Genomic DNA, 61332 nt, shown 5'->3' on the forward strand with positions numbered 1-61332 from the left:
TTGGTGACCGAGCATCCCGTAAGAGCTTACAGGAGTTGGGGACATCATTGCGCTCAGGATTCTGGTGCATCCTCAAAAACCTCAGTCTGCAGCCATCTCCTCTCATGAGCACCAAAGCCACGCGCTGTAACGCCTGGAAGGGACACGCACGAGGGCACGGACAGGACTATGGCATCCCACCAACACGGCTGGGGCATGGAGAACAACTCAGCCATAGAGCGGGGTGCTCTTGGGATGCAGGGCCTCCCATAGTCCTGACACATAACCACAAAGTTTCAGCTGGGTCTCCCAGCTCAGAGCACTTTTTGGGTGCTTTAAGTTGTGTATAGTTTGCTGTGCACCTACTTTGGGACAGAACCTGTAACTGCTTACCATGGAGGGATGCAGCAGGGTCAGCTTCACGTCCCACAAGAGCTGAATGGTTGTTTTAGGGAGGCTTTGTCAGGAAGGCTGAGCTGCTGACCTCAACACAGCTAGAAATCCTGCAGTAAGAACAACCTCCTAGAACAGGGGGGAGCTGTGGTCAACTCACCCCAGGCCAGGATCTTCATGTCTTAACTGTGCCCTGACCACACACTCATGATTGGGAAGGTCTCTATTATGAATAGAAAAAGGCAGAGCAGCAAAAAAAGGGGCTGATCTACTTTGATAACCAAGCAGGGAGGACAGCTTTGCATCCACCTCCTCAGCATCTCCCAAGGAGCCTCAGCTTCCAGCTGCAGGCATCTCCTTCATGAGCACCAACATCCCTACTACCACAGAGATCAGTGTCACCCCATGAAGGCTGGTGCTTCCCCACCTGCACCCCTCAGCAGGGCTGACCCAGAGCACATGGGAGCTGATGTTCACATTTGTCCTTCACAGGGTGCAAGGGGACAGATCAAACATGGTTGTCCCACCCTTCCAGAGCCTCTTGGGGTGTTGGCCCCAGGCACAGGATTGAGATGAAGGCAGCTGAGGAAGCAGATGCTCAGCCTCCCTCACTGCAACATTGACTTTGTTCAACGTTGACTTTGTTGTTTGGCCAAGGCAGATTCTCCCTTTTTGGCCTTGGTTCTCAGCAACCACCATCACCTCCACTAGCCTCCATGAGAAAGGTGGAAGAAGACAATGGGGAAAATCTTCACCAGGCAATGAAGGGGGAAGGGACTATAGTATGTCTCTGAGAAGGACCATAAATAACTGCCTCTCCATCCCATGACCTTGGAGCATCATGGTCCATTCAGGTCAACGCTGTGGCAGATGAACAGGGACTTATCTTCATGCTCCCTTGAATCAAGGCCCAACAGGTGACACCCTTTTCCTCCCTTCATTGCATTCCAGCATTTTGGCTCGTTCCTCTCCTGCCCCAGAGATGAAGTTGGGCAGTTATGGAGCAGGAGGGAGGTGACAGAGGCTTAACACAGACCCCACCACAGGGAAGACCAGGGCAGGAGCAAGTCAGGGATACCAAGCTCTCCCCTCTGGGGATTTAACACCCCACTCATTGCAACACACACACACACAAAAATCACATTGCAAGAGAAATACAAAATATAGCACTTTAATCGCAGGAAGATAAAAAAATTACAAAAAAAAAATATTTTTTTATAAACCTCAGGCATAAAATAAATAGGCAGCTTAGTCGCACACACACATGTGCGGTCCTGGCTGGTGTCAGCTGCAAGGCAGGAGCGCCGCACCCCAGCAGCTCCCAGAGCTGGGTGCACACACAATCATGGTAACAAGGATTTACACATGGGTGCTGCTGCCTGGTCATGCTTGAGAGAGACCAACACGTGCGTCTGGGCGGGTGAAGCCAACCTATTCACACTACGCTGCAATCTTTAATATTAAAGATATTATACATTTACATAAACTCTGTCTCTGGTTAGGAAAAATTAAGATTCCCAAGTTCTTATATTCAACATTTACAAATATCTCTGTGTTGGTTTCCAAATCTCAAAATATTTTTGTGTTACATATAAACCCCACAGCAAAAATAAAGAGGAATTTGAGAAGGTTCTCCTTAGAATGCATACCCTATCCTCCATCAGCAGGATGCTTTGGGAAAAGAAAAAAAACCACAATTTCTGGAAAAGAATTTCCTACATTTGAACATTTTAAGGTTGTTCCAAGGGTCACCTGCTGCCCAATGGCCACCTCCTACCCAATGGCCATTCTGAGCAAGGTCCAAGCTGCAGATTGCTCTGGCAGGTCATTAGAGCTGTTGATTTTGGGTTCTGCTTGACTGGCCATCACCAAAGGCAACACAAAGCACTCCCAGCCCTGACCTTCCCGCATGCTCCCTCCTCCCTCTGCCAGTAGCTACAGACAACAGCACATGGACTATCCTGCTTGCTACAAAAGTCATTTTTATCAGGAAAGCATCTGCGGGACAGACACTAAGCATCCAACCTACTGTCTCACAGCAATTTTTGCTGCTGTATTTATACACACTCTGGACTGGGAACAGCAAAGAACAAAACCCAACTTTCCAAAAGGGGAATTTAGGCACTAATGGGACCAAACGGAGTCTAGATGAACCCAAACCACCACACTTTGTCTGCGGAGAAGGCGGCTCAGACAGCAATCTGTTGGTTTTCTCTGAAGAGCGGTCGCTGGTGCGTCGCACAGATGTCCTGGAAGATCCTGTACACCTGGTCATGCTGTGTCTCATCAGCTATGGGGAACATGGGGCTGCTGCTGGTCTTCCCAGCCTCCTCCACCACCTGCCTGACATACAGCTGCTCCACCTACGCAAAAGGAAGAGTCATGAAGACACTGAACAAAGAGGAACCTCTTTGGGCATCTCCCATTGCTGTTATCCACCCCATCAGCAGGGCTTGGGGTGGGAGAGACATAGCAGAGCAGTCGTGCCAAAGAGACCCAGGTGACCAGGTCCAGCCAGGCCAACAGGTCCAACTCCACAAGCCACCTTGGCACAAGCACTTCTAGGAGAAAAGGAGCAGTCACACAGGGAGGTGAGGACAGCCTGGGGTATGTCCCAGCACATGCAAAGTGATGCCTGGTTCAGACACCCAAGGCAAGAAGAGGTGACCAGGTCAGACTAAGTTGTGCAGGGAGACACAAGACCAGTCTCTGAGCTTGTAAAATCCCCTCCAGGACCTCACAGACCTAGTGGGTCTCTGCTTGCTCAAGAATAGGTGCAACACTCTCCCTGTGCCCTCTGTGCCATGTTCCTGATGCCACAGCCTTGTTGGCCCAAGGGGGTCCCACACTGAATGCAGGCTCCAGAAACACCCTATGCATGCCCCAAGGCTTTGAGATCTCAGAATTGCTCCAGCTTCTCCAGGGAGAAGTTTCTGGCCAGGGCGATGAGGACTGCCCTCTCATCCCATCCCCTCCTTCACCCTCCTGAAGGTTTCCCCAACCCCACTGCTGTCCACCATGGTTGTTCACCACATCTGTTGGCTGTTCAGCTTGAGGCTGTCCCTTAACTCAACCATTCCAGGGATTTATCCCCCCATTTCCCACAGGAGAGGGAAGAGGTCCCAATGCCAAGGAGCAGAAACAGGAGGAAGGGAAAAGATTTCCTTGGGAAACTGTTTGCAAACATGATCTACCCAGATCAAGGGGTCTCTGACAAGCAACAGCCCAAGCACCTCTCAGGAGGCAGCGGATAAGCCAATACTCATGCCACACCTGCCACCCCACCAATTCAGGCACACAAATGGGCTGTGGCTCCAGGGGCTGAAGCTAGAGTCCTACTTGTGAAGGGGAGGAAAGGGGCAATACAGTCCAAGAAAAGGTAAGAAATTCAGCAGCAGAGCTCCAAAGGGCAGCCCTCCGTACCTGGACGAGGATGAGCTTACACCGCAGCGGCACCGCATCCGGGAACTCCTCTCCGAAGCACAGCATGACTCTGCTGTCGGGGAAGCGGCTCTGGTTGTTGTAATACTGCTGCAGCTCTGCAAGGAGAGGGCAATGGTCAGAAGCTGCCAGTCTTTCTACGCAGCTTTGGGACCAGGCAGCCTGCCGTGGAAGAAAGCTGTGGTCTCAAGAGAAGCCAGCTTTGGTGTGCAAAGCCTTCAAGTGAAAGGGATTTGCTAAGTGACACAAAACTCTGGGTTATTCCTTCCTAGATCTGGTAGCATCAGCTACTCATCCAGAGCACTTGGGTAACCCATCAGCGATGGACAGTGATAACTTCAAAGCACTCCACCCTCCCAACCCTACCAAGTGGAAGAAGAGAAAGATGGGGAATGGTCCTACAAACCTCTGAAGAATAAGTTGGTGTCAAATATCTTCGCCACCTCATCCCGGTCCAGTTTGTTGGGCCTATCCTTGTAGACCATGGTGTTCCCGCTCCAGAAGACCCTGCCCTGGCACAGCCTCTTGATGAAGATGCCCTGCTTGTTGCTGTGCAGCAGGACACCCCTCTCCAGGTGCCCAAAAAGCTTCCTGGTGATCTGCTTCTGACGGTCATTTTGGATGGCGTCGGCCGAGGGAAATTGGACGTGCTCCAGAGCATCTGGGGCATACAGCTTCTCGCCGTGGCTGGAGGGCTGGCTGAGCGAGATCCGACAGCCCTCGGTGCACGAGGTGGTGATGTGGCCCACCAGCCTCCCGCCATAGTAGAAGCTGATCACCATCTGGGAGTAACCTGGGAGGGACGGGCACATACACCACCCATCAGAAGATGAACCCTGCCAACTCCTCACTGCAATTCCCAGACCCTGTGAGAGCAGCAAAGTTTCCTGGGAGCAAAGCCTCACTCGATGGAGGAGACCTCCCTACTTGCTAGAGGACATCTCCAGCACTCCACCTGGTACTAGCACTGATCAGCAATGAGACCTCCCGATACCAAACCCCTTCCCGTGGGCAGATTCCACCACAGCTGATCCCAGCATCTCAGGGCTACGGCTGACAGGCAGAACACATCCCTGCTCAGTGTGCAAACCCTGTGGGTGCTCAGTGGGGTGCACCACCTCCCAAACCCAGAGCAAAGCCTTCCCCGAGGCAGAGAGCAGAGTCAGAGCCACCTTGGGCCACCACGCGAGGCCAAGCCCAGATGGCCTTTTGGTAGCCACAACCCAGAGCCGAGGAGCTGCCTTACCCGAATGCTGCTGCTCGTAGCCCGAGTATCCGTTCATCAGTGGCAACGCTGTGGGCAGAGAAAGCAAAGCTGTGCCTTTGTGTCCAGACCACCATATCCCCCCCACCACCAGCCCCCCACTCTTCTCTCCCAGTCACATCAGGTTTCCCAGCACCCACACAGGAGATGCCAGCAAATACTCCTGGGTGGACTTAATCATGTGCAATGCACACTGTTGGGTGCCTGGTACCAAGCACAGTGCTCATAATTAGTACTTTAAGCACTGCTAATGAGGAAAATAAGATACAGCTGTTGTCCATTATCCATTGCTGTACAGGCAGTTTTTTCCAGCTCCAAACAAAAAGTTCTGTTAAACACTGCACACACTGGAGGCTGCTTACCAGGGCTGGGCTGCTGCACCCACCAGTCAGGTATCAGGGGGTTTCTGCAGGTCTCGTGGGGGGGTGAGGGGCTCCTCTTGATGATCCCCAGGTATTCATCTACACCGGGGGGCTGTATGAGACCAGACACTGAGATCAGAGCAGGTTTGATACCTCGGGGAGCCGCTGCCCTGCACCAAGACACCTGCAGTGCTTGGAGAGGGTCCAAATGGCAACACCAACAGGATGCCACTGAATTTTTTGGGGTTGGAAAGAGCAAGTTTGGCATTCCCCAGGCATTTCACTCAAATAACACCCTCAAGAAGTACCAAGCAGAAGCAGCCCAATATGACATGGCCAAGAAGGGAACCAGAGCTGCAAAACAGCCTCTGTTTCCCAGCAAAGCTCTTGCCACCCCCCCCAAGATGCAAATCAAAAGCACGAGCCATTCATCAGCAACCGTGTCCCAGCACCAGCTCACACGAATGAGCTGCAAAACTCAGCATCACTCCCCAGGCCAATTCCCACAGCTTTGCAGGCTGAATTTTAGGAATGCAATGCAGGCAACTCCATCAGTCCACCTCTGGCCAAGGTGACCTGCAGCCACGGTGAGGGCTCACCTCTTTAATGAGGTCATCGATGGCAGAGGAACTGCAGTCCATCTCCGTGATGTCGTTCAGGTTGCTCCCATTGGCAATGCCCGCTTTGCCTGGAAGGAGAGGCCGGGATGCAGCGGGTGCACCCACCTCGCCGCCGCAGCTCGCCTCGCCGACGGGTTTTTAGAAACCCTTCGCCCCGTGAAAGTTATGAAACCGAGAACCACAGCGCAGCGGAGCCACGTAACAGCACCTCAGGGAGGGGGGGATGCTCACAGCCCCCTCCGGAGCTGCTTTTCAGGACCAAAAACCAGTTTGCAACCCACCACCCCAGTGCATAGAGACCAGCAGCAAAGCAAACTGAAAATCCAGCCCGTAGCAGAGAGAGCTGGAGCAGAGGGTCAAGAGGGGTGGTTTTTCTGAGCACCCCAGAGACTGGGGTGGCTGCTGCTGCTTCTCCTTTTTCCGTCAGCCGCCCCGAGCAGAGTCACGCTGCCGGTGGGAACCTGCAGTGCCATTTGCATAGCAGCGGTGCAACCCCGGTGTGAACGCGCTGGAGGAGACCGAGATGCTAAAGGCAGATTTCCTGACAGTGAGATTATTTTTTTTTTCACAAGTTTGGGGTTTTTTTTTACTTAAAAAAAGGAAAAGCACACACACACCTAACCACAGAGATATACTTAGCACAACCTGCACCGCACCGGACATCGCAGCAGCAACTGCTCTCTGCGAAATTACTGCTACTCTAATCACTGCTGGCAAGAGAGAAGGGATTTATTGCAGCTCCCTGCCATGCATCAGGGGCAGGAGTTGGGAAGACAAGGGGTTGGGGCTCAATTATCCTTCCAAGGCAAGGAAAGATTTTGGATTTGCCCTTACAACATCCTTATGGGATGGAAGTTCACGCGATGCTGCCGTTATCCCCTATTTCCTAGGCAGCTGTTTAAAGGCATAGAATATAGCCTGTCCTTCCTCCTCCCCTCCCTGCCACTGCAGTGACACAGGGGACATCTTCTGCAAAGCAGGACAAGCCAAGTGTCACGGCACAAGAGCTGAGTCTGGCCAGGAAGCTCCACTCAGATGTAGGTCAGTGGCACAAGCCTGCAGTTACCCACAGGACCAACCTGCACCAGGGTCAGTCCCTTATCAGGGCACTCACGTTTCTGTTCCTCCTCCGGCACGATCCTGTAGACCTTGTAGGGCTCCGAGATGTCCAGCTGGGATCTGTCTGTCACCTCCTCGAAGTCAGGGCTCTTGTTCAAGGCACAGCGCAGTCGCGTCTTCCACGTGGCCGGCTCTGCTTTGTCACCTTCTTTGAACTTGCCTTTGAAAACAGCCCAGGCCTAAACCAAAACAACAACAACAAAAAAATCCTCCATGTGAGCTCTGTAAATCTCTTCAATCCTCAAAGCAAAGGAGCTGGGGCTGCAGAGAGCATTTTTCTCTCCCCACCTCTGCCCCTCGCACCCTCACAACAATCCCAGGTGTATTCGTTGTTTTGCTCCTGGACTGCAGACACACAAGGACAGGTATGTGGGTTGTGAGCAGCATCACCTGCCCCGGGCACAGGAAGGGCTGCAGCACCCAGGTTCTAAAAAGCAGAGGTCAAGGTCATAATATGCAGCTTCATCTCCGCACCAGCAGGTCGGGAGCTGCTGGGGATGCGAGGAATCCCTGCTGAAGCAGTGGTGTTCCTAATGACCTGGTAACACCTCAATTAAAAAGAAAATATAAATCAAAGTAAGCCTCATTTTCCAGCTCCTGACTGACAAGCGAAAGCTGGTTTTTTTTTTAAGATCCAAGTGTCATTCGTGCTTTTGGTGGGATTTTACCACATTCTGCCACTGAAGGGACACTGAAGACGTGCACAATGGAGACTGCAAAACATGTATTATTTTTTAAAATATACACATCTATTTATTTTATAGATATTTAAATATTTTCAGATGGCTGAATTCAATGCCATCCTCATAACTGAATGCTCCCAAATCAGCTGTCACTGCCCTGAAAGTGAACTCACTCAACAGTACAGATATTTGGAAGCAGGAGCAGAGGGAAGGGAATTCCTGGGGAAGAGCCTGACCTTTTTGGTTTGGGATGGAATTTTCCAATTTTTCCTCCAAAGTGGAAATCCCTCCCTCCCCTTCAGTGAAATCCAAAACGTCCTTCCCTCCTGCAAAGTCTTTTTTAAATGATAAATCAAGCCTTTTATCAAGAATAGTCTGGTAAGTTTAGAGCAGCTCAAAAGAAGCACGTCAAGCTCCTTCCCATGTCAGACCAGGATTCGAATATGCTGAAAACAAACCTAAACCTGGCACCAGCGTTGGGCAAAGAGGAACAAATACCCCCAAAGGAGCCTGGGAGACCAACTGCTGGGTGAAGCATCTCCCACTGGGGTTAGAGATGCAAAATCCACAGACAGGATGGACACCTCCCACCAGTGGGACTGTCAGCAGGGGCAAAACCAGCATCGCTGAGCCCAGGAACCATGGAGAAAAGGCATTAACCATCTGTCCCTACCTTGAAAATAGAGGCATCCACCTCCTGGTTGTAGTCCTGCTTCCCAGCATGTTTCCACGGGATGCGGAACATGGTTTTCTCCTCATTCTCCCAGATGAGCCCAGGGTACAGCTCGCTGTCGATCTGCTCGATCAGCCACTGCCGGAGCCGTCGCCCGCTGTTGCGGTCACACATCCTGGATGGAGCAAGAGGTCCAAGCCCCGTTAGTTCCCCTAGCACCATCCCACCACAACTGGGGTACAAGGGATTGTGCCAGGCTCTGGTTTGCCACGTGCGCAGCTGGTAGTGGCACTGTCTGCAGAGACAAACAGTGCTGCAAGTCCCACATACCAATACCTGTACATTAAATTGTCCCCCCCTGCTTCTTTTTTTAAAGGCAATTTCCTCTGAATTACTACAAATTCTTCCTCCAGCTCTATCAAAGCTCTGCTGATAGAAACAGGCTGACTCGGTGCTCTGCTTACTCCTATTTTTGCTGCGGGACAAGTCACACTGGAAGCAGACAGACAGGGATTAAAGCACCCAGTTGTGCTGTCACCCAAGCAAGTGACACCGGACAGGCCACCCCAGGGCAGACAAGAGCCAAGTGCTGTCCCCAGCTGGTCTTGGGACAAGGATCTGTCCCAGAGGAGACAGCAGCCCCTTCAACTGGGCCACTGCCTATTTGGGAAGCGAGTACCGGTCCAGGCAGCACCCGGAGTCACCACAGGGATGGATGCCACATAACCAATCCTCTCGAACAGATCAGGACTGGGACGGAGCAGGGTGAAGTCAAGCTGCCCTTGCTGCTGACCTCAGCTTGTTTTTAGCCAAAACCACTGGGTGACTCCATGGAGGATCCAGGGGAAAGCTTCTCCCACCCAGCTGGAAGCAGAGTGCCAGGCTCTACCCTCCCAGTATCCCCCATCACCTCCCAAGACCTGCAGGGTCTTCAGGAGTCAGTGGCCCAGCAGAAGAGACCAGTAGCCCTAAAATCAGCCCTCCAAGCCTTTTGATCTCACAGCCTTCCTCCAGATTTTACCAGACTGCCTCTCCCTCGTTCTTTTTTTATTTACTGCCCCATGAGAAGGTTTTGGGGAGAAGATGAGGACGCTCCTGGCACAGCCTGAGACCTGGTGGTCCCTTTGCCACGTGCTCACACCAGCTCAGTGCCACCAACTCCTGTCCCTTGCCCAGTGCCCTGTTGCTGCACAGCAGGACACACAGACCTCCCTGGCCATCCACAACTCAGCCCCTGCGTTTAGGGATGGTGACAGCTAACACCCCCTGCCAAAACAACGCCAAGGGCACACAGCCCTGGATCCCAGCTGCCCCTCCAGGCCAGGATGCCCAAAAACACCTGCCAGAGCATTTCCCCAGAGGGATGAGGTTACCCACAGCCTCTCCGCAGGCTCCCGCACCGAACACCTTACACCTGAGTTACACCAACATAAGGACCATCAGAAACGGTCACTGTAATGGGACTCTTCTAATTCAGCTCATTTCCTAGAAAGCCTGCTCCCATCGCTGGCAGAGGCCAGAACTCCACTCCCCCTCCACGGAAGGCTGAGCAAACCCTCCAGACCGCTGCCACCGACCCAAGCCAGCCCACACCGGGCACGGTCACGGAGTCCGTCCCGCGCAGCGAGCCGCGCACCGACCCCACACCGCGAGGGACGCGCAGCCGGAGAACCCGGCGGGCAGAGGCAGCACCGCACTATCACCCCGCACCCCATCGCCAACCCACCCATCCCGGGCTTTCACCCTGGGGCGGCACCTCTCGCGAACCCATCGCCGCTCAGCATCACGCGGGCTCAGCCCGTGTGCCCCCGCACGCACGGGGCCGGGTTCATCCCACATCCCGCCTGCCTCCAGCACCCCACCACGCCGGTCCCCTGCCCGCCAGCCCCCCGCAGGGAGCGCCGGAACCCGCCGCTACCTGCCCTCCGCGCTGCTCCGCGCCGCTGCCCGCGCCGCGCCCGGCGCCCGCCTTTTATAGAAGCATGGGGGGGCGGGCCCGCTAGAGACCCCGCCCCTGAGCCGTCCAGCCAATAGCCAGCCGCTCCCCCCCTTCGTACCTGCTCCTTCCAATGGGGAGCCGTCTCTGTCTCCGGCTGCCCAATGAGGAGCCGCCTAGTGGGGCTCGAGCGGCCGGCGCCGTTTTCTGTGAAGCGCGCGCCTTTCCGAGAAATCAGCCGGCTGGGGGCGGGGCCTGCGCGGGGAAGGGGCGGGGCCGGGCCGGGGAAGGGGCGGGGCCGGGCGGGGAAGGGGCGGGGCCTGCGCGGGGCGGACCCGCCCAGGTGGGGCTCCCGGGCCGGTGCATCCCGGCTGGAATGCCGTGTCCCGGCCGTCCGCAGCCCCAGGCGGGTCCATCCGAGCTCAGCCTCTCCCAAACCAGCCTCCCCAGGCCCAGATCGGTCCATTCCCGATCCCAGATGGGTCCGTCCCCAGTCCCAGACCAATCTTCCCCAGTCCCAGAACAATCAATCCCCAGTCCCAGCCCAGTCTATCCCCAGACCGACATCAGTCTCCCCAGTCCTGGATCAGTCCATCCCCAGCTCCAGACCAGTCTCCCCAGTTCCAGATAGGTCCATCCGCAATCCCAAACCAGTCTCCCCAGTCCCAGATCAGTCCATTCCCAGACCCACATCAGTCTCCCCAGTCCCAGATCAGTCAATCTCCAGTCCCAGATTGGTCCAACGCCCGTTCCAAATTGGTCCATTCCCAGACTCAGACCAGTCTCCCCATTTCCAGATTAATCCATCCCCAGTCCCAGATCAGTCTCCTCAGTCCCAGACTGGTCTCCCCAATCCCAGATCAGTCCAGTCCCAGATCAATCCATCCCCAGTCCCAGACCAGTCTTCCCAGTCCCAGATGGGTCCACCCCCAGCCCCAGCCAAAGCCCCAGCTCATTCCATCCCTGGGCAGTTTCCAGTTCCCTCCTGGATCAACCCCTGGTGCTGGGTCGGTCCCTCCCTTGCTGTCCCCAGCCAGGATCAGTGCCCAGCAGCCCCAGCCCAGACCGGACGTGCCCAGTCAGGGCCACGGGCAGCAGCAAAGTGTAAAGGACCATCTGCAGCCTGACTTCAGAGTGGGGTTTTTTTTTGGGATTACCAGATTACACACACATTTCTTGGAAGAAAACCATAATTACTCCCGTGTGGGTCATACAGAGAAATGGGAAATGTATGGAGCTGCACAGATGGTATAATAAAAATCCTGATTTAAGGTACACAACCTTTACTGTCATTTCTAATAATTATGGAACAGCCCGTGGTTTTAAACACCCGGCTGATCCTAACCAGTTGCCCCCTGTGAGATTTGGGGAGAGCCAAAAACATCTTTCACAATCAGATATGGTTAAGAGGTTAATTTCTTTTTTTTTTTTTTTTTACCAAGAAACAAGTTAAGCTTTGCAGGGGGGGTCACATCGCCATCCCCCGTGGCACCGGTCCTCCCTCCCTGCATCAACCAGAGATCCCCCTTCCAGTAAAAAATTATTTCAAAGTTCCTGCATATTCACGATATTTTGAAGAGGCTTCGTATAATCAAGCCTCTCCATCCTCTCTGCAGCCCAACAAGCTGGAGACTAATTCCAACCCCGTTGCCAGCCAGGTGATTCCATCACCTCCGGCTTTGTTTTGACTCCACGACTTCATGAGCAGCCTGGAAAGGCAAAACCTCAATTCCCTGGGGCTGAAGGAGATCCCAACAGGAGGAAGATAAAATAATAACTCCCTTAAAAATAAGTTTTTCAGCCGCTGACGGTGCTGGGAGCGCGATACCTCGCAGCCCTGGGAGAGGCTGGCAAGGGAAAACACGAAACACACCCTGGGGCAGGCAGCACGGCCGGGGATTTCTTGCAAACTATTTCCCTGTATTCAAGCAGCATCCCAGGAAACTCATTCACGCTTCAGCAGAGCAATTTTCGCCGCATCATCCATGAGATGCGGGAGAGCTGAGCGGCAAAGGGTGCAGTGGTCTTTGTGATGAGGAAAGAAGTGGAAATCAGCCTGGTTTTACCTGCTTCAGGGTTTACCTTCCAGTGCCCAGAAGTCCAAAAGCCACCACAGGTCCTGCTCATGCAGACCAGAGTGGAAAAATATATCTATTTGCCTGGGACATCCCTCAAATTCAAGGGAAATTGGGTTTAGGAGGTGTTATTTGGGCAACAGTTGTTGCTGTGACGCCAGGCATGGGCGATGCTGCGGCTTACGGGGATCATCCCTTGTGATTCCCAAAACCAGGGGGATTTTTCCAGGGGTAACAGCCACTTTGGTTGTTTCCTTGGGGAACATTTGCATCCCGGGATGGCCGGTCATGGGCTGGAAAAGAGGCACGGCCATCCAGGCTGGCGCAGGTGACGGGACGGCAGCTCTCCGTGGACGTTATCACACCTCCTGCAAATCTAATCTCTGCTTATCACATATCTCCGATGACTTCCTATTAACACCAGAAACCAACTTTCTTCTTTTTTTTTTTTTTTTTTTTTTCCCTCTGTGCAAGTTCCATTTTTCTGCTTCCTAAAATGATAACAGAGGCATTAAATCCAATAGCCACCCGGTTCTTCGGTCCACTCCATCGACAACGTTTACAGTCCTCAATCTCAAAGTGTTTGGGGCACTTTGCCCCGAAAAATGACTCTTTTCTAACCTAAAAAGACAGCGAAAAACCCCCATAATGTTTTTTTCCCTGAAATCCTATACGTTATGGCTAAACGCTGAGTCTGTAAAACTTTCAATTTTGCTGGTGGTTCTCATCAAGAAAATAGGAAACAGGACGCAGCAGCGGAGCGGTCACGTCAGTCCCTCCCTCCATTCCCACCAGGAACGGCACAAATCAAGACCAGTCATCCTCATGGTTTTAATCACTCTCCTCTTTATTCAGAGTTGGGCAAGTCACCCCCAGTTCTGTCACACTCAGAGTACCCAGAAATGTTCATTAAGGGAATTCCTAGAAATATTTTAAGCTCCCGCTTTATTTTTTTTTTCTCAGAACGAATTGCAGAACAGATATTTTCCAGAAGCCAAGCGACGTATTTATAGTACAAGGCCAAGTTGGCGTGGAAGAGCTGAAGGTTTACATGTAGAAGGGCTGTGTCGATGGGTTGGGACCCCCCTTGTAGATGTGGGAAGTCCTGGCAAAGGGAGCCCACACTTTGGGAACGCACCGTATGAGTTTGGGATGAAAAAAGGGCCACAGTCACGGTCTTCCAATATTAAAGGAACTGTTGGAGAGAGACAGCGTTAAATAATCAGTCTGTGGGTCAACTGAGTCCAGTCGAGTGATTGGCTTCTTTTGCAACCAGGGACATTCAGATCAGGCAGGAGGGGAAACCCAAAACCGCTCCGGCTGCGGGGATGGAGGTGGTGGGGATGGGCAGCCTCCAGCACCGCTGGATTTCCCCCCTTCCCTGGAGGGGGGTGGGTTAAGAAAAATGCCAGACAGACATCTGCCAAGGACAGGAGGGACCAGGAAAGTCCAAACACGACGAAGGGTACAGCTCAACCTCTGGTCTCCCTCCCCATGCTGTGGGGTGACGGCTGGGCTCAGCAGCACCCCCGCACCCCGGGACTCATCCGTCCCTCCTCAGAGCAGCCTCACAGGCTGCATCAACCCCGCCAGCCTCATTGCAAAGCCCAAGACAAGGTGGCCTGTCCCCATCTCATCCTGCTCTGGCTTTCCGAGGGCTACGCTGGCATCCCCGTGCCCTGCCGGAGGAGTGCCCCAGTACCTGTACCATGCTGTGGGAGAGAGGGACGGGGCTGTCTGCTGTTCTGGGTGGTGGAAAAGTGGTTGCATTCCACCTGGGAATGGGGGAACAGGACAGAGCAAGACACCATCATCAATTAACCAGCTTGCCCAGAGGTGTACACAGAGCCGGCAGCCAAGAGGAGGGTCTGAGAGTCCTGATCCCCCCACTCCAACCCTCGAGCCCACGGCCGAGGCCGTCGCTGGCTGCTTTCTGCCCTAGACATCAACTCCCGCAGGCGCTTGGCAAAGGGAATATGGAGTTTTCCGAGCCCCGGGACCAACGTCTGCCTGCGAGCAGATGGCTGCTTATCTGCTCATCCATCTGCTTCTGGTGGTACCACCTTCGTGGTGGGAGAGCGGGTAGGTGGGAGCAGGAGAGGGGAGCCAGGAGCTCTCCCTGCTCCCCAGCTGCTGCTCCTTCTGCGCCAGCAAGCACTGCAGCTCCTCCTGGTCCTTGAACGGGTTCCTGCCATAGTCGCGGCAGATCCAGGCGCGATACTGCCGGGATGAAGCCAAAAGAAGTTGTCAGGGTCACCGGGGGCTGAGACACCCCCAGCCCGAGAGCCGGGGCTTGCCGCAGCTCCGGTGGAAAGCAGCAAGGCGACCCCAACCGCAGCCTCAGATGAAGCCAGGGCATCCCATGGCCAGCAAGCAGAAAGCTCCCAATTCCACAGGAGCTCACATGCCATGACCACATTATCCAAGAGATGCAACAGTTCCCCACCCTGAACCAGTGCTCCCCACACCCCCAGGCCGGCACAGATGGACCCGGAAAGCTGGCAGCATCCTCAGCTTCTCGCAGAAGCTGCAGCCGGGACAGCAGTTTCATTTACTTTTCGTTGCCAAGAAGCTGCCGTTGCTCCTGGTGTGCCTGAATTCCAGTAAGAGAAACCTCCCCACGCTTCCTCCTCGCCCTGGCAGCGCAGGGACACGCTGGATGGCCGTGTCAGCTCTCGCGTGCTGCGGCAGGTTTGTTTGCAGAGCGTCTTGCTGCCGGCAGTTTGGGGGTGACTCTCATGTTCCCCCCCTCCGGCATCGCTGCAGCCAGCTGCAAAGGCTGCTCCGGTGGCCGGGAGCCAGCTGGCAGCAGGTTGAGGTCCGGAGATGACTGGGAAGTGAGAGACAAGCCGTAGAAATGCTTCCCGCTGCTGCTGGGATGAGGAATGGCTGGATGGACCCATTGCAGCACCCGAGAGCGTGGGCAGGAGCGGGCAGGAACGGGCAGCTCTGCTGGCACGCGCTGTGCCGGCTGCCCGGTGCTTGCAGGGAGCGGGCAGGGCTTTGCTGTGTTCCAAAATAGCTGAGAATCAGCTGCTCCAGCAGGCAGGACTTACTGGGATGAGTGGTGGGAGCACGCCCGGTGATACCAACCACCTTACAAAAGGGATGGAGGGCACAGAGTCGGGAATGTGAAACCCGCGGGTTCGAAGGGTCCGGGCGGACTGAGTGTCAGAGCCCCAGCGTGGGGTGGCACTGGGACAGGCATGGGGTGCAGTGGGGGAAGCAGAGGGAGAGGGCTCCGGCATCCTCAGAGCCAGATGCCCCCGCTGTGGCTCCAGCTTCCCGAGGTGCCACGGCCGGGAGCCACCAGGCTCACGGCAAAGGTGCGGGATGCAGGACAGCGAGACGGGCGGCTCAGCCCTGCCCTGCCAGGGCTGCCGCAGGCGCAGGGACCGTGAACAGCAAGAGGGTAAAGTCTGATGACCCCCCCATTCTCCTGCAGCCAGGGAAAGTCAGCTCGGGCAGAGGGGATTTCCACCGGGAATGTCTGGATTTCCCAAATCCGCTCCCTCAGGCAGCAGGACTCACCGCGGCTGCTGTGCATTCGCCACCTGCAAGCAGGAAGACCCCTTGCTTGAGGTGGATCCCGAGAGCTGGGCCTGATTTCGTTGCTGGAAAACAACCCCTGGGAAGTGAGTCCCAAAGGATTTGGGACAGGATTTGGGACAGCGTTTGGGGCGAGAATCCAGGCCAGCTGTTCACGGAGGGAACATCCTGCCATGCAAACCATCCAGAGGGATGAAGCTCCATGGGGACACAAGCCTGGCCACTGAGGCTTGGCACCCACCGAGGCTCGGAGCTCCCATCATCCAGCGAAGGAGGGAAGGAGCCGGGGGAAGCACCCTGCTGCTGCTGCCAGGCGTTTCCTTTTCAAGCCAGAGCAAGAAGTGGTTACAGCCCGTTTCCTCCAGCACTGACCACTAACCCGCTGCCCTCCTCCTCTCTCCCGGGACCGAGAGCACCCATCCCATCTGGGATGGCACCGGCAGGGAAAAGGCAGCCTGACCACAGTGAGCCAACATCACGGGGGGACTCTGGGGCAGCAGGGGATGGGTCCATCACCCAAATGCCCATCTGTGCCCTCTCTCCCATCCACCCTGTCTTCTCTTTACTCACTTACTTCCTTTTCTAACCTTACCCGTCATCCTGCTGCTGCTCTCGGTCCCTTCCTTCCTTCTTTATCCATCTAGCCCCGATAAGCACCATTTGCCAACTGGAAACCACAGCCGCACGCTCGAGGCTCCCTTCCTGCGGCGAGGGGCCAGCTGGCCGGTCCCGGAGAGCATCTTCCCCATTTCTACCTCCCAGGGTCCCACCTGAGGTCCCTGCTTTGGATCGAGGAAACCGAGGCACCGCAGGATGCTCGCCCGCAGCCCTAGGGAGGAGGTCCCCAGGAGGTCCCCAGCAGGACTGACCTGCTCCTCGCAGGTTTTAACCACCAAGAAATGAGGTTTTTCTACCCGAGCAGAATGCCCAGCCTTTAGCCACATCTGCTCCCAAGCACGGCGCTTCCAAATTGCCACCTGCTGGGATAACAGCTGGGCAAAATGGCGAAATGGAACCTCCTTTCTATCTTCTGCAAGAGCTGAAGCCCAGGTGCCCATACCTTTGCTCCTGCATCCTACCTACACACACGGAAAACCACCCCAAAGCCACCAACTGGAACAAGGTGTGACCTCCCACAGCCAAGGTGAGCAAAGCGACTGCTGCTTGGCACGAAGCAAGGCACAGTGCCCGGGTGGCACCGGGTCCCGCGGGCTCCTGGCCACGCTGCCTACGGCACCCACCACCCTACCCACCCGCCTCGGCTGACCTGCCCGCAAGTCCCTTCCTCTCGGAAACACGAAGGGCGCAGGGATGAGTTGGGAGAAGGGCATCCCCGGACGGGTTGGACCATCCATCCTGGCTCTTCCTCTTCTTCAAATGCAGCTACGGGGTGAGTAACACCGGAGTGGTCCCCGCTCCAGCACCCAACCTTCCGTGCTAGCAGCAATCCGCCCACAAGGGCCACATGCAGCTTCCCTCCCCGATGGCAGGGAATGTGGGTGCTTCAAGGAAAAAAAAGCTGCTTTTGCTGAACCCCACGGCTCAGAAAAACACAGCTCAGCACCTCCGCCCTTGGCTGTCTTCCGTATTTTCAGGGAAACGCTGACAAAGCCTGTGGGAAAACTTCAAGAGGATGAAAAAGCAGCATTTAAGGGAAAGTGAAGAAAGTCCAGCGTCTGCTGAGCCCAGCCTGGGTTTTGGGGAGCAGGAGGAAGAACTCAGATGGAGTTGGGGGGAGCACAGAAAACCCCGCATCACGGTCTGCACTGGGATGTGGCCAGAGCGTGGGAAGGGCTGGGGAGAGCTGGCCTGGCCGGGGGAAGCCCCGCAGGGAATCTCCGACACCGGTGGGTGTTTTGCAATCCCTTGGACCGTTTTCTGCCCTTCCTCCACGGGTGTTTGTGCAAAGGGCTGCATCCCTCGTGACAGCGCCTGCCCGCTCCCTCCAGCACCCGGGGAAGGGAACTCGGTGGCAGAGAAGGGGCTGACGTTTGGGCCAATGTCACATGCTGTCCCAGCCTCTCTCCTGGGAGGACAGAAATCCCCCTGAACCCCCCAGTGAGGCCGGAGGGTCCGTAGGGGCCGTTTGCCACGGGGCCGTTGCACGATGTTCGTGGCTCCAGCAGATGGAGGGGCTTCGCCTCCGGGGATGGGACCAAATTTAGGGGTGATGTGGGCTGCGAGATGCCTCGTAAATATTGATTTGTGGGTTCCTCTTCCCTTACAGAGCTCCGTCTGTGGCCCATGTGCCCTCACAGGGCAGTTTTGGACCCAAGGGCTGGGTGGAGGAGCAGGATCCGGCATGGGAGGCTGGAGGGCAGCCGGGGAGCAGGGCAGGATCTGTGATTTGAAAGGCTTTTGGGATCAAAAGCACAGCTCTGATCTCCAAAACTAGTGCTCCCCCCGTTAAACGTGCCGCATCACACAGCTCAGCTCAGCTCCAGCATCATCCCTCCCTTGCACGGGGTGGGACCCCCTGGCCAGGGCTCCTGCTCTCCTAAAACCTGCTGCTCTGCCTCATTTCGGGGAGGGGAGAGGAGAATTTCTCCACCAACGCTTGCTCCTGACCATCACCCGCCCCTAAAAATACAGGACTTGCTGTCAGAGGAAGCCCTGCCAGATCCAAGCACGCTCAGACATCCCAAAGCCACTTGCAACAGCCTTCCTCCCTCTCCTCTCCTTTCCGCCTCCGGCTCCCGGGGCCAGCATTCCCGGAAATCAGTCCAGCACCCTTCCTGGGGCTCCGGAGGGATTTGCTGCCTGCCCATCCCTCCTGCTGTGTCCTAGCTGAACTCTCGAGAAAAGCACTGAGGTTTTAAAGAGCCTTTTGAAGTGCATTCGCATAATGTCTAGGCACTTCTTTGGTTTTTTTCTTTTTTTTTTCTTTTTTTTGCATGCAAACCCCAAAATCCCCAGGCAATAAATAGCACGCACGAAGGCAAACAGCTGGCCCTGCAGAGAGCTGCATGCAAAAGAGCCGTGCACCTTTGCAGGCTCCTATATAAAGGAGTTTCTCTAGATTTGCCACCTATGCCAAGGGGATGCCGGGGTGAGGACGTACCTCCTGCAGCAAGGTCGCCTCGTACTCCTGCAGCTGCTGCTGGAAGCCGAAGTTGGGGCTGACGTAGGAGCGCACGGCCTTGGTGGCAGCCAGGCAGCCCTCCCAGCCGAGCTCGGTCACCGTCATGAGATAAGCCACCAGGACCGTGGTGCTGCGGGAGACCCCGGCCAGGCTGGCACGGAGCGAGGGAGCGGCGTCACGGACGGGTATTCCCAGCACGGAGGCTGGTACAGCTCCGCAGCAAGGGACACCTATGGGGTGCACCTTCCCAAGAGCACCCTTCTTGCTGGGGTTCCTCAGCCATGGGCAGGGGAATGCTGCTGGTGGCCCTGAGCAGGTAGCTTCCCCCCCATCCTCTCCTTTAGCCTGTCCCACCTCTTTGGATGCTCAAGTTTTTGGTGCATGGACCATCCATCCCTGTGGGTCTCGGAAGCGGAGACCTTCCCTTGCTGCCCTCCCATCATTCCTTGTCTTCTCCTCTTCCTCCTCACCCCAAGCAACGCTTGACATGGAGCCCATCCCCACCTCCCGCAGGACCGAGGCGAAGCGGGAACGCGTGGTGGTGCTGGCAGCTCTCACCAATGGACCAGGCAGCCTCCCCCACTGAGCCGGCATTCGTGGATGAACTTGATGCATTCCTTAAAATGCTGCAGCCTGCAAGGAGAGAGGCAGGGAGGTGAGGATGGGAGAGCTGCCCACCCCTGCAAGGCTCCTGGCCACAGCAGTTTTGTCTCTCCTTCAGGACTTCCCACCGTCCTGGGGCCACTGGCGTGGGGTGGGAGCAGAGATCCTTCCTCTGCCTGGTGAAGGCTGAGGGGCTGATCTTCATCAGCTAGGAAGGAAATGACCTGCGAGACTTTCCGGGGGATTTCCTGCTTCCCAAGGCATTGGAATGGGAGCAAGGTGAGGCCATCAGCTCAGGGAAAACCCCAGGGAGACAAACTCCAGGGCCAGGGGTCATCTTGTGCCCAAGGGACATGAATGTCAGAGGTTGCCATGAGCCATCAGCCCACCCTTAATTCCCAAAAGATGCCAAAAACACGCGGTTACCTCCAAGGAAAAGATGCCAGCGGGGAAGAAGACAGGGAGAAGGTGGATCCCAAGGTGGTTTTGCCTGCAGGACCCAAAACGGTGCAAGTCCCTTCCCCTCCTCACCCCAAGCAGCCCTTCCGGCCACTTCCCACCCAAGGGAGGGCACAGAGAAGTGCCCATGCCAGGGATGTAGAGCTGCCACCAACAACCCAGTCTTGTCCCTGGATAGCTGCCTGCATTCCTGAAAGCATAACCAGCAATTTCCAGCAAGGCAAAGGGATCACCTTAACCCTAACCAGTGGGTTTTCGCAGCAAAACAGGCCAGGTCAGGGAGCCAGGGATTCCTGGCAGCTCAGCTGCAATGTGCCATGGAGCTTCTCTGCTGCTGACCTGCGCGCTCAGTGGTACGAGCAGCACCATGTGTTTGGGGGCATGGAGACCTAGAGAATGGCACTAACTCTGTCCGTGCCAATGAGAGAGGTGGGTGTTCGTGGTGGGGCTACACAGGCTCCAGGGGGAAGCGTCCATCCCGCTCAGCGCTGCACAGGATGATGGAAGCTACCGGTGATCCCTGTCGAAGACAGCAGGCGTCTTTGAGAGCCCGTGCAGAGACAGGTATTGAGCTCCTCGGCACACAGAATCACAGAATGGTTTGGGTTGGAAGGGACCTTCAAGACCATCTAGTTCCAAGCTCCCTGCCATGGGCAGGGACACCCTCCATTACACCAGGTTGCTCAAAGCCTCATCCAACCTGGCCTTGAACACTTCCAGGGATGGGGCATCTACAACTTCTCTGGGCAACCTGCTCCAGTGCCTCATCACTCTCAGTGTAAAAAATTTCTTCCTTAGATCTCATCGAAATCTCCCCTCTTTCAGTTCAAAGCCATCACCCCTTGTCACTACACACCCTTGTCCAAAGCCCCTCTCCAGCTTTCTTGTAACCCCCTTAGGTACTGGAAGGCTGCAATAAGATCACCCCAGAGCCTTCTCTTCTCCAGGCTGAACAGCCCCAGCTCTCCCAGCCTGTCTCCATAGCAGAGGTGCTCCAGCCCTCACATCATCTCCGTGGCCTCCTCTGGACCCGCTCCAGCAGCTCCATGTCCTTCTGCTGTTGGGGACCCCAGAGCTGAACGCAGCACTGCAGGGGGGGTACATATTCGCAATAAACCTCGCTCACCTTTGAAGCCCCACCAAGCCCTGGGGGAGTTTTGAGGTAGAAAACCTGATTCTGGGTAACTTGAGCTGCTGGTGGACTCCCTGACCACACAGCCTTGACTTTTTCAGGAGGAGGAGACGAGGGTCCCTTCGGCACAGCCGAGCGAGCGATGCCGGCAGCGCCCCAGTGCCGGACTTCCTCTGCCTCCACGTGACGGGGTGGGCGCACGCCTGCAGAGCAGAGCCTTCCTGATTTCTCAGAAGCCAAAGCATGGGCTACCACAGAGTTATTCTCCCCATGCCCCTCACCCAGGGCTCGCTCCTGGCGTGTCCTCCCCAGAGACACCTTTGGGCAGCTTTCTTACAGGGGCAAGGCAGAACCCCCGAAAACCTCCCCCATCCCTGCCAGCCCATCAAAGGGGATGCTCTTCACCCTTCCCTGGAAGAGAGATTCAAGGGGATGCTGCTCTTTACCCTTCCCCAGAAGGGTAGGGCTCAGGCACCCTCTAAGAAATCAGCCAAGTATTCAAAAATAGGAGGAGGTTCTGCTGCCCAAGAAGACGAGGAGAGATGGAGGAGTCTCTGAAGATGTGGTTGTACTACAAACATTGAGCATCTCAGCCCTGGAAGGAGATGTCAGCCCATCTCTCCTCGTGGGCTACAGACATGTCTGCTCCTCGACCACTGTAGCAAATGGACCATCACCATTTGGGGGACCTTTTCCCATTTAAAGCTTGTCCTGGGGGGATTCCACCTCATCCTACTTATCCTCACAGAGCAGCCAACATCCCCCAGGGCCCGCACGTGGTGGTGCCCACACAGGTCCAAGCTCTCTGGATCCCAGTCCTCCACTTCAGGAGGATGCACCGTGCTTGCGAGGACACGATGCTCTCACCTCCATCTCCCTCGGCTCCAGCCTGCTCCGTGCATGCAGCATCTCCCTCCCAACCCATCCCAGAGGGAGGCAGCTGAGCGTTCCAGCCACCCTATCCATCCTCACCCCCTCCACAGGGTTTGGGTTTTTATTTTCTCCAGGCAGCCAGCCAGAGGAAAGCTCTTCCCCGTGCTTTTCCAGCCTCGAGCTTGGGACTGGGGTGCGAAGGCTGGTAACGCTGAGCGCCACTGAGGTCCTGAGTCACAAGCATCTCCTCCATAGGACGTGAAGTTGAGTGGGATTGTGAAATCCAAGGCAAAAACTGACAAGCAGAAAATAGTTCCTTGAACAAGCCTTCCTTCCAGCAGCCAGTATATCTTCTTTTTTTTTTTTTTTTCCTTTTTTTTTAAAAAAAAATTAATTTTGGTAGACACACCACAAATGCAAAGAAATGAGAGAAGAGAAAAAAATAACAACCGGAAAAAAAAAAAAAATCCCTGTTCTTGCTGAGGCAGGGCTTTCTTGTAAAGCTTCTCTTTCCGCTCAGCCGGAGCATGAGCCAGCAGAATCACAGCCCCGGGCACGGCTGCTCCCAAGGGTACTGGAAAACCAGCACCTCCACAAACGGGGCTCGGGCCAGTCATTGTGCATTAAGTTTTGATCCTTCGTAGGGTTTGACTGGGGAGAAAAATCCTTTGAGTCACCCATTTTCTGGTTGCAATGGATGCTGTGACCCCCCTGGAGACAGCAGCACCTGCAACCATCGCACCCCAGCACCGCATGCCATTAAAGCCTCAGGCTTCCTTCACCAGCTTCATCTCAAGAACGTCATTAAAAGACTTCTGAGTATCTTTATCTATATCTTACGGGTATCTTATCTATATCTGTATCTTATCCCATCCCTGGGAGTGTCCAAGGCCGGGTTGGATGAGGCTTTGAGCAAACTGGTGTAGTGGAGGGTGTCCCTGCCCATGGCAGGGGGGTTGGAACTAGATGGTCTTTGAGGTCCTTTCCAACCCAAATCATTCTGTGATTCCACCTATGCTTTGTATGGGGGGAAAAAACATTGATTTTAATCAATTATTTTATTTCTCTTTCCGAAGAAAATGTCTGTAAGACCGACACAAATCATTGTCCTTCTTATGCTCCAATTTTCCACCTTGCTCAGCAGAATAATTCTGAAATTGGTTGGAAAATTTAATTTACTGACTGCAAGCACACAAAGAAACAGATTTTCAGCCCTACAAATGCTATTTACCACCTGAGAAGGAACCGCAGCCTCTGTCAGGCTCCACAATGACACCAAGTTTTTGCAGCATGGATGAACTGAACCTTCAATCCGCAGAATTTGAACATTTGGGGACTGACAACCACCGAAACGCAACCCTGGGAGGTGAAAGGCTGGCAAACGACTTACAGGTTTTGACTGGATGAATCCGAGGCCGAGATACAGAGATAGGTCATGTCCTGCAAGACCAAGATGGTTGTGACAGTAAGATTCCTCCGAGAAACACAAAATCCCTCGTTTCTCTCTTTTCCCTCCCACTAGTTGACCCTTCGGTGAAGGCAAAGCTGAAATCCGGGTGCCGTCACGCCGCTCCCCACGGGTAGGGAGAACGACGGAGGGTCGCACCCATCCCACCCCGGGATACCCCCCCCACCCCATTTCAGCCCAGAGGAGAGGCCAGGCTGTGGGCAATGCTCAGGAGCCCCCCAAAACTGAGCCAGCCCTTTCCCGGGACGCCGACAGAGATGGCCCGTCAGGAAGATGTGCGCGAACGCGCACGGATGAAGTCACTCTCATCAATGAGTTATTTCCTCTCGGTCCTTTTAATACACAATAAATCATCCTGCCGGGTGTTGGCGTAGGTCAGGTTACTTTCTTTAAAACATCACTTCCTCGATCCTCCCTGTTCTGAGCTAAAATTAGATCTTTTTCATCTAAGAGGGGTTTTTTTTTTTTTTTTTGAACTTTCTGAGTGAAATGGGTGGGAATCCAACCAGCCGGAGCTGAAACGGCGGAGCACCAGGGATTGCCCCATCTCCGTCAGCTCCCTGGGGCATCGCTGCCAAAAGGACCCCCCAGGCTGATGCCCCCCAACCCCACGGGTCACCCTCGCTTCCCTTCAGCCCAGGGCAAACTGGGAGGTTGGAAAAAGCTGATTATTTATGGAAGGAAGGAGCAGAGCGGGGCGGGCACCAGGATATTTCTGCGCTGGAAAGACCCACATTGCGAGGATGAGGACAGGAGAGCTTTCCCATGCATCTCCTCTCCATCCCATCCATCCTCCCCAGCCTGGTCCCACACTCGCCCCCGCCATCCTGCAGCCTCTCACGGGATGGGGACGAGGTGCCGCAGCCACTTGCCACCTCCCCGTGGTGTGCCAGCCTGCTGCTCCCTGCCTGGAGAAACTGCTGGAGAGGCCGAGGTGGAGGAGAAATGGAGCTGGTGGGTTCCTCATCTACATTCCTGGCCAAACCGCAGCTCCCTGATACACAGGGGATGGCGGGTGCTGGTGGGAGCTCGGCGGGTGGAAGGGGACCATGCACCAGGCAGGGGTCTGGAGACCAGCAAGCAAACACCAGTGGAGTGAGCTGTGATGGGCTTTGGCTTCCCCAAACCTGGCTGCACCACGCCATGCCCGGTGCCAGCCCGACCTCCCTGCAGCGACGAGAGCCACCGCACCAGCAAAGCCGCCACGCCAGCCAGCGGAGCAGCCAAAGAGACCCCACTCCTCCCCAAACCCTGACCCGCACCCTGACCCCAGACTAACTGCCGGGCTCCCAGCAGCTTCCCCTTCCCTGCGGGGCCGGGTGCCCCTATCCCACCGCGGGGAGCTGTGCCACGCATGGCAGCGGTGCTGGGGTTTGCGGTTCCCGAGCCAGGGCTGTGATTGACACATTGCTCAACCCACCATGCCTTTCCGGTTCCCCTTTCCGCCAGCCCGGCGGCTTGCTCCGTGTTGTAAGCTCACCGTGCGGTTTGCTCCCCGTCTGGCCGTGCCCCGAGCCCCACCAGCCCCAGCTGCTGCCCCAGCTCCATCACCAGCCGTTTCTCTGCACTGGTTTTACGCAGCCTCTTTCCTTCTCTCTCTCCCCGCTCCACGTTACTCAACGCCTTGGCGAGGAGGAGGCTGGAGCTGGTGTTTCACTGGGGCTCCCTGCCCATCATGGCCTCAAAGGACGAGGGGTCTGAGCAGTCCTCTTCACCTTCTGCAGCATTCCAGGATCTGGGAGCCAGCAGCGGGTCCGACACCGGGACGAAGCGCAAGCTGCACATGGCCATCGGCTGCAAGATGAGCAGCGTGACCAGAGCATCTCCAGCATGGGGCTGTTCCCACTGCTGCAGGCTCCATCTGGTCGGTGTCAGGCAGGATTTGTGCACGAAAGATCTGGCCAACACCTCTGGCATCAACCCACCGGGCAGCTGCCTCCTGCCTCAGTTTCCCCTACCCACAGCCCAAGGGGATCCAGGTCCTGCGAGGTGGGGGGGAAAGGAAAGGCGAAACCAGGGCGGTCGGGGACCCCTGTCCCGGAGGGGCTGGGGGTGTGGGGGTGCTCCGGGTCCCGCTGTGCCCCCCCAGCCCGGTCGTGGCAGGATGTGGCCCCGGCGCTGCCATCCGCGGGCCGCCGCCGCCCTCTCGCGGTTCTGCCCGCGGCAGCACCAGGCACCCCGCCGGGTCCGGGCCCCGCCAGCGCTTCGTCCTAAAAACCACCGAGTGAGTGCCGTGCCCCTAAAACACCCCTCTTCCCCCCGAAAAAGAACCCAGCGCTGAACCCCTTTGGGTGCAATTCAACGTTGCATGGTGCAAATTGGTGCAAAACGGTGCAAAACAGTGCAGATTGGTGCAAAACGGTGCAAAACAGGCATTGCTTCTCCCCTATTTGCCCCATGCCAGGAGAAGACCGTGTGTCCTGGTCTGCACCTTCCCAGCCCCTGCTCCCCACAGGGTGGTCCCCCAGTTCCACCCCCAACCCGGGCACTCACCTCCAGCACCGGCTTGGCACTGTTGTGGACGGAGAGGATGTGTGTCACCCCATTCCTCAGCAGGTTTTCCCGGTCCTCTGAGTCTGGAAGCAGGAGCAGCACGTGAGTTGCTCACCCTCCTGGGAGATCTGCTGGACCAAGCACCCACCAGCAACCCGCATCCATCACCCCCAGCCCCTTCTCCCTACCTCTCACCCCGCATGATGTGGGAAGGAAGACTGGGCATCGTGATGCACCTCGTCCAAAGCTAAATCCCCCTCTGGGTATTCAGCACATTCCTAAAACCACCCCCAGAATCAGAAATTCTCCTGCTAATTTGGAAAAGGCTGGTGTGTCTTCGACGTTGGGTGGAGGGCAACCTTCGCCCTGCTCCCCAGGTGGCCACAGGCCCCACGAGGAAGCCGGGTGTTGGCCCGCTTGTAAATATTGTCTCAGCAAACACAGTGGAGGTTTCCAGCCATGCCAAGGGTTCCCTGGTGCTCTGGCATGGCTGGTGAGTGCAGCTCCCTGTGGATGTCCCTTTGCTGGGCCACTTGCAATTGGGATGGAGCTTTTTGGGGGGCTTTAAATCTCTGGAAGATGTTGAAATGTTGGAACCCCTGAGGAGAGGGGCTCCTCCAGCCCCTGCCAGCTGCCCAGGGATCCCATAGCAAGGCAGAGTGGGAGCAGGGAAAGGCACTCACCACGGATATTCCCGAGGTAGAGGCCTTTGACGACCTGGGAGGTGACAAAAAGGAGAGAGATTTGAGACGACACCAAACACAACTTGCATCTGACACGGTGGGACCATCAAGCTGCACGCATGGTACCAGCAGGACCAGGGCACCTGGCACAAACTCCCCAGGCAACGACAAACCAAGCACCTAATCAATAAACCCTCTTCATTAACGAACATCAAAGACCAGCCCAAACCCCTCCAAGAGTGCAGAGCTCAGGAAAACTCAGCACATGAATGGAAGGGGCTTGCGTTCGGTCCTATTGCTACGGGAAAGGCAGTGCTGGGGGCCGGATTCCTCCAACAGCTCAGCCCACCCCAGCCTCATCCTTCAAGGTTGGGCTCCAGCAGGGTCCCCCACCACGGCCCTGGCTCCCGGAGGCTCGTTGAGGCTCGGCTTTGTTTTGTTGTCTACAGCAACCACCTCTCACAAATAGTTCCACAGGTTGTCTCTGCCAACGGGGGCAAAGTCACAGGCTATTTATAATATTTTCTGGCCAGGATGTTGCAGTTAGTGCCATCAGGAAGGCAGATTTGGTCTCCAGCTCACTGATGGGGGGTTATGAAGGAGAAAAAGGGGCGGCTCAGAGTATTTATGGGGTGTAAGAGCCCGTCGGAGCGGTTTCCAGGGATGTAGAAAGGAAGAGCTGGTTCCCAGTTGGACTCGTTTGCACCCATCTGGCAGGAGACACCTGGTTTGAGAGGCTGTAGGAAGGGTTTTCATCAGCTCTGGGTCACATCCAGCCCACTTCTACCATCCAGCTGAACCCCAGCCCGCTCCCGGGGTGCAAACACCTGGATTCAGCAAACATCTGTGCCCAGCACAGCACAAGCTGTTACCCCTAAAAGGAGAACACCGAGCCCTGCATCCCGTCAAGCCAACGCCAGATCCTGCAACACAAACGTGTCCGCACCAACCCAGCCCCCAGCAAAGGTAGCCCAGGCTCCCCAGAGGGTTTGGTGACACTGGGAAGGCTGTAACAGTCACTTTGCAGGTCGGGCTGCACCCGCAAGAGCTGAAATCCTGGTGTTAAATCACCCCAGAGCCGCGCAGAGAGAGTTCGCCCTGATCTGGTCTCTCTGTTGTTGTCCCAGAGTCTAATTTTAAACTGGAGAAGGCACATACCAGGCGGTTATTTAAGGATACCAACAGCAACCAACCCCCTCTGCCAGCCCTGGAGTTCAGTTGAGCAACGAGCCGCAGTAAAACCCCCCTTCTCCCCTCGATGCCAGGCACAGACACATCCCGGGGGTGACAAGGGGAGGAAATTTCCCTACAGGGACCCCCCATCAGCCCGGAGGATTTTAACGCGATCACTGTTTGCTTTCTTAATTCCTCTTCTCAGGTGCTTGGAGTTTCCAAGGGGAATGAGAAAGGGAAGATGCAAACGGTCGTATTTAGGGCACCGTGGTGGACTGGGGACAAGCATCCCCCTGGGCTGCAGGAGAAAAAGGTCCTGTCCAAGGAGGACACGATGGCCACCATCCCACTGGCCCCCCAGTACCTTGCTCATTCCGGTCCCCATGTTTTTTTCCTCTCCCCAGGATCAGGCTTTGGCTGGCTTCTCGGTATCCAAGGCTATCTGCAAATAAACACCCGAAAATCCCAGCCAGGACGGTGAGATCTGCCCCTCTCCGACAGCGCATCCCTCTGCCAAGAGCAGGATGAAGGGGCAACACGCACCAGGAGGGGAGCTGGCAGAGCACTGGCAAATTCAGCTCACTTACCGGCTGCTCCGGCACGCCGCTGCTGCCGCGCTGGTGAGTGAAGAGGACTGTGGAGCGTGGCTGGTGCTGGGCAGGGCAGGATGAAATCAGGAGCTGGGGCTGCAGCGAGGCTCAGGTTTCCCTCCCGAGGCTTTCGCAGCCTTTTGGGGAGAGTGACGAGGAGGACGCCTGGGAGGAATGACTCCCTCGTCCCAGTGATGCTCACCAGCCTTCATTCTGGGATGTTACAGGCTGGTACAAGCCCTGCACGCAGCAGCGTTTCTCTTCCCATCGTGCTAATTCGTCACAGGGACAAGAGAATTCAGAAAAAGGTGCCCACCTCGAAAACCAGAGCGCGGCACGAGCTGATGGAGCACTGAGGACAAACCCACACCCCCCCTCCCTTCAGGAAGGGGAAATAAGAGGAGCTGTAAAACAGCGCTGCAATTCCAGCACACGCTCCAGAACACGGATGTTCAAAGCAGGTACACCCAGCAGCTCGCTGCCCCGCTCCCAGATCAGCTGGCAGCCCGACAGTGGCACGAGCTGTACCCGGAGCAGAGAAAAGCAACCCGCAGCCACAGCAAAAACCCTGCGGCCATCGCCAGCCCGTCGTTCTGCCACCCTTGTAATCCGGGCACCCCAGAGACAAACATGTCGCGTCAGGGATCTTAACTCCCACCAAACCATCTCGCCTTAAAAACCTTCCCGGAGTTTCTCCGATGGGAAGGGCAAGGCTGGCCAGCCCCCAGCACATCGGGCCATCACAAGCGGCCCAGACTCCCCGTATTTTCTACCACAGCTGCTAAATCCAGGTGTGGGTTTAAAACCATGACAGTCCTGTAACTGGGAAAAGAGCAAACCGAGGTCAGAGCTCTTTTTATTCTTTACAGGGGTGTTTTTAAACCAAAGTTTCCCTGCAGAAAGCTCAGGGACACACCAGTGGGTGTGTAAAGTACGATTATCAAAGTTACATATTTATATAAAATGTGTTTTTCAGTGTAGAAAGAAGTTCAGATTCTACCTTGCTGATATATAGAGAACATTTCCTTCACAGTGTGTTAATTATTTCCGTAGAGTTAGCTCGGTACTAGACCAGTTATGAGAGAGAGGAAAGGTTTCTTTCTGCCCAAATTCTGCCCAGAAACATCCAGCAACCAGCAGCACTTCTTAAGTCAGATAGGAGCACCCTACAAACCACTGGGAGACCTATTAGCACCTGGTATCTAGATGAAGTTCTGGGTTTATGAGTCTTAGGAAGTCCTTGAAGAATTGCTTCAATTCTTGAAGAATTCCTTGAAGAATCGCAGCTTTCCAGTACCTAAAGGGGCTACAAGAAAGCTGGAGAGGGGCTTTGGACAAGGGTGTGTGGTAATAGGACATGGGGCAATGGCTTTAAACTGAAAGAGGGGAGATTTAGATTGGATATAAGGAAGAAATTCTTCCCTCTGAGGGTGCTGAGCCACTGGCACAGGTTGCCCAGGGAAGCTGTGGCTGCCCCATCCCTGGAAGTGTTCAAGGCCAGGTTGGATGAGGCTTTGAGCAACCTGACCTAGTGGAAGGCAGCCCTGCCCATGGCAGGGGGGTTGGAACTAGATGATCTTTGAGGTCCCTTCCAACCCAAACCATTCCAAGATTCTATAATGAAAGGAAACTTCCACGTTAACCAGACATTTATTAGCATCTCTGTAGGTGGAGAGGTTGTTCCAGTACATAAGCAACGAGGTCACGCACAGGCGATGGAATCATTTCATATTCAAGCAAAGCAGGTTCCACTGAGTTGCTTCATTTCTTCCATTCGTTCTTCTCGAAATCCCACTGGGAAGAGATGCCCTCCACGGGGTTAACCCGCATGTCCAACATCCTCTTTGTCTGCATTGCCCGCCACTCGTCGGAGAAGGTGTGCGGAATCGGGCCGTACACTGCAATTGGACAGCAGGTGGAATTACACCGGGACACAAAACCAGCGGGTTGGGAACAGAGGGAGAAGTATTGCTAAGGAAAAGGTCCTTCCCCCAGAGCCCTCAGCGCAGATCACACGTGTGCCATCACCTGCTCAAACCCACATTCCCTAAATCCCATTTCTGAAGCCTTTAGCTCAGACCGGATTCCCACACTGGCTCTCCAGTGCTTCCAACAGGCTTCTCCTCGACTTGCACTGCCAGCAGGAGCAGCCTGAGGATGGAGGGCAGCTCAGCCTGAGGATGGAGGGCAGCTCACTGAACTTTGTGCTCTGCCTCATTAGCCGGAGCGCTCCCTCGAAGTCAGATTGTTGCTGGGAAGGAAGCCAAACGTGGCAGAAACCCAAATGTTCACTGCCAAGGCAGCAACAAGCTTCTGTCACAGCAGGTTGCACGGAGAAGGGAAGCTCTGGGATCATGGCTCTGCCCCTGCCCTTTCCTCCCCTCCCACCAAAGCTCTCCCACCAGAGCTCTCTCAGCTATTCCTGAATATTTACGCTACATTCCCGCTGATCTCCACGAAGCTACAACCCTAGAACTGACTTCAGGAACCAACCTTTGCCCATGGCAGGGGGGTTGGAGCTGGATGATCTTTGAGGTCCATTCCAACCCAAACCATGCCATGATTCCGCGATTCTAACAAACACCAGCTGCCAGGAGGTCGCTGGAACGGCTGTTCAATAAACCAGCGCAGTTTACGGAGAATCCTCTCGTTTCCCATCACACATCCATTGACCTTGCTCTCAGTTTAACTCCGCGTAGCGTTCACTTACTGTAATGTTTCTGCCAGATGAGGATGAGGCCGGTTACCCCGAGGAAGAACAGCACCCCGCCGAGGACAGTCTTCCACTCGTTTGATCCTCTGTTCATTTCTGCGTAGCTCTCGTTAAATTTGATACGATACACTGCAAAAAAAAAAGTTAAAAGCATCAAATCTTTCCTTTTCCTGGCAACAGGCCACTCTCCAGAGGGAAGAGACCGAAGCCTAAAGGTGACCTGAGAAGGAGGAATGGAGCTCTCCTTCCTTCCCTTCCTCTCATTCCCTGCTGACCACAAAGCTTCCTGGCACAAATCATTTCAACGGGAACACTTTTATCCCAAAAGGTTTCTCTCAACTTTGCCACGAGGTTCTGAAGTTCAAACCAGCATCGGATTTGGGGACTGCCGGAATGTTTGAGCAGCTCCCCGAGGTTTTACACCTTCCCCCTGCGACACGGGCACACTGCCTGCAGGTCAGATTCCCACCTGCATCCCACAACAGCAGTCGGAAAAGATGGTGCAGGTTTATTTGCAAGTTAAAACGCCTGCTCAGCAGTTTTAATACCCAGAATTTAGTGCTGCTCAGGTCAGAGATTGTTAACACTCAGACACACGGGGTTCATTTTACTCAGCTGGACTAACAATTGCATCTTAGTATAATTAGAGGACTTTTTCTCTGGCTTGTTGATAGCAGATGGAAATCAAGAAACAAATATAATCAGTTTTCTGGAAGAGAAAAACTACTGAACTTGATCTCAGGCACCTAACTGACACCACAGCAGGTGCTTCTAACGTTTTGAAACGGCACCAAGGCTCCCAGGAACACAAACCACTGATCTCCACCTGTGGACACACGAGGAGCTCCGTCAGAATGAGCAAAGCTCAGGGCTGTGCTCGCAGAGAATGGGGAAGAGCAGGTTTAACAGCTGCCTTTCCAGTAAAAGTCATGGAACAGATTGGGTCGCGTCGCTGCCAGCTGGAAGGACACTTCCAGCCCCCACTACCTACGTTCGACCTTCTCATCCACGGACAGAGCAGTCCAGGATGCCTTCTCCTTCTCCTTCAGCGCCTTCTGCTGAGCAGAGAGATCCCTCACGAAGGCCACCTCCGGCAGGGGAACGTCACGACGATCCACATAGGCTGGGAGGCTGAAGTCCTCTGCTTTGACAACACCAGCTGCACGTGGGAACAGAAGGGACACCCGTTCAGGCTCCTGCACAAACACCTCTCACTGGTTACAACACGAAACACCAACGGCTTCGTCAAAAAGGTGAGGAGAGTGAAGGAATCCAGGAGGCAAAAGACGTCCAGATGAAGTGTTCATCAGGGAGGAAGAGGGAAAACAGAGAGAACCCAAAGAAGGTGCTACTTTGAGAGCTAAGAATAAAGCAGAAGGGGGCTCTAAATAACAAGTTATATCCAAAATTAATTTATTAACGTCTTAGCCATCTCCGTTTCCAGCTGTCACACTGATCACCTCCCTGACCAAACACCTAGAAGCCCTCTGCACCTTTTCCACCCTCGTTCCTGCTTGGTCCTGGGCTCCTGCCGCCTCCCCAGCGGCCGCCAGCCCTGCCTGCGCCTCGGCAATGCCACCTGCTGGCACAGCCTCCTCGAATCTCCTGCCACCAGGCGAAGCACCAGCCTCGCCAATCCCCCCTCACCAACCAGACCCCATTAGCAGCTTTTTGTGTTCCTCCTCTAAAGCACTTTTTTTACTGTCCTTACTGAAAAAAGCACAAAGCAGTTGCTGCTACCTGCATGGTAGCACACCACCTACCATGTCCATGCGCTCTCATGCAGATGGAAGTGGAAATGGCTCTCTTCCCAACGAGGCTGAATGCCCTTGAAGCCAACATCCTGTCAGGACAAAACGACAGCACGTAAGTCAGCATCAGGCGAAGACACCGAATGTACAAAAAGCAAAATAACACCATTTTCTATTTGTGAAAGAGACAAGGCAGCCTCGAGGCTTCCTGCCCCTTCTCCAAAGAGCAGCACATCACACTGAACCACTCTGGGCTTTTCAGGGATGTGGCAGGGGGGTTGGAACTGGATGATCTTTGAGGTCCCTTCCAACCCAAACCGCTCTGTGATTCCTCAAGCAGAGCTGTTTGGATGAGCCTTTCTCTCCCCACCTTTTCCATCAGCCTCTTGTGCTTCAACTCAAAGGCATTCCTTTGTTCAGCTCAGCCTGCCGGGATACTTTCCCAACAAATCGTTGCCGGGTGCAAGCCAGGAGCCCAAAGCCACCCGAATCTAAACAATGTCCCATCCACCCAGCGGCAGACAGCGCCGGCACGCCCGAGAGAAGGGCGGGCGCACGGCTAACGGTTTCTCCTCCGTTACGCGTGGATGCAGTTTCTCACCGGCCCCTGATCCCCGCTGAACATCCCCGGACCTCCCCCGCGAGGCGGGCGCGGAGCCCGCGGCCCACCCCTGACCATGGCGCGGGGCTCAGGGCCGCGGGGAGGTACCCCCCGCCGGTGCCAGCCCAGCCGACGTGACGGGACACCGGCGATACGATGCCGCGACCCCTTCAAGGGGAAGGGGAGACCGCGGGGCTGCCCCCTCATCTCCCCCCCACCACCACCCGCGCTGCTGCCGCCGCCCGGCGCGGGTGGATGTGGCGGGGAGGGCCCCGCGCCCCCCTCCCGGTCCCCGAAACCCCCTCCCGGGCCCCGCCGCCCGCCGCGGCCCGACGACCTGGCGACCGTCCTCTACGCCGGGCTGCGACCGGAAAGAGCCGGCGAGCGGAAGCGCGGTGCACGCCGGGAGGCGCGGGCGAGCGAGAAGCCGCAAAGGAGCGGCGCCCTACCCGCGGGGCTGACGGGATGCGGGCGGACCGTCTCCTGGCCCGCCTCGCTTTTTACGACAGGCGCCGGCAGCGCTTGGCGGCGTTTGGCGACACTTGGCGGCCTGAGGGGCAGCGGGACGGGACGGGGGACCGGGAGCGGGACCGGGACCGTCCGTCCGCCGCGGCAGGATGAAGCTGACCACGCAGGCCTACTGCAAGATGGTGCTGCACGGCGCCAAGTACCCGCACTGCGCCGTCAACGGGCTGCTGGTGGCCGAGCGGCCGCCGGGCGCCCCGCGCCGCGATCAGCCCGGGCCCCCCTCGCTCTTCGTCGACTGCATCCCGCTCTTCCACGGCACGCTGGCCCTGGCGCCCATGCTGGAGGTGGCCCTCACCTTGGTAAGGCCCCGGGCCTGGGAGCGAGGGGCTGGGGCGGGCGGGGAGGGGCTGTGGGGCGCGGGGTGCGCGGCAGCATCATCCCACCGCCAGCCCAGCGCCAGCGGCAGCCACGTCCGAGAGCCGAGCAGGGTGTTCCCAGAGTGGGAGAACCCGCGGGACCCATCCCCTGCGCGGCGTCCTGCTGGGGAAGCAGCAGGAGACACTATAGAGCCTCGTGGTTTTGTCTAGTTTCTTATTTTTTAGTGCAGAGAAACTGCTGTTTGTATTGGTGTCATTATCCCTGAGTGACTCCCAGAGGGAATGTCCTTATTCTACAGAAAAAAAAAAAGGAGGAGTTTTTCCCAGCTTACCTTTAGGGCACTTAAGAGCAGTGCCAGCTAACTGACGAGGTTGGATGAGGCTTTGGGCAGCCTGGTGTAGTGGAAGGTGTCCCTGCCCATGGCAGGGGGGTTGGAACTGGATGATCTTTGAGGTCCCTTCCAACTCAAGCCATTCCGTGATTCTATAACTGGAAAAGAATGTTCTTGTTTCCAAGCAGGAGTGTATAGATGCATATAAGTTTGTATTTCTTAAGTCGTTTTGGTGTACTTTCCCAATTTGTGGAAGCCATTAGCCTAAACAGGAAAAAAAAAAACTGACATCTCTTCGTACTGCTGGGGTCTGAAATCTCACTGGTGTGTGGCAAGCTCACTGTTGGTGAGTTACCCATGGGACAGCCGGGGGCAGCGGAGCACTCCCCGTTACAACATCCCCCACCTCACCCACTGCTGTGGGAAAGCAGGGAGTTGTCGTGGGATAATCAGTTTTACCCTCTGTTGTCACACAGGTGGGCTGAGAACAGTGTCAGGACTGGAGAGCTGGTGCTTCCCAGTCTCGACTCCCTGGCTGTGAAAACCAGGAGCCATTCTGTGTTGGGCCACAGCTCCGTTCCACTGGCTGACTCCATGTGGGGAGAGTCCCTCTGTCAAAACCTGGAGGTGAAGGGAGCGAAACGTGCTCGGATTTTGTTGTGGTGGGGAGCTGGCGTGGGCTGGTGCAAATCCAGAGCAAAGAAGTGCTTTGGCACCTTCGTGGTAGGTGTGGCTGCCACTGAAGTGAGACCTGGCTGGGATTTGAGCTCTGGACTCTTCTATCCATGAAGATTTGTCATTATTACAAGGGCATGCAGTGACAGGACATGGGGCAATGGCTTTAAACTGAAAGAGGGGAGATTTAGTTGAGATCCAAGGAGGAAATTGTTCCCTCAGAGGGTGGTGAGGCACTGGCACAGGTTGCCCAGAGAAGTTGTGGCTGCCCCACATCCCTGGAATTGTTCAAAGCCAGGTTGGATGAGGCTTTGAGCAACCTGGTGTAGTGGAGGGTGTCCCTGCCCATGGCAGTGGGATTGGAACTGGATGATCTTTGAGGTCCCTTCCAACCCAAACCATTCCGTGATTCTACGATTCTATTAACAGGAGAAAATCCATCCCTTTTTGGCACCTATGAAAAATTACTCATTTCTTAGTCTTGTAGGCATCTTGCCCTAAATGTTTCCCTCAGTTCAACAGATTGTTTTATCAAAAAATAATTATTTGTAAGTAAATTCGTTTTTCTCTCATTGAGATGATACCATGGGGATGTTGGGATCTTCCTGAATCCTGGGTGTGATGAAATGCAGCTGGAGGCATAGGAACAGGGGCCAAGCCTGAGCTCTGGCCCTTCAGGTTTGCCACGTCCCTATGGGGCACACAAAATTTGTCCGTTTTAAATATATTTACACCAGTGTGACAGCACAGGGGTGGCACAGAAATGTATCCTGCTGGTGTAATAACTTTCTGCTTACGTTTTTCCTCACGTTGCTGCTAGGGTAAAAGGTGGTAATACTGTTTGTAATTGCTCAAATGCAGGCAAGGCTTTGGCTTTACCTTTCTGAGCCACGGTAATTAGTTTTTCCTCTGGGAATGGGTAAGTGGAAGTTGCTAGTGAAGTATGGAATAACATATGTAACATGTTTAAAGTAAGTGTAGGATTTGGGTTTGTCTTTAAATCGGGATTAGATCATAGAATCACGGAATGGTTGGGGTTGGAAGGGACCTCAAAGATCATCCAGTTCCAACCCCCCTGCCATGGGCAGGGACACCTTCCACTACACCAAGTTGCCCAAAGCCTCATCCAACCTGGCCTTGAATACTTCCAGGGATGGGGCAGCCGCAGCTTCTCTGGGAAACCTGTTCCAGTGCCTCACCACCCTCAGAGGGAAGAATTTCTTCCTTAGATCCCATCGAAATCTCCAGTCTTTCAGTTCAAAGCCATTGCCCCTTGTCCTGTCACTAGATGTCATGCTGCAGGATCAGTGGCAGTGAATTTTCTTGAACCTGAAGCCTTCAGCGTAGTTTTCTGGCATAGATCTTGCTGTAGGATCAGACCATTAGGAAACAAATCCTGTTTCTTGCAACATCTGAAACATCTTGCCACGTCCACAGTCAGCAAATCGTCATGAAACTGCAGAAATGTCAATGTCTTACATATTTACTCTTGGGTTTTGCTACAAAACGTTAAAGTTTGGAGCCCCCGGCATTTCCCCCGTTGATTAGGACTCGCTGAAACATATTTTGTCACGTTTGATGACTCCTGTGACACTTGGCAGCTTTAAAACATGATGTTTGACAGGAGCCCAGGGCCTTCTGCTCCTGCTCTTTGTTTAAACAAGGGCAAAGGTGCCAATAAATATTGGCACAGCTGTGAAAATCGGATTTTATTGTGGTAAGGTTTGAAAGGTGGGCACTCTCGCCTGCTCCTTGCGACACAACATACAGTTACTGGAGAAATCAGTGGGATTAGCATGGTTCAAACTGGGTGTTTGTCAACAGAGATGAGAACACCTCTGTTTCTAAAGGATTTTGGAGCTTTGGCAGGTTTTGGTGGGATCTGTTCCTCTTCCAGTTCACCTGCTGATTCTTGGCCAAGCCTGGCCACACGCGTGAGGGTTTTCTAGAACCAGCCTCACCAGTTTCACCTCCTTTCTCCAAGTTATTCCACAACATCAGATGGGAGCAGTAGTCTCCAGGTTTGATCCGAAAATGGAGGGTGCCCTTTCAGACGGGCTCGTCCGTGTGGTAACTCCTAGAAGTGGTGAGTGGTGCTTTAGCAGCCGCCTGGGCGCAAGGAACCACAGAATCAGGTGTTAGTAAACAGCCAGCAGAGCTCCAAGGGTTGTAGCTCTGGATCAGGTGTTAGTAAACACCCGGCAGTGCCCCAAGGGTTGTAGCTGGGGCAGGGAGCAGGAGCACGTGGATTTAATTTCCACTTTGCCTTGGCAGTTTGAAATCCCTTCCGAAAACGGAGTCATTAAAGAAAAAGTGAATTAAGTTTCACTTGCTGTTTTTTTTTTTGTGCCCTCGAATTTCTCAGCTATTGATGTGGGTTTGCAACCACATCTTCTCAAAAAAAAAAAAAAAAAGAAAAAAAAAAGAAAAACAATAAAAACCCAAGCAGCACTTCCCCCTCTGTGTGCAGGGCTGACTCTCCACCGCCTGGCACAGCGCTCAGCTGGCAGGAGGTCACAGCCTTTCTCCTCCCAGGGCTTTTCCAAACCCCTGTGCCACCCGCCTTTTGGATTTTTCCGAGGTGACACGTGCCACATGGGAGCGAGATGCGGTTTGTCCCCTTCTGGCTTGCCCTTGTCAGGGCTGGATGTGCCTAAAAATACCCAGGGCAACGTGATGCCAAGGCTACTGCTGTGGTTAGAGAATGTTTGGAGATTGCAGGTGGAAACAGCTTTAATTCCAAAAAGATATTTTTTTTTCCTTTTTTTTTTTTATGGAAGCAGTTTTTAATTACCACTTAGGGCACAGAGAATGTAAAAATTATCCTTTTTCTTTTTTTTAAGGCCGTTTTCAGTACACAAAAAAAAAAGATTTAGAACTAAGGTTTTTAATTTTTAAATTGATGGGACTTCTTTTTTTTATTATTATTAATTTTAATGCCAAGCTTTCAAGCCACTAGCAATTAAACCCCTAGTTTAAGCCCTCAAAATGGGTTTGTAATTGAAACAGCAGTTGGCCCTCAGCTATAGCAGGGCTACACAGCTTTATTTTTTCTTTTTATCACATAAATCCTTGTCATCCCTTGTAGAGGAGAGATTATTCACATGGCTTTTTGTGTTTGTTTGGTTGTTTACGCAGTCTAGTACTATAATTATGGCTGAAAACGAGATTGGTTTGACTTACAGGATGCGACAGGTCAGCATCAGATGTATTTTTGGATTCCCTTTTAACGTAGCTGTTGAGGTTTTTTTTGGTGCATGCTCTCTAGAGACTGCAAAGGAAACTTCTAGCTGCTTTCTCCACTTCTGTCTTTCAGGGCTGCATATTGTGCTGATTTGATATCCTCAATTATAAGGAGAAACATCGTATAAATATGTATTTTCAGACTCAGCAGGAGGAAGTCGGACCCAGCAAAAAGCAACAGAGTGTACACATGCTGAAAAGGCACTTTGAAAAAAAACAAACAGAAAGTTTTGTACTTGTGTAGCTCAGAAGTTGTGTACGTTGTGTGCAAACAAGGGCATATGTGTAAGGATTTGCACGCAGGTGTTAAACAGGAGGAGCTGCCTGACCTGACCACGTCTATAGCAGAGACAAGAGAATTTACACCAGTAGTTCTTTCATCAAGCCCTGCTCTTGTAGCTGAGCTGGAGGGTGTTTTTAGAAAAGTGTTCAGTTTTGATTGGAAGATTTTAGAGAGTGGAGAATCCACCCACGGTGTTTGATAAGTCGCTCCCGTGGTTTGTTGCCCTCGCAGGGGAACTCTCAAAGAAAAACAGCTTTGTGGCGAGAGCCTTTTTGTAACGGAGCACGATGGGAAAACGGGACAAACGTTTTCTGCCTCGTGTTTGCCTTTCACTTCAGGCTTTATTTGCTAATTAAGGGGAGAAACGCTTATGCTGTAGCCTAGAAATCATAGAACGGTTTGGGTTGGAAGGGACCTCAAAGATCATCTAGTTCCAACTCCCCTGCCATGGGCAGGGACACCCTCCACTACACCAGGTTGCCCAAAGCCTCATCCAGCCTGACCTTGAACACTTCCAGGGATGGGGCAGCCACAGCTTCTCTGGGCAACCTGTTCCAGTGCCTCGCCACCCTCAGAGGGAAGAGTTTCTTCCTTATATCCAATCTAAATCTCCCCTCTTTCAGTTTAAAGTCATTGCCCCTTGTCCTATCACTACACACCCTTGTAAAAAGTCCCTCTCCAGCTTTCTTGTAGCCCCTTTAGGTACTGGGAGGCTGCTGGAAGATCACACTGGAGCCTTGAGAAACGTTACATTCAAAATAAAACTGCTGGGCTCTTTTTGAAGTGACAGTACAGTCCCACAGGCACGTGGTCAGCGTTTTCTGCAGTGGCTCTGCTGAAGGACCGCTGACGGAAAATGGCCCCAGAGGGCTGCAGGTGAGAGCCAGGCTCCTCTCCCAGGCAGCTAAAGCTCTGTGCAAGTCCTGTCGTTCAAATTTAGGCCAAGCTCTGACTGAGAGAACTTCTTGCTCTTTTGCTTCACCTGGTTAATGTTTTCCTTCCTTATCCAAATGTTCGGTTTGGTTCCTCTGTTCTAGTTCAATTAGCCACACTCTGCAGTGAGCAAGCACAGAAATATATATAAATACGTATATATTTAAAGAAGGAATTGGCAGAGATACTGTAATGCTTCAATTGTTGTTTTATTTGCAGGTCAGACATGAGATTTCCTTAGTTCCCTGGGGTTTTTTCTCTTTTTTTTTTTTTTTCCCTGAGCTTAATTGTTCCACTTACTTTTTCAGATTGACTCTTGGTGCAAAGAGAACAGCTACGTGATAGCTGGGTACTACCAGGCGAACGAGCGCGTGAAAGATGCCAGGTGTGTTGGTGCCACATTTCCTTCTGTTTGCTCTTTCGTGGGGTGCTTTGGGCTCTGCCAGCAAAAATCAGCGACACCAATCGTGTCACTTTGACAACTGTCATCTGGTTTCTCATTGTCTTGGTGGTGCTGGTGGATGTGGCCTTTGCTCAGGAGCAGAAACCTCAGGCTCTCCAGAATCACTCCTCTTTGGTGGGTGCTATGAAAGGCCAGTCCTTGAACGACTGCCAACCAGTTTAATTACAGTTGTCAGGGAAATAGCCCAAATTTGCAGGCACTTTTGCTTGTGCAGTACATGTCTTGTAAACTCAAATGACTCCGAGTATCTTTTGGAAAGTCTTTCACAAGTGACCTAATTCTTACTAAACTCCTCAACTGTCTCTGAGTTTTACTGAAGCATTTTCTTACGTGGTAAAGAGACGCTCTTGAAGTGGAAGATGATGTCAGTTGAACAGAGACATCTCGTTTCACTTATTTTCCCCAGGATTAGTCATTTTTTTTCCCCTGCTAGCTGACTCAAAGTACTCAATAAGCAATAAAGGGGCTTTCCTGTGGAACCACAATAGAGTTTTAGGTATCAAATTTATTTAGGCATCAAATATTTTCCCCTATTAGACGAATCCAGTATCAGGACTAACAAGAGTGCATCATACTGGCATTTAAAATATACATGAACAGTTCGTTTGAAGTATTATACTCTGTTCCAGTTATTTTGTTAATGGATACCCTTCAGTCACAAGTATGTTTTTAAGTAATACTCGTGACGGCTGAGGTATCTAACAGGCATGAAGGAATTATTTGTCCTTTCCTTACAAGGGAAATAAATCTACTGGAGGCGTTTTTAAGGAGAAGATACAGTTTGTTCTGTTTAAGGTTTGAAAGAATATCCCAGGCTTGTGGTTTTTTTTTTTTTCTAAACTCCAATTTAATTTGTGAAGATAACAGGCACCACGTAGAGATTGTCATCTTTGAAACACGGTGAAGGTTTTCCTTTAAAAGATGATCTGATTTTGGTGGAGAAGCTGGGCAGTGAGTGGGTTCAAACGCAGGCTGGGGAGCAAACTCAGTTTCTTTTTTAAATGCCTGCCAGGGCCAAGGTGCCTGCAGTCTTTGGTCTGGTGGGAGAAGGGAGGAGGCTGCAGATGTTGATTCCACATCAAGTGTGCAGTGAACATTCCAAAACCAGTTGCCTAAGCACAGCTAAGATCCAGCTCACGTGCTGGAGAGAGGAGCTGGGGTTTTCTTGGCCTGACTTCAGTCATGCATAGCATCAGCTCGATGTCTTGTTCCTGTTTGTAAGCACGCAGTGTTATTTTCACATCTCTTTAAGCATGTTTCCTGCTGGTTTCAGCTGTCATGGTTCACCTAACACAGTTCCTTTTGCCTTCTGCTGCAGTCCGACCCAGGTTGCGGAGAAGGTGGCCTCCAGGATCGCAGAGGGCTTTAACGACACAGCACTCATCATGGTAAGTGGCTTCGTTGTTTTCCCCCAACTCTCTCTGTTGTTAACACTATGACCGTGGTGTTGGACCAGCCTTTAAGTGCCATTTTCTGGATCCTTTAGCGGTGAAGCAACTCCTTTTCTCTTTCCTCCAAATGCTCTGGGGAAGAGATCATAGAATCATGGAATAATCCGGTTGGAAGAGACTCTCAAGATCGAGTCCAACCATTCACCCTGCACTGTCAGGGTCCCTAAACCATGTTCCTCAACACCAAATTCACACAGTTTTTAAACACCTCCAGGGATGGGGACTCCACCACCTCCCTGGGCAGCCTGTTCCAATACTTCACAACCCTCTCTGTAAAGAAATTTTTCCTGATATCTGACCTAAATTTCCCCTGGCGTAACTTGAGGCCATTCCCTCTCGTCCTGTCATTCATAACGTGGGAGAAGAGACTGACCCCCATCTCCCTACAACTTCCTTTCAGGTAATTGTAGAGATGCAGTGACCTGTCGCCAGTGAAGTTCTTAGTAGGTCTGCAGAGGGGCTGTGCAGACAGCCCTCTGTCATCTCAAAGGAAGGGCAGGCCTCCTCTGCTTGCAAGGCTGGAGGGAAGGCAGCGTATTCCTGATTTCACACCCGTTCCCGTGACTTCAGCTCTTGTCCTACATGGAGCAAATGATGCTTTGCCACCTTGCCACAGTGACAAAGTTGACAGTTGGCAGTTCAAATGTGTAAAATCTGCCTCATTTGAAGGTAGAACAGTGGACGAGTTAGTGTAAGGTGCCCTGTTTGTAAAAACTGACTTTTATTTTTTGTTATTTCATCTCTTTGAGCAACCTGGTGTAGTGGAAGGTGTCCCTGCCCATGGCAGGGGGGTTGGAACTAGATGATCTTTGAGGTCCCTTCCAACCCAAACCATTCTATGATTTACTTGAGATCTTGAGGAGGAGCCTAAGGTGGGCTTTTTCTGTTGCACACCAGGTGGATAACACCAAGTTTACAATGGAGTGCGTAGAGCCTGCCATCCACGTCTACGAGCTTCACGAGAACAAGTGGAGGTGCAAGGACCCGCACGTGTGAGTAAACGTCGGAGTTTGTTTGTGTTTGGGTAGGAAGGAAAAACAGGTTGCCTGTTAAGGGCAAAACTTTGTGATGAGTGACGTTGTGAGGGCGGTGGGTGTAGCTGACGGTGCTTTTAACGCCGTTTTTTGCTCTGGTGAGAGGGAACAGCTGCCTTCTGGCTTCGTGACCACGTTGCGGAGAGTGCGGCTTAATTTCCAGAGTGGAGGAGGTGGTGGAGAGTTTCTTTGTGATTCCTTTTAATTCCTGGTTGTTTTACGTCCTAGTGATTTTTGTGAAGATTGGACCGAAGCCCAGAGGATCGCTGCATCTCTCTTGGACAGCAAGTCGTACGAGACGCTTGTAGATTTTGATAATCATCTGGATGATATCCGGAATGACTGGACAAACCCGGAGATCAACAAAGCTGTCCTCCACCTGTGTTAGAGGTGTTCCTACTGACTAATTGACGGGCATTCCCACTCTGTACTGAAGAGAGAAAAATGCTATTTTTGAATGTAAATAGAATAATATTCAGTACCTTGTGTGGAAACCCGACTGATTAAAAAAAGGAGTGGCATGTCACGTTGCAGAGTGATGTGTCCGTAAGCCATTGAATCTTTTTGGTGAGATTCCTTGGAAGAGCTGCGGACTGTCGGTTGCAGCTGTCCTGGTGGACACCGTCCCAGTTGTAGTGAATGTTGCTATTCCTTCGAAACCACAACTACTTCTGCTTGTCCCTACTCTTCGTATGACAAAGTTTTGACTAAGCTTTTCTAATCTTTAGAGAGATTACTTTTTAACAATTTATGGAAATACCTTTCAAAACAAATCAGCCTTGTCCTCAGATGAGAAATTTGAAGGTCAAATACATAAAATGGAAGGTTAACGGTTTCATTTGGCCTGGTTTGGAAATGTCATTCTGTCGGCACAGTAAAATACAAACTGCTGAGGACCATGTACCGTGCTCCCGTGTCACCTGTTTTGCAGTGGTTTAGCATGACACAGCTACAGAGAACATGTTAGAGCAGAGTTCCCAGTGATTCCTGCTCTCTCTGGGCACACAACCACAGTTACTCGTGTAACGAGTTGTAAAGGGTCTGGAAGCGGAATGATGAGTTTGAGTGGCAGTTCTGAAACAGTCTGAATCTACAAAAGAAGAGGAGAGTGAAATACCTTACTAATTTTACGCCGTCTCTTGGGGTTTTATAAACAGATCTCGTTTTCAGCTCGTTCGTACAGTGTCCATTTAAGTGGGTCTGAAGTGTATCCCTCCAAATCGAAGGCAAGCAATCGGAGTATGTGGAATCAAGGAGCCTATAGTCTGGTTCAGCTTCTGTCTTTCTAATTAATGTTTGTTTCCAAGGATAAGTTTGCTGGACAAGGAAGCTTTATAACAGACTAGTACAGTTCTTTTGAGGTCTTGTTGCCTTACTCCTTGCGGCTGGTTGGCAGACTGTCGTTAAGCATAGCCTCAACCTGTAACAGTTTCTCTAGATTTCCTTCTCTTCCCACCCAAAAATGTTTTTACAAGGAAGATCCAAATGTCCACCAAATGACTGGCTTTGCTCCAAGTTCCTGCTTTTTCCGTGGTGTTCTTATTTTAAAACGTGAGGGATAAGATTGTCAAAACCTCTTGGTTGACCTCCGCTTGTATTTAAATAAGCACGAGTTTTACTCTTAGTCTTAATGAGAGACAGGGTAAATCTAGAGCCCTCTTCTGTAGCAGTGAGTAGAATCAGGATGCCTCCAGTTCAGATTCCACAAAGCCACCAGGTAAGGTCTGAGGTTCAGCTCCCTGTCCGAGAAGGAGCTGAAGATTTGACCAGTTCATTTTGTCTCCCTGCTATGCAGTAGTCGGGTGTGATGGGCATTCCAGAAGGGATTGGCACCTAGTCAAGAGCTTTTCCTAAGCGTGAGTCAGCTACACTTGCAGGAGAGGAGAATGTTTTCACCTGTTCAATGAAAACACATACCTAGCTCACAAGTGGTGAGATAAAACATGTTCCAGTGGCTGTTTTACTACACATCCACGGCCGTATGAAAAAATTATCCTGGAAACAGCAATGCTCTGGCAACACGTGTTCGGAGCAGGCGCTGCGAGTCACACACGCTGCAGGAAAAGGACATGCAGGAAGAGTTGTGTTAACTCCCTTCAAACGCTCATAAAATCTCACCTGTTGTTCCAGAGGCAGATGTTATCTTAGCAGGATGTGTTAGGTTGTAGTTTTATGTTGTAGTTAGATGAGATTGTGTCACCTGAGCCACAGGAAATGGGATTTCTTACTCTTTGTAGTAGATCTCATCATCAAGCTTTGGTGGGGTATATGCAAATTCAGTCTAATCTTCCCCCCTCATCCTCATCGTGGTAGGACAAAGCAAAATGTGTATCATTAGTCTGGAACCTGATAGAAACGCTCTCTGCGACTAATGTGGAGGTTGAGACAGTTGCTGGAAGGGGAGCAGTTTTTAATGCTTTCTCTTTCCCTTTTTTTATCTTCTGTTTGCTTTTTAAATGAGGTCCTTTGAGCGTTTTGCCACCAGCAGAAGCCCGGGCTGGCTTTAAGCTAAAAGGACAAGCACTGTGGTGCTCAGATCTTATCTCCCCTGTCCTGTTTGCGTTGAAGGCTGGACAAAAGGCAGCAATTTCCTAAAGGCAAGGCAGCCAGGGTGGCTCTCCTGAAAGAATGAGGAAGCTGCTGGGCTCAGCGAGGGCTGTGTTCCCCCTTCCTGCTGATGTACCAAACCCACCTGCAGGAGCAAATGCTGGTTTTCTGGTCGGCTGATCAGTTGGATTCACTGGAGGAATTCAAGGTAACCCCTTTTAAAACTTCCAGGGGAAGAAATCTTGGGGATGCATCTGCATCCATTGCTGGAGCCCACGTGATAGCTGGGAAGACAGCCCTGGGAGCGCATGTCTTAACTCTTTTTTGTTTTGTTAGCAATTAATGACATGCAGGAATTTTTATTTTTTTTTCCTTATTCACCAAGATTTGGAGATTTGGCATTTGCCTGCCCAGGCATTTAACTCCCAGCTCTTCACCTCATCCATAGGACCTCAAGCACTCAGAAATGCAAAATTATTCCCATATGGGATTATTTCTTTCCGCTTTCAACTCCAATATTTCGAAACAGTAATAAATAGACCCAGCAAGTATCTGAAAATACCAGTACAAAGTGTTGGGTTTCTGAGTGGGAGGACACACGCTACTCTGCTGGGTCCACGTGAGTGCTCACCTTGAATCCTTTAGTCACAAGGGGGAGAACGGAGAGCCTTGAGGACACGTTGCTCATGGGGTTTGGGTTTGAAATTAAGGATCGGAATGACCTGAGACCCAGCCAGCCATGAGACTTGTCCCCAGGTGTGCCACCAACTGATGGCACGTCCAGCTGTGGTCAAGAATCCACATACAGATCCAGCTTGGGAAACCCAGAAGGGAGCAGTGAGTTTGGGGGGCCTGGAGGTATTATTTTCCCCGAGAAATGAGACTGCCTTAAAATTACCCGGAGAATCAGTGGCTGGTTGGGGCTAGATGCGCATCGGGGAATGGTCTCTGCTCCTCCTGGCTTGTGGGGCACGACGAGTGGGAAGGGCAGATGGGTGGCAAGAGCCAAGGGGTGTCTTGGATCAGCTGCTCACGCTCACAAGTGAGATACCTGTTCCCGGGGAACCTACTGGTGCCGTATGCCCTCTGAGGTCGTTGCTCTGTGTGCTTGTGAGGGCTTTGGGGGTTGTTTTTCCTTTGTTCAGCAAGTGGAACGCTCCTCCATCCCTCCATCCTGCGGGCTGAGCTGCTCATGGGATGTTCCCTAGCCAGTGTCGGCGTGAAAACGAGCAGAGACCTACCACCATGTCACCTGTTCCAAGCAAAGCCGGGTGGCTTTGCTTCCTGGCAGGAGGCCTAATCGCTGCTCTCTGCTGCTGCTGCTATTTGTGAAACGTCTGGAGATGCCGGGGCGGAGGGCATTACGGAGCCGGAAAGAGCAGGCGATGCTAATGGAGGAGGCTGGTAGCGGGCTGGACTTGCGGTTGGAAAATGGCCTCGAGGGGAAATGCACTCAGCATGCATTTGGGAGCTGCGCCTCTCGCCCGGGTGGTAATTCGGCTCCTGGAGCGGAGCTGGGTCGCCCATCCATGGTGGTAGGAGCTGTAGTGAGCCGGTCGGGATGGGGCAGGGCACACTGCTTCCTTCCCATCCTGCCGGCGCTCCCGCCTGGAGTTAAACATCTCGGCACGTCGTACTCCTGCGCTGCAAACTCCTCGTTTGCCTTACCCGCCGCCCCGCAGCCGGCAGTGGTTTCGCGCTGCCGAAGGATCCGCTGAGGACTTTATCGATTTATTTATATTTTTTTTTATTATTTTTTTTTACTGTCGCTTTTAGACCACGCTTTCACCCAGCCTTCTCATCCAAAAGTACGCCCCGGCTGCGTTATTTTGCTGTTTTCCGTTGGTTTTCAGCCGTCGCCCTGCGAAAGGCGGCGGACGTGGATTCAGGGAGGTTCCCGGCGAGGTTTTCCGATAACGGGACCGCACGAAAGGTGGAAGCGATCCGTACGAGCTCGGCACTTTGCGATCCGCCGGAGCTGCGATGAGGGAGGCAGGGAACGCTGCTCATAAAAACACCTGGTAGGTGGGCTGGGGGTAATGGGTGACTCCTTGAGTGCTTCCAGGCAGCGCCGCGCCGGCTGCAGCGTGGCAGCACTTTAGCTGGATGCGGGCAGGACCGGTGCCAGGGATGTCCCGGTCTGCGCAGCGTCAGCCCGCGAGGGCCAAGAGAAATAATGCAACCCTTCCTAGAAATGCCCTCCGGAGCTTAAAAGATGGACTTAATTGGAAAAAAAAAAAAAACGGATCGAGGTTGTAGCAAGGGATAAAAGGGAAAGCTAGGCCGAGATTAAGCCGGAGCTCAGCGAGCCGAGAAGCGCGGCAGCCGTGGCCAGGTCCTTAAGCCAATTCCCAGCCACGGCCTCCCAGCCGCTCGCTGAATCCATGCCCAGCAGGGAGGCGGTCTGCTCTGGATGCAGGTCTGGCAGGAGAGCCCGGCACGCTCTGGTTTTGTGCTTCAGGTAGGTGCTTGCTTCCCGCTTTGCTTCCCACCCCCTTCCGCAGCAGCTCCTTGGCTCGGTCGGGATGGCTGCTGCCACGGCCCGGTGGATTTTTTTTTTTCCTTCGGGGGTGTTTTCTGCCTGCACGGTTCCTGCCGGTGGTTCGTTCTGCCCGTCCTGCCAACAGCCTGTGCTTGGGGAACGCTGGAGCTGCTCCAGTTTCCCCGGAGCCTGCATCTTCAGCCGCTTCCTCGTGACATCCTCCTCCCTTCCCACGCCTGGCATCCCCTCCGGGTACCGCTCGCCTGCCCTGGATGGCTTCAAGCCTCCCCCCAGCGTGGGCTCCGGGAGGGGGTTGCTTTTCCCTTCCCAGCACTTACTGCCTGGTTGCCACCTCCAGCTTCAGCAAGTCCTGTGCAATGGCCCTGCAGCCCCTTCCCAGAGCCATTTCTGAGCTAGGCTGGGACCAGCCCTTTCCCCTGCACGGACCAGGAGTGACGCCGGGGAGCTGGCAGCTCCGTTCACACGGAGCCAGGGTGACGTTGTCACCTGCGTTAGCAGACCCTGGGACTCTGTGACCCAGAAAGCTGCTTCCCCTCTTTCCTTTCTAAAACAAGCCCAGCTGGTGTTGGCAGGAGCAGCTCTGTGGTGGGCTCCCAGGCTCTGCTCCACCAGACTCTCCAGCTTGAAGCTTTTCTTGTGGCCGGTGTTGGCAAAACACATCCCTTCTCCCTGCGGTTCCTCTGGCGTCCGGGGAGCCGTGAGCTCACCCAGCCCTTTCTCTTCCAGTGAAGTCATGAGGTTGCCCACCAAACTCGCCTCCTTGTTGATGCTTCAGCCCCCTCCACCCTCCTCTGCACCAGGGCAGGATGGGGGAGGTGGGTTGGGGAGCACTCAGCCCTGGGAGAGGAGCGGACAGGCTGCGATGGGCCACGGCCAGGACTGGAAACCAGTCACTGGCCACATCAGAGGACCGCCCAGGGTGGCTGCCCGAGCTGAGAGACAAATTTTCACCCGGAGGGGTCAGCCAGCTCCATACTGACCCACCAAGGAAGCTTTATGAGCCCATCTCCTTCCCTCAGTCTGCTGGCTCTTGGTGGGGTTTGGCCAGTTACCCTGATGGGATGCTCAGTATGTCACAACCCCAGCCCCGCCACGGGCATCGGGAGCTCCTGGGAGGGACCCAGAGCAGAGGCAAGGCTGCACGAGGGTCTCGTGGTGCCCATGGAAAGGGGATGTCTGGCCCGTGGCACTGCTCCTGAGCTCAACGCCTGTCACCCGGCGGCTTTCTCCGGGCCGTACCCAGCCACCTCGAGGTGGCCATCCCCCACCCTACGGACTTACCCAAGGGTGTCTTTCCTTCCCAGCCCGTGGGGAGGAGAGGAAGGGGTGTGCAAGGCTGTCTTTGTGCCAATCCGGTGTCTCGGCACCAGCTGGAGCCGTGCTGCAGCCCGCAGAGCTCACCACAGGCATTGCAGCAGCCTGATGGTTGTGTTCACCCCCCCGCCGCAGCAAGCCGTCGCTCACGGTTTTAGCCACAACTGCTGCTCCTGGGCCAGGCTAATTCCAGCCCTCTCGGGTTTGGAGCCGTTTGTTCTCACCCGACAGCAGCAGACAGGTAGTTTTGGAGAGGGACATCGGAATGGCTAATGTGGGAAGGAGGGGGGGGCTGTTCTGCTGCTCAGACTGGATTTGGGCTGCAGTGTCAGGGCTGCTGGTGAGGGGTCCCTGGCCCTGCGGGATGCTGTGTGCACTGAGGTTGGGATGGGAACTGGAAAGGCAGACTTTCAGTACCTAAAGGGGCTACAAGAAAGCTGGAGAGGGACTTTTTACAAGGGTGTGTAGTGACAGGACAAGGGGCAATGGATTTAAACTGAAAGAGGGGAGATTTAGATTGGATATAAGGAAGAAACTCTTCCCTCTGAGGGTGCTGAGGCACTGGAACATGTTGCCCAGAGAAGCTGTGGCTGCCCCATCCCTGGAAGTGTTCAAGGCCAGGCTGAATGAGGCTTTGAGCAACCTGGTGTAGTGGAGAGTGTCCCTGCCCATGGCAGGGGGGTTGGAACTGGATGATCTTTGAGGTCTATGATTCTAAGACTGGGCTTGCCAGGCTCTGGCTCAGACCTTGTCCTCTACCTCTTGGACTTCGCAGCTGAATAGGTGAAGAAAACACATGAACCAGTTAATTTATCTGTTTTTTCTGGGGCAAAACCAGAGCCACAGTTTGCAAACATCTCTGCCTTGGCCTCTGCGTCCAGGAGCAGTGCCTGCAGCTGGGGCTGCAGCCTTTCCCCCGCGCCGTCCGCCCACCTCTTGAGCTTGAAGCTTTGCAATAGCTCAAGCTATTTGATAAATCGGAGGAGCCAGATCGGGAAGGAAATCAGCCCTTTTGGGAAGGAAATCAGCCTTTTCCATATTAATGATTTTCACCAAGCACAGTGGGACCAGGCCAGCAGAAACAGGAGCAAAACCACCCATTTCCCCTCCCCACTCCCCTTTATGCCCATCCCAGAAGGGCTTGGCCTCGTGCATGGGGCTCTGATCTCACTGGAGACCTCCCAAACTCCTGGGATCAGCTCGCTCCAATCTCCAGGTGAAGTTCAAAGCTTTCCCCTCGTTCCCACCTGCAGCAGCGGAGTGTTTAATGCACGGCCGGCGTTCCCTGCGCTTCAACGCCCTGGATGTGAACTGCTGCTTTTCAGCTCTGTCTGAAAAGGAGCCGTCTCGGGGGCATCACCTCTTAATTGCGGAGGAGGTGAACATGGAAAACCCTCTGGCTGCTTTTAATGCAGGCAAAGGCGGCGGATCCGGAGGCAGAGCCTTTTCCCGGAGCATCCTTGCAGTGGGGTGGTACCCAACCCGGAGGTCTCATCCTGGGGGTGCTGAGAAACCTTCTGCCTGGTGCTGTTGCCACTGCTGGGCTGGTTTTCAGGCTGACAGGTCAGATGGGAAGGGGAAAAAGACCCTTTCTGGAAGCTGGAGAAGGCGAAGATGCTGCCAGAGGGTGGGAGCATCGCTGCTCTCTAGACGTTAGGATCTCAGGGATGCCGATGGGTCCTGCCAGCGCTGGGCGTGGTACCTTCCTACCAAACTGCTGCTTGCCCTTCTAGGCACTTGGTAGCCCGTCTGACTGCTTGTAGGGATGCTCGGTGGTTCAGGGGCTTCGGCTGCAGACAAGAGGCTCTCCTGTTCCTCTCTCTCTCAGCACCGGGCTGGATTGTGCAGTGGGGTGAGAGTAAAGCAGCGTTTCCTCATCACCCAAGGGCTTTGCTGGGCTTGGATGGGGCTGGAAGGGGGGGATGGATGGGAGGAGCCGGGGCTCCGCCAACCTGATTAACCAGGTTAGAAGCCAACCTTGCAAAAACCCAAGCCGCCTCGCTGCCACCTCCTCCCGCCCTCCCAGGGCACGGCCGGTCCTGAGCGGGACCCCCCCACCCAGCCTCGTGCCCTCGCTCCCCTCCTGCATCCGAGAGCAGCCAGGCGCAGCGGGGAGGTGGGATGCAACGGTGGGCACCGTTCCTCCGGCTCCCGGGACCGGGTAAGTGTCACCCCCTCGGAGCACCCCCAGCCCCACGCACCGGCTGAGCACCCCCCTCCTCCACCACGGCTCCGCTGGTGACGCTTGCGATGAGCGTCTGGGGGTTTTTGGAGCGTGAACTCGTCGGGAATGCAAATACTTCTTGGCCTGGTGGTGGCACGGAAGCAAAGTTGATGCCCCAGCACCAACCACCAGAAGTCCTGCCGAAATGCTGACCGGAGGGGGGGAAATTCCCTCCCCAGGCGTCTCTCCCAGTGCGGCGAATGAGCGGTGCTGGTGTTTGGCCATGGCAGGGATGGAGGGGTGAAAGCCAGCGGTGGTGGGGAGGGGCTGTTGCATCCCATGAGGGCTTGGCCATGGCGGTCAGGTCCCAAAGATCCCCCCCCTCCCTGCACCATGGGGCTGGGCATCCCCAGCACAAGCCTTCTCCAGCACCGAGCGGTTGAGGTGAGTGATCTGGTGCCAAAAAACAGAGAATTTGCCTCAAAACGCATTTTTTGGTATTTAGGCAGCCGCTGCGATAGCTGCAAAGTGGGGGGTCCCGGAGGTCTCTGCTCCCCGTCCTGGCAAGGCTCCCTGGCCGTGGGGGTGACATGGCTCCAGATGCCTGTGGGGAGCTGATAAAAAAATGCAGAATTAAACCCAGGGATGGCAAATTCCCGCTTCCCTGGCACACCTCAAGGCTGTTAGGAAAGGCCAAGTAAAGCCGTGGCGGAGGTGGGGCAGGGGGAGCAGAGGGTTTGCTCCGCTCTCTGTGAGCCCCGGAGCTTGGAGGAGCCAAACTGAGTCACTGCCCCCATCCCAGTAAGCTTTTCCCAGCAGCTGTGGGCGGGAGGGATGCGGATTTCCCAGGAAAGGGATTTTTACCCAGAATAATTTGAAAAAGTGATGTCTAGCAATGGGAATCGTTTACCCAAGAGCTCTTGGTGCATCAGTGATGCCCAAAGGGAGCAGGACAACGTGCTCCCTGGCGGCGCATCCCCAACTGTTGCCGGCTGCTCTGTCTCAGTCCCAAGGGGTGCAGCCCCGGCGCGATGCCGCAGCCGATCATCCCTCTATTTCCCACGCATGGGCTCAGATTTTTCCCCAAAAACACCCATTCCCTTCCCAAATAACGACCTCGTTCCTCCTGCTCCTGCCCTTCTCGCCTGCAAACGTTTGCAGCACCGGCCCCGTGAGCGGAGAAAGCGGGATGGAACTCACCGCTCCTTCTCCACTCTCCCAAAAAAGTTCCTCCTGAAACTTGGCGGCCGAGATGGAGTCACTAAAACGCTGTGACATCACTAGTGGTTTTCGCTACAGAGCAGCTATACTTCCTGTCATGCCCAGGCGCCTATAGAAAAAGACATACGTATATATACGCAAGCATGGGTGCATGCTGTTTGCTCTCCTTCCTCCCAGCATCGCTTCCTGCAACCCTCACCTCTCTTCCGCAGTGCCAGCGGCGAGGAGCGGCGGCGGGGCTGGAGACCTGGCTCCCATTAAGAGGATGAAAACATGGGGCTCAAGTTCTCCTGCCTAAAAGGTAAGTCAGGAGCAACATTGGGATTTCTCCCGCTCCGGGAAGGCGTCTGAGTGGGTGGTTGGATATGGAGGAGCTTTAGGTGTTTGTGCTGGTGTGGTTTGGGGTCTTGGTGGCGTTTATACCAGTCTCAAGGGTGACTTGTTGCTCCTGCATCACCCCAGAACCTCTTTTCCCAACCCTATGGAAATGTAAAGGGTTCAGTCCTACATCCTTTGCTCCGGAGCACCCTTGTACTGATGGCATCCCTCAAGAAATCAAGTGGGGGTTCCTTAGAGGTGGGAAAAAGCATGGATGGGATTCTCAGGGTATGGATGGGATGCTCAGGGGTCAGCCCGGAGGCTGGGAGCTGGGGTACCCCGGCTCCCGGCCTCTGAGCTGACCCCAGAGCATCCTTCATCCTTCCTTGCTGAGTTCTCCCAAAGGATATTCCAACCCAGGAGTTTTCTATCCTGCTGTTTTCCCCCTCCACTTGAATTTTCTTAATGGAATTAGGCTGGGGCTGGCAGCAGCAATGGCTGCAGGGAGAGGAAAGCGGGAGCTTTTAATGCCCGGGTGAGCAGGGCGAAGGCTGGACATCGCATCTCCCATTAGCTCCGTATCCCAGCACTGACCCCTGACGAGCTCGTATTAATCATCCTGGGGCTCGTTAGGGATGGGAGCCAATGAGCATCCCTCTCTGAGATCCGGAGTTGCTTCTTCCTTAGCTTTCCTCAAGCCCTACGTGAGATGCTAGATTTGATGGGGCACCCAAAAAATGAACTCTGTGCCCTTGTGTCCCCTCCCCAGGTTGGGGATGCCGAGGGTGGGGCTGGTGGTGTGGGATCTGGGGGATCTGAAATCCCCACAGATCACCCTCCAGCCCAACATAGGGTGACTGAAGAGGGGAAACTGAGGCAGCCAGAGAGTCCCTGTCCTACCCCAAATCCAGGACAGAGCCCTAAATTATCCTCCAGACCCCTCTGACAAGTTTGGAGTTTGCAATAAAAGACCCCCCTCTCCCTTTTCCACCTCCCTTACATAAGGCAGGGCTTTATCCTTAATTAAAAAGAGATTAAAAATATCAATGTCTGTCCCCTCCGGGCATTTTCCTGCTTGGGAAGAGCTGAAACCTCCCTGGCTGCTGCCTGCGCCGCACAGGGCTTTTCTCCTGATTAAAAAAGCAGATTAAAGCGATCTGCGCCCTGCGGGGAGGGGGGGGGCTGCGTTATCCACCTCTATCGAACACCCCAAAATCCAGCTGGGGAGGAGGTGCGAGGCTGGACCTGGCTGCTGAGGGCAGCTGTGGATTCTCTAGTGGCTCGTAAGGGGTTGAGCTGAACACAGAGGAGGGCAGGGAGGGGGGGGACGCTGCAGCCCGCCGCGCCTGGTCTTCTCCTCCGCCCCTTGGTGTGCCCCCACCTCGGTGTGCCCCCTCCTTCCGTTCCTACAGGCTTGAAGATGTGCGTGAGCAGCGGGAACGGCAGCGACAGGACCTCGGCGGCGCCGGGTGACAAGCGCCTGCACGTGCCCTCCATCATCGTCACGCCGCCCACGCCCACGGGCACCATGCTGGCCCGCGAGGTTCGGCGGGTGGGGGGGCCGTGCAGCCAGTGCTGACCACAGCGGGCACCGGTCCAGCGTTCTCACTCTGCTGGGATGGAGCCACAGCCACCGGGATGCGAATCAGCCGGATCCGGCACCCCAGGAGCTGCCCGGGAACACATGGGGCACCCGCCACATGGGTGGGTTTGGACACCGGTGACTGGTTTTTCTCTCTTTTCCTAAAAATCCCAGGGAGGGGGTGGCACCACGCAGCTTCTCCCCAGTGAATAAAGCCCCCGGGGCTCTGCGCCCCCCGGTTTGGCACCCGCCGCCTCCCTCGGGCTGTGTCGGCGGAGCGGTGGGTGGGCTGTCCCCCCCAAAAAACACCCCTGTTACCACCACCCCGCAGCTGATCCTGTGCCGATGGGGGGCCAAAAGCGGGATACACCCTGCCTCTGCGCCTGGATTGACAAACCGGTTCCAAATGGCATCGGAAAAACGAACTCGGTGTCGCCTGTAACCCGCCCTCATGGCCCAGCCGGATCAGCCGCATCCCGGGGAGGGAGCCGGGGGCGATGCTTCCCGGGGAGCGGCGGCACCAGGAGCCGGCGGGAGAGGCGGGAGTGTGAAAGCAGATGGAAATTTAATTTTTTAATGACAGTAGCAGATGGCAGAAGACACAGGAGTGGAGTCGCAGCGTGGCGGAGCCGTTTCTAGAGCGAGCGGCGGAGCCGCGGCGTGTGCCGGCGGCACTCGGGTGATGGATGCGGGGGGCGGTGGGACCCTCCTCCTGCAGCCCCCGGTGCGGGGTGGGTTCCCAGGAGTTAGCCCCCCCACCCCAGCCCAGGGGTGCCCCTGGGGCAATCCTCACCCCAAGGGTCAGGGTCGTTCCCATGGGTGTCCTGGGAGGCTGGGGTGGGGGACGGGGGAGAGCTGGCATCGTTTGGGGGGTTCTGTTTCCATGGTGACCCACAAGCTGGGCTGCAGCCCCCCCAAATCACCCAGAGTGGTGGGGACCGGCTGCTTCGGCTGCTCGGCTGGGCCAGACGTGAGCGGGCGGAGGGAGGGATGGGTGGGTGAAGGTGTGGATGAATGGGTGAAGGCATGGATGGACGGATGGAGGAATGGAAGGGTGGATTGATGGATGGATGGAGGAGTGGGCAGATTGGGTAGTGGATGGATGGATGGATGGATGGATGGATGGATGGATGGATGGATGGATGGATAGATGGAGGCATGGATGGGTGGATGAAGGCATGGATGGAGGAGTGGGTGGGTGGATTGGGAAGTGGATGGAGGGAGGGAGGGAGGGAGGGATGGATGGATGGATGGATGGATGGATAGAGGCATGGGTGGGTAGATGAAGGCACGGACGGAGGAGTGGGCGGACAGACGGACAGGATGATGAACAGAGGAACAGGACGGATGGGAGCAGGTGGGTGCCTGAGCACGGGCGGCCGCACAGGGACAGCCGCTGCCGGTCCTTGCGCAGGAGGGAGGGCACGCCGGGCCGCGCCGGGGCACCCCACGCTCGGGGCGGGTGCTACGGACACCGACCCGCCGCCGCGCGTCCCCGAGCGCGTCCCCGCGCGGCGCTGTTCCTCCCGGCCGCCAGGGGGCGCCAGCGGCTGGTGCCGAGCGCACGCGCAGACGGTGAGGGCGGGGCAGCGCCGCGGCGCCCCGGCAACAAGTGCTGAGCGCTGATTGGCCAAGCTCCCTCAGAGGGCGCCGGGATTGGTCTGACCGCGACCGCCCCAGACCTGCCTCCGCCGGGACCGGAGCGAGGCGCGAGTAGGACAGCCAATCAGAAAGGGGTGCGCCATGGTAACCAATGGCCGGCCAGCGCCAACCGTAGGAAACCAATCAGAGTGCTCCGAGCTGCCCTAGACCCCGCCCCCGCGCGGAGACCGCGAAAACGCACCCGGCGGCGGGAAGCGGAGCGCTGTGGGCGGGGCCTCATCGCCGCGCAGCCAATGGGGAGGGTGGGCCTGGGTCCGCTTCCGGTTCCGGTTCGGTCCCGGTGCCGGTTCGCTGCCGGCCCGGGCTCCTTCTCGCCGCCGCCGCCATGGAGCCGGCCGAGGCGGAGTTCCTGGCCGAGAAGGAGCTGGTGACGATCGTGCCCAACTTTAGCCTCGACCGGATCCACCTCATCGGGGTCGGCGGGGCTGGGCCCGGGCCCGAGGGGGCGGGGGGGGCTGGGACAGACGTGGGGGACGGGGAGGGGGGGGGGGGGGGGGGCGACAGGGGTGGGGGGTTCAGGATTTGGGAGGGGTTGGGGGCAGAGCGTGGGAAGATGGCGGACAGGGTCTGGGTGATTATGGACAGGCCTGGGGGACAAGAGGGATTAGGGCTGGAGGATTGGGATTGAGGGGCAGGAGTTGGAGAGAGGGGGGGACAGGGGCTGAGGGGATTGGGGACGGGCTGGGGCAGCTGGGGATGGGGCAGGGGGATGGGATGCGGCAGGAAGGTTTGAGGGTCTGGTGTGATGGGGAGGGAGGGATTTGGGGACGGGGAGCAGGTTTGGAAGGGGCAGGGCAGCCCCCCGGGAGGTTTGGGAGGGGACAGTGTTGTCCCCCCCCACCTCTCTGATGCCTTCGCCCCTGGCACCCGAGCCTTGGCTGTGGGGAGTGCCCGGCTGCACTGGGTGCTGAGCCCCCAGCCCTGGCAGTGGGTGCTGGGATGTGCCGTGCCGGGGTGCGAGCTGCGCCCAGCCCGAGCCCGGGGGGCTGCGTTTCCACCATGGATGTGATTTCTGGCTATAAATTCCGTGAAACGCTTTGAAACAGAAAACGTGCTGGAAGCATAAGTTATTGCTTCTCAAGGGAGAGGAGGAAAAGTCTGAGAGCAAGAATGATGGGAAGCGAGAGGAGCAAGTTCAGATGCTGTTCCAAACCCCCCGAAAACTCCTTTTCTCTAGAGGTGGCAGAGGCCAAATTAGCAGCCAGGTGCTGCGGTGTCGTAGCCCTCACCGCTGCCTTATTCCCATCTTCCATTCATCTTCCAGGGGGATCTGGGTCCCTTCAATCCTGGCTTGCCGGTGGAGGTCCCTGTCTGGTTGGCCATTAATCTGAAGCAGAGGCAGAAGTGTCGGCTGATTCCTCCGGAATGGATGGACGTTGGTAAGGACAGCGGCTTCGGCCCTGGGCGTCAGCGGGTGCAGCAGAAACAGGAAATTAAAAAAGTTCCTGGTGTTCACCTTTAGTGGGAAGCTTAATTCAACAAACACAAAGTAACTCTGAGAGAAGGATCTAATGTTCCACCATTGGAATTCTTTGCATTTACAGGAGATGTAATCTTCCCAGTTAAGTCATAGAATCATAGAATCATGGAATAGTTTGGGTTGGAAGGGACCTCAAAGATCATCCAGTTCCAACTGCCCTGCCATGGGCAGGGACACCTTCCACTACACCAGGTTGCCCAAAGCCCCATCCAACCTGGCCTTGAACACTTCCAGGGATGGGGCAGCCACAACTTCTCTGGGCAACCTGTTCCAGTGTCTCACCACCCTCTGAGTGAAAAATTTCTTCCTTATACCCAATCGAAATCTCCCCTCCTTCAGTTTAAATCCATTGCCCCGTGTCCTGTCACTACACACCCTTGTAAAAAGTCACTCTCCAGCTTTCCTGTAGGCCATTACCTTTAGGTACTGGAAAGCTGCAATAAGAACACCCCGGAGCCTTCTCTTCTCCAGGCTGAACAGCCCCAACTCTCCCAGCCTGTCTCCATAGCAGAGGTGCTCCAGCCCTCGCATCATCTCTGTGGCCTCCTCTGGACCCGCTCCAACAGCTCCATGTCCTTCTTGTGTTGGGGACCCCAGAGCTCAATACAGTATTCCAGGGGGGGTCTCAGGAGAGCAGAGTAGAGGGGCAGAATCCCCTCCCTCGACCTGCTGCCCAGGCTGCTTTGGATGCAGCCCAGGATAGATGTGTGTTCATCACCAGTTCATTCACTCCACAAAACCATTTTCCTCAAAGGCATCGGAAACGGAAGGTCACCTCCCTCTCTAAGAAGTGAGAATCATGACACCCTCCTCTTTGTTGTCTCAAGGGAAAGTGAGAAAGAAGGAAATGCTCGTGGAGCTGCAGTAAGAGAGAGGCCTGCACCGAGCATTCCTGCTTTGTCCCTTGGAGGGCACAAATGCTCATTGGCACAAGTGTGCTGTGGGTGAAGGGGCCGTCTCCCAGCAGGTGGTGGGTTTGGGGACCGAGCTGGTGCAGATTCAGCTTCCTTACAGAAGCCTTTTTGTGTCCACACATCGATTCAAGCTCGGACATGGAGTCAGTCCTGCAGAAATAGTGTGTGGCTTTTCCTGGAGGGTAAAAACGTGCTTGCAGCATCGAAGGTCTGGCAATGCCTGACTGTCCCTGGTTGTATTTTAGAAAAACTGGAGGAAATCCGGGACCAGGAACGTAAAGAGGACACCTTCACTCCGATGCCCAGTCCCTATTACATGGAACTCACAAAGCTGCTGTTAAACTAGTAAGTAGGAGACGTGTTGTACCAGTTTCCACCCGTGCTGCATAGATGATTTTTCAGGCTTCCATTGGCAGCACCCCCAGAGGGCGGTGGGAAAGTGAGAGTTAATGGAGGTCTGTTCCACAGCGTGCCAAGATCTCCTTGCAGCAGTTTTCTTGGCGTTTCAGTAACTTTGGGGTTGCTTATTCTGCAGCCTGATCGTTGGGCTGTGCCGCTTTGCTGAGCGGAGAGGCCGCGAGGATCAGCCACACGTTCCACGGCTGCAATCTGTTCAGCAGCCTAAACCCCCCAGGCTTCTGCCTTGGCTCTCCTTCAGGAGGAAAGCTCCTCTTTCCTCGGCCTGAGAGACAGCAGACCAGGGATATTCCGAGTCTGAGCTCACGCCTGCTGAGGCATTTCACTTGTGAAATGTGCTGGCTGGTGTTTTTCTCAGCGCGGACTCTCCTGACTTGGAGCCCTCGGTTACGGTGGGGCCGTTTAAGCCCTGGCTTTTCCTCTGGAGATGATGCTCTTGGCGTGCAGCTCCTTCTCTCACGCTAGAACAACCCTGCCAGTTCTGTCCCTGTGAGTTGATCTGATCTCTCGAGGTCCTTATGGCAGCGCCGGGTTGCTTTAATGGGAGGATGTGGCACAGCTCGTGCAGTGCTGAGTTGCCTTAATGGGAGGATGTGGCACAGCTCGTGCAGTCCTTTCGACTTCGTGCTCTCTGCTAGAGCCACGGGAGCACAGAGCTGGGGCTCTAATCGCGGCCGAGTCCTTCCAATTCCCTGGCTGCCTGGGACTTTGGCCGCTTTATTGGCCCTCTGTGCACCTCGAACCAGCTGGGCAATTAAAGAGCAGAAGGATTCTAGTGAGAAGCAGATGCTGCATCAGAGCTGAGCATTCCTGGGTAAATAAACGGTCCTGAAAATCCCAGCAGCAGAGGTGCCAGGCTGGATTTTAATGTTGAGCTGCAGGTTTTTTCACTCTGCTTACACCTCGGAGGGCTGAGAAGCTGCCAGCGTGGCTTACTCCGACAACATAACGTCCAAGTCCCCCGCAGCCTGTGCTGATCCGCTCTCTCTCCTCCCCCAGTGCCTCGGACAACATCCCCCAAGCCGACGAGATCCGAACGCTGGTGAAGGAGACTTGGGACACGCGGATAGCCAAGCTGCGGCTGTCTGCAGACAGCTTCGTCAGGCAGCAGGAGGCTCACGCCAAGGTGACCAACTGGCCAAGGTGGCCAGCTCTGTGCTGGGAGGGTCCCAGCTGCCATGCGATCGCGTGGGCTTGGGGCTGACGGGAGCTGCTCCTGAAAAACGCTGGTTGAGGCATGTGGGTATGTCAGTTGGGAACCGAAGCCGTGTGCTGAAAGCTGGCGTTATGGGCTGGTCGCAGCTCCCCGGGCATTGTGGAAGTGGTGCTCTCGTTGCTCCTGTGCTTCTCTGGACTGGGGGTGGCAGCTGGGTCAGTCCCTTGGAGTGTCCCCGAAGGAAAAGTGCGTGCTGCCGAGCTGCTTTCCACGCTCCTCATCCTCTGCTGTGTCCTCCTGTTTCCTCAGGCTCTGCTGTTTGTCTCTTTTAGCTGGATAACTTGACCTTGATGGAGATCAACACGACGGGGACTTTCCTTACCCAAGCCTTAGATCACATGTACAAGCTCCGGACTAACCTGCAGCCTGGCGAAAGTGCCCAATCCCAGGATTTCTGAGGTAGTAGCCAGGTCAGCCCTCAGACCTCCCAGGAGAGGGCAGTGGGAGGGACTCCTCACCACTGTACCTTCGTCTCCCGAAGCCACCCGAGCTTCCTCTCCCCTCAGCTCCATGCAACGCCTTCACGGCTGGATGGGAATCGCTCCAGAGCTGCCGGTAGCACGGGAACATCCCTGGTAGCATGGGAACATCCCTGCACGGTGGCTTCTGTGCCCTCCCTCCTCACAGAGGTGTGCCCCTCGCTTGGGTTCAGAGAGCTGCGGGTGCAGGTGGTGGCTCCCCAGTGCCGGGCTTGCTGGCTGATGATGCCAGGCAGATCTCTCCACCCTGGAGAGCGTGGGTGTACTTCACAGAGGGAACTTCTGAGGGCAGCACAGGCCACACACTGCCTTGAAAGCAATAAATTTCCAGGCGGTGCTTCGCCATGAATATTTCCAGAGCCTTGGAAAGGGGGAAGATGTGCCGGCAGTGAGAGGTGTCTGCTGCTCTGCTGGGGAGATCAGCTGGGAAGCAGATCCATCTGCTCTTTGGAGAAGGACAAAAGAAAATGGCTTTCCCTCTCCAAAGCCAGACTGTCCTGTAATATACGACTGCCTTGTTGTTTTTTTTTTAATCAGAAAC

At 54.7% G+C, this 61332-nt stretch overlaps 5 protein-coding genes across 7 annotated transcripts; 2 read left to right on the forward strand and 3 right to left on the reverse strand.

The window, feature by feature from the left end:
- Positions 1 to 1527: 1527 nt before the first annotated feature.
- On the reverse strand, positions 1528 to 10468 carry IRF8 (interferon regulatory factor 8). 2 transcript variants are annotated; one of them, XM_086621014.1, is made up of 9 exons: positions 10453 to 10468; positions 8535 to 8709; positions 7174 to 7357; positions 6039 to 6127; positions 5440 to 5551; positions 5060 to 5107; positions 4220 to 4606; positions 3796 to 3911; positions 1528 to 2735 (listed from the first exon to the last, which is right to left on the reverse strand). In XM_086621014.1, exons 2-9 carry the CDS (start codon positions 8706 to 8708, stop codon positions 2562 to 2564), a joined length of 1284 nt encoding a protein of 427 aa, XP_086477140.1. In that variant the 5' UTR covers position 8709; positions 10453 to 10468; the 3' UTR covers positions 1528 to 2561. The 2 variants fall into 2 exon arrangements, with proteins under 2 accessions (XP_086477140.1, XP_009990260.2); XM_009991958.2 differs by lacking the exon at positions 10453 to 10468 and having other exon boundaries at positions 8535 to 10087.
- Positions 10469 to 14573: 4105 nt separating this feature from the next.
- LOC104381582 (dual specificity protein phosphatase 22-A) lies at positions 14574 to 28445 on the reverse strand. The gene is made up of 7 exons (XM_009989330.2): positions 28425 to 28445; positions 26888 to 26921; positions 26205 to 26287; positions 23634 to 23683; positions 19735 to 19809; positions 19156 to 19327; positions 14574 to 14765 (listed from the first exon to the last, which is right to left on the reverse strand). The coding sequence occupies exons 1-7, from the start codon at positions 28443 to 28445 to the stop codon at positions 14574 to 14576; spliced, it is 627 nt and encodes a 208-aa protein (XP_009987632.2).
- Positions 28446 to 30281: 1836 nt separating this feature from the next.
- On the reverse strand, positions 30282 to 34107 carry COX4I1 (cytochrome c oxidase subunit 4I1). 2 transcript variants are annotated; one of them, XM_086620926.1, is made up of 5 exons: positions 34053 to 34107; positions 33127 to 33206; positions 32355 to 32522; positions 31361 to 31492; positions 30282 to 30548 (listed from the first exon to the last, which is right to left on the reverse strand). In XM_086620926.1, the coding sequence occupies exons 2-5, from the start codon at positions 33203 to 33205 to the stop codon at positions 30412 to 30414; spliced, it is 516 nt and encodes a 171-aa protein (XP_086477052.1). In that variant the 5' UTR covers position 33206; positions 34053 to 34107; the 3' UTR covers positions 30282 to 30411. The 2 variants fall into 2 exon arrangements, with proteins under 2 accessions (XP_086477052.1, XP_086477053.1); XM_086620927.1 differs by lacking the exon at positions 34053 to 34107 and adding an exon at positions 33485 to 33631.
- Positions 34108 to 34332: 225 nt separating this feature from the next.
- EMC8 (ER membrane protein complex subunit 8) lies at positions 34333 to 43875 on the forward strand. Its single transcript, XM_086621018.1, has 5 exons — positions 34333 to 34542; positions 40335 to 40411; positions 41808 to 41877; positions 42838 to 42932; positions 43203 to 43875. The coding sequence occupies exons 1-5, from the start codon at positions 34333 to 34335 to the stop codon at positions 43360 to 43362; spliced, it is 612 nt and encodes a 203-aa protein (XP_086477144.1). The 3' UTR covers positions 43363 to 43875.
- Positions 43876 to 56610: 12735 nt separating this feature from the next.
- Positions 56611 to 60710, forward strand: GINS2 (GINS complex subunit 2). The gene is made up of 5 exons (XM_086621161.1): positions 56611 to 56700; positions 57550 to 57664; positions 58925 to 59024; positions 60096 to 60222; positions 60585 to 60710. Exons 1-5 carry the CDS (start codon positions 56611 to 56613, stop codon positions 60708 to 60710), a joined length of 558 nt encoding a protein of 185 aa, XP_086477287.1.
- The last annotated feature ends 622 nt before the right edge of the window (positions 60711 to 61332 follow it).

The sequence above is a fragment of the Tauraco erythrolophus genome, chromosome 15 (genome assembly GCF_009769465.1).
Source record: "Tauraco erythrolophus isolate bTauEry1 chromosome 15, bTauEry1.pri, whole genome shotgun sequence".
Lineage (NCBI taxonomy): Eukaryota > Metazoa > Chordata > Aves > Musophagiformes > Musophagidae > Tauraco > Tauraco erythrolophus.

Coding starts and splice junctions, on each gene's coding strand:
- LOC104381582 (XM_009989330.2), bottom strand. CDS start 28,445: ATGGGGACCGGAATGAGCAAG. Junction 26,922..28,424: donor TGGGGACCGGAATGAGCAAG/GTACTGGGGGGC, acceptor GTCACCTCCCAG/GTCGTCAAAGGCCTCTACCT. Junction 19,328..19,734: donor GGAGGCTGCCTGGTCCATTG/GTGAGAGCTGCC, acceptor GCTCCGTGCCAG/CCTGGCCGGGGTCTCCCGCA.
- EMC8 (XM_086621018.1), top strand. CDS start 34,333: ATGAAGCTGACCACGCAGGCCTACTGCAAGATGGTGCTGCACGGCGCC. Junction 34,543..40,334: donor TGGAGGTGGCCCTCACCTTG/GTAAGGCCCCGG, acceptor TTACTTTTTCAG/ATTGACTCTTGGTGCAAAGA. Junction 42,933..43,202: donor AGGTGCAAGGACCCGCACGT/GTGAGTAAACGT, acceptor TTTACGTCCTAG/TGATTTTTGTGAAGATTGGA.
- GINS2 (XM_086621161.1), top strand. CDS start 56,611: ATGGAGCCGGCCGAGGCGGAGTTCCTGGCCGAGAAGGAGCTGGTGACG. Junction 59,025..60,095: donor ACAAAGCTGCTGTTAAACTA/GTAAGTAGGAGA, acceptor CTCCTCCCCCAG/TGCCTCGGACAACATCCCCC. Junction 60,223..60,584: donor AGCAGGAGGCTCACGCCAAG/GTGACCAACTGG, acceptor TGTCTCTTTTAG/CTGGATAACTTGACCTTGAT.
- COX4I1 (XM_086620926.1), bottom strand. CDS start 33,205: ATGTTGGCTTCAAGGGCATTCAGCCTCGTTGGGAAGAGAGCCATTTCC. Junction 31,493..32,354: donor CGTGGATGAGAAGGTCGAAC/GTAGGTAGTGGG, acceptor TTTTTTTTGCAG/TGTATCGTATCAAATTTAAC. Junction 30,549..31,360: donor CATCTGGCAGAAACATTACA/GTAAGTGAACGC, acceptor GTCCAATTGCAG/TGTACGGCCCGATTCCGCAC.
- IRF8 (XM_009991958.2), bottom strand. CDS start 8,756: ATGGTGCTAGGGGAACTAACGGGGCTTGGACCTCTTGCTCCATCCAGG. Junction 5,552..6,038: donor TCGATGACCTCATTAAAGAG/GTGAGCCCTCAC, acceptor GGTCTCATACAG/CCCCCCGGTGTAGATGAATA. Junction 2,736..3,795: donor GTAAGCTCATCCTCGTCCAG/GTACGGAGGGCT, acceptor CCTTTTGCGTAG/GTGGAGCAGCTGTATGTCAG.